At 45.5% G+C, this 72,089-nt stretch overlaps 1 protein-coding gene across 1 annotated transcript; it reads left to right on the top strand.

The window, feature by feature from the left end:
* Positions 1-48,138: 48,138 nt before the first annotated feature.
* LOC136458216 (uncharacterized) lies at positions 48,139-49,757 on the top strand. Its single transcript, XM_066458203.1, has 5 exons — positions 48,139-48,254; positions 48,332-48,423; positions 48,560-48,934; positions 49,586-49,652; positions 49,748-49,757. Exons 1-5 carry the CDS (start codon positions 48,139-48,141, stop codon positions 49,755-49,757), a joined length of 660 nt encoding a protein of 219 aa, XP_066314300.1.
* Positions 49,758-72,089: the final 22,332 nt, after the last annotated feature.

The raw sequence follows: 72,089 nt of genomic DNA, 5'->3' as shown, positions 1-72,089 counted from the left end.
CTATCTTCCTTCGCACTCATCAGAATGAAGGAGGAGGATTGGGTAGACGTGAGCCACAAGACTAAGTAGAGTATACATCCTAAAACCTCACCCTTGTAAAAGCGCCCCCCTTCCTCTATAAAAGGGGATGCGCTTCCTCCATCGAGGGGACAGACTCTGAAGACCGAATACAAGACCACGCTCTCATACACATAGTCAAGTGGCTACGAAGCTCTTGACCTCCTTTCAACCCTTCCATCAGAGACTTGGGACCAGTCCCTCTCTCGATCGTTTGTACCCCTTACTACAGACCGTTCATGGTGCTAATAACACGAGCAGCAGCAAACTGGACATAGGGACATTCGGCCCGAACCAGTATAAATCTTGTGTCCTTTAGCACACCATCCGAGCCTTACGCACATTACTATAAATTTACTTGCCGGTGCTTGTACGAAACACCGACACTATCTACATACCATTGTTGAGAAAAATGTAAAGGAAAATTATTGTCTTCCTGATAAGGGTTTAGACATTGTCATCTTTGTTGCACCTTCTTTGCACTCCCTAAACTCATGCGAGTGTTCTATTCTCAGTTCATCTGGAATCGACATTTACCTAGCTTGACAAGCGACAACAGGTTGTTTGGTATGCTTGTCCAGTAGTAGGGATTATATAGGGTCATGTTCTATTAATTGACTGACAACATGAGGTGATTAACAATGGCAATGGAAAAACTACTTTCTCATGTTTAGATAGTCTAAAGGGTGGGCATACAACCAATCGAAAGCTATGTTGATTTTTGAAAAAAAAAATCTGTGAGCTTCCCATGAGCACAATAGCCACAAACTAAACAGATCAAAATGATACTATGTAACACCTGAATCAACAACCTCAATCTGATGTCATAATGCCATAGGTGACCATATAAAATACTACATGATCTAACTATCAAAGCATTAAACTATATTTGCACACTGAGTGTTAAATAATTATAATACAATGCCATGGGCGGCATTAGTTGCAAGAAAATAATTATAAAAAGTACTTCCAAGTATTAAATACACATAGTGTTTGTTTTCTACGAGTAATACAACTCTGCAGTGAAGGATAAACTGAGGGATCTCGACTGCATTTGCATACAATGAATTAAGATAAAATAGATCAAAAAGCATCGCCCCTAGATGTGGTAAACCAACACAAATAAATCATAAGAGAAACTAAGATTTTGCATACCTTCTTGTGTACAACAGCTGATGGATGTTTGCTTTTTTTTAAATGCTTGACTTTCAGAGTCAGTTGCTCAACTGTAAACAAAATATGGACATATCAGTTCTACATCTTATTATGGCTGTTAATCAAAGAGGCAAAACAAACTCAGTAAATTCAGTGAGCGCATGATAAAAATAATTACTTGACATCACCTTATGGCTCAGGCAAAGGATGAGAGATGGATGGATAGATAATGTTAAACACAATAAAAAATATCTAATGGTATAAAAGATGACTATAGGCATTTCACAACAACTAAGAAAAGAGAGAAGTATGCTAGAAACCGCCATTCCTAAAATTGGCATCATCTAATGGTATAAAACTATTATAAAAGCATAGCCTACCCCCTCCAGGCTTATGTAAACTCAAGAAAAACTACTATAAAGAAGACAGAAGCCATGTTATAATACAAGAGATGCGAAATGATCAAATATTTCATTTTATAAGAATGGTCAAGTATTAACACATGACCTATGAGCTGTGACTTGGATTAAAATCACTAATTAGTAAAATTACTCCTAGTATGGCTCACTATGCAGTAGCAGGGGGCAACCGAGAAAGGGCAGAACTGCAGAAGGGCTAGGCTGCAGCCTGTAGGGCACTGCTCGTCCACTTGGTGGCTAGGTGCCTGGTGCTTGATGCTCTAGCCGACTGGGCTGCTGCGGGCTTGGCGCTTGACGCCCAAGCCAACTGAGGCACTGTGGAGAATGGCGAGGGTGGCCACGGCGTGCGATGCTAAGAACGAGGGTGAGGGTGAGGGCGATGGTGCGGGTGCGACGACGAGGACAGAGAGTGGCAGCGCATGAGGAGCTAGGCTGGCAGGAGAGAATGTCGGAGGAAGGCTAGTCCACTGTCCTGGTCGACTAGCTCCCCTCGGCTTGGCGAGAGCGGCCACGACGCTCGACGGTGACGGCACAGGAGCGAGGGCAAGCGCAGAGAATGACAACGCGCAGGGAGCGAGGCCAGTGGGCGATGGCAGCGTGACCTCTAGCTACCAGAGTGGAGGAGATATGGTGGCATGGGAAGGAAGGTTCTAGAGTGCGTGGAATGGGATTGGGGATTGCTGTGATTGAGGGCTTTCCTTTTCCGCTGGATGACACGGGAGCGAGCGATGGGGCGAGGGGAGCGCTGGGCGGTCTCACGTGCGAGACTGCAAGGGAGCCTACAAAGCTGGGCGGTTATTCGAGAGAGAGAGCAAGCGAGCGGTCAATGTTTTGTTTCGCATGAAGGGAGCGGGGTTGAGCGATGATTTGTTTCGCACGCCTATCAATGATTCTCATATGAATATTTTAGTTGTAGAGATATGGAATTTTCTTCCCAAGCTAGAGCTTTGACTACGAGTTTGCGATGCGGAATTGGAATGAGCGTGCGTGGTGCTTTGCGCCCCTGCCCCTTCACCTAGCCCTGAGGGCCAAAATGGGCTAGAACTAGGAAATGGGCCTTGTTAGTTGTTGGCCAGATGGCCCAGCAGGCGCCTAGCCATCTCCTATTCTTCTTCAACCTCACAGCGATGGTGCTAGCTCGACCTCAACGGACTCAGAAACGCAGTCGCCAGTCACTAAGGGGTAGTAGTTGTGCTCGTCGAAAATGACCTAGGGCGGCCACCCAAGCTCGCCCTATAGGTCGGTACACCTCTAATGACCCATAATTCGTTCAGATGACCTACATGAAATTTGTACAGTACCTACAAAACTGGCGGTTTCGTCTAGTGGTTGGGTGCTAGTGCCATGGTCTGTTCGGCTGGTGGTTTCTACGGCTGATAAGCCGGCTGGTACTATTTTATTATGAGAGAAAAATATTGTACTATGATTATGGCTGATAAGTTCAAGGGAACTGGGTAACGGTTTTTGAGCCTACACTCTGTAGGGCGACGTGATGACCTCGACACTCATAGTACATCTCACAGTATTACAATTTCAGTGGCCGAGGGAAAATGGAGGCATGTGTCATAGAACCGACCAATTTATAAGAGCACAAATACAAAAACAATCGCCGAAACGATCAAATTCTCGCACTTGAGCCCATATAAACCCGGTAGTTGTAACAGAACCGACCAAATCATAAGAACATAAGTACAAAAATAATCACCGAAGCGATTAAATTCCTGTACTTAAGCTCCCATAATCCCGGTAGTCCGGAAATCACGAAGGATTTCAACCAACTCTCGACATACAAACCAAGATCGTAGTGATTCAACACAACACATCATCCGTTACAACATTTCATAAGTAGCATTCGGATTACATCCATCAGAGTTTAAATAGAATATTACAAACCAAGTTTGAGTGTGCGGAAGCAACATAGTTTAATACAAAACATCATAGTTCTCAAATACATTGCCAAGGCTGAGTCATGTCCCACAAAACATTATTAGGTACGAGAACTAATAGAGACCATGCCCAACGGTCTAGTCTTCATCCCCAGCTAGGAGAAGGCAGTACTTGCAGCAACCAAAGTAGAACTGGTCATCTACAACAAGTGGGAGATAAACCCTGAGTACGAGAAGGTACTCAGCTAGACTTACCCATCAAAACCAGAAATAAAAGACACCAAGGATCATGCAAGGCTTTTCAGGTGGGCTAGCTTGACACAGTTGCATAAAAGAGCTTATGATTATAGTAACCAATTTAAACTTAGCATCAAGCTTATCATTATGTACCTGTCCACTAGATTACCACCTGTACTAGAGCACTCACTTATTAGGAGCAAACAATATTAAACATAGCAGGTATAATAAGGCTGTCATCATCATATCATCATTTCCGAACCATTAAGTTATTAAGTGTATCTACTTTGGAGATAAGCCCGTCAAGTTCTCACTAACCGGGAGAGACGGCGACTCGAATCGAATTACAACTTAGCTGAGGGGGTATTCCTAACTCTCACCCTAGCATACTTAGCAAGGGTAGCCGTGGGTTACCTTAGGTACAACTCAGGAACCAAATTCGTGGGTTCGATCAGCGCCAGCGCTCTTAGGGATTACCCTTCTACCAAGACGATCAGGACTTTTAAATCACCTGCCTTTGGACTCATGCCTACAGCTCCCTTCTGAGGCGTACTTTATACTTATCGACTCCCGGCCTGAGTTGAGCTACTCGGCTTCGCGGTTGGTCATCGGACACGGCCAACTAAGAGAGAGGCATGCGTTCAACATGAACAGGAAAGGCTCCAAGAATCAGTCCTTAAGCGACACAGACGGAGTCACTGCAAACCGGCAAGCCTCCGTCCGGTCTTCATTTCAAATTAAGACTGGTTCTTTTTCGTGATAGCAAATATAGCCAACCGTGCCACATGTATCTTCCTATATCTCGCAGGTGACAGGAAATCACCTGACTTCTACCGTGTTTAAGTAGGGCTAAGCACTACATGAGCCTGAGCTACATAGGATTTAGGGTAACAATAACTGGACAAGGATCGGATAACCAATGTAGCAAGTGTTTGCATCCAACACCTAAACTTAATGCAACAATATATGTAATAATAATACTGTAACTGCAGTTCAGAAATTAGGAGGCTTAATATGCTCTGGGGCTTGCCTTTCACAAAGTTACAAGGACGGTGATCCGGGCACTCAACGGCAACCTTGTCTGGCACTTCTCCTGAAGGCTGCTCCTCCTGAATCTTCGGTGTTGGCTGCTGCTGCTCGCTCGGTTCCTTGAATTCCAGCAGTGTTACTCCCTCCGGTACACCTATTGCATGCCGATGCACGAGATAAATATCATGGATGCATAAGGAATGACATGATGCTCATGATGAATGAATTACAGTAAGTGTTTACGAAAGCATCACTGGACACTCATTTACCGAGTAAAATAGCTCTATTGAAATCACTTTAAGCATGTATCTAACTTAACTTAAAGGACAAGATCAACTTACCTAACTTGCATAACCTAAGATAAAGATGCTCATCTTCAGTTAAAGGCCTAACACCTAGGAACATTACCACAAACTTAGAAATAGTAAAGGTATACATAATTTAACATTTAAAGTTTCATATGCATACTAGTAGTCCCTTACTTCAATCACAACCAGAGTTCTACAATTCCAAATGACTTGTATGAGGACATTCTGGAAAGCTTATGAAATTCTCTACAAATCAATGGTAAACAGCAAAGCATGATTCTTACGTTAACCAAATCAATTTCCAGTATACCTAGAATCTGTCCAGAAATGACAGGGTTACTAGCTTAATTATTTAATGATGATGCAAAAGCCTAATTTGATCAAACCAAGTTTACCAACTTGTTTTTCATACCTAAGAAACATCAGAAAGTATAGTGCTAACTTCTAAATAAATTATTTAATATCCTTTTCCAATTTATTTAGTCAATTAGGTGATTTAAGCAATATATAGTAAAACTATTCATAAAAATCTACAAAAATTACAGTAGCTATCTCATTCTTCACATAGACTACCATAAAAATTTCAAAGCCATTGAGCAAGCAGAACTTGCTGTATCCAAAATAACAGGTGGCATGCCTATTTTTAGCATAATTAGGAAACCCTAATGAAAAGTGTCAAGCAATAGATTTCACATTTTTGCTAGCATCATTCTAGCTTAAGAACCTTACTCACCAAATTTTACCTATACTGGATCTATAGAAAAATTATGAAAATTCCCACAAGATCCATCCATTGATAAAATGAAATTCTATAACTCAAAAACTATACATGCACTAGCTCTGAAATTTTAACCAGAGATTCTACTAAGCAATAATAGATTACCCACAAAATTTCATAATTTTTGGACCATAGAAACTCAAGATAAAATTCAAACAAGTTTGCATGTATCCAAAAACACATTTCAAAGTCCTATTTAATTTACCCAGAATTTCTAAAACATGTGCTCATATAATATTTTTATTAAATACTAGACAATACTAGGAACTCAACAAAATTGGAACCATAGCATTTGGATCTATATACTAGGCAATATAGATTTTTGAATATCAATACAAAGCTGTGAAATAATAAAGCAAAACAAAATAAGAAAACAATCTCAGCCACTGTTGGGTCGGCCCGAAGGAACGGTGGCCCGTGAAGCGCACTGGCGCGGCCCAAGACGCGGCGTAGCCCAGCCAGGCTCTCGCCTAAGCCTCGGTGGCTGACAGCCGAGACCCACACATTAGGGAGAGAAACAGGGGAGGCGGCCTCGGCGACGGCGACTCCTCCGGCGAATTGGACAGCACCAGCGTGCTCCCCAAGTTCCCATGCGTCGATTGTCCTACAAATCCAAAGCTCTAGCGGTCCTTAAGTGCTCTGGCCATGGAGCTCGGCGACTCGGCCATGGCGCACGGCGGCGCTCGGCCATGTCCCGTCGCGGCTGGACCGGCATTGGTGGTAGCCGTTACACTCAAGCATCTACACTTGGTGGAGAAGACTAAACGCGAGCTAAGAGAGGAGGGGAATAGTGCTATGCTGGCCATGGTGAGGTCACCGGCATGGCCACGATGGCCATGGCGCGGCGGTGTGTGGAGCCGGCAAGGCTGCTTACCTAGGGTTCGTACGACTTAGAGAAGAGGTAGACGAGATCCGTGGGAGGCTAGCGGAGCACTGAGTGAGATGGTGCTGGGCGAGGCACGGCGGTGAGCACTTGCGACCTCAGCGGAGCAACAGGCGCGGCGGTGGCGTCTCAGCGGCTCAGACGCGCGTGGGTGGAGCAAATGGAGTAGGGTCGAAGCTGGGGTGAGCGCGGGCATGATAAGGAGCATCGAGACCCAACATGGCCTGAGCAGGCAGCGCAATGGTGATGCATGGCGCCACGCGGCGGATGACCTCTATTGCCGGTCGGCCATGATCGACTGAATCATTTCAGAAACGTTGCGATTCAGTTATCCAACGACCGACTGACACAGCAGGTTTGACGATGATTAACTCCTAATCCATGACGATCTAGTTCCTGGTGTAGTTAACAAAATTAAAGATCCAAGTGAGTACAACAACATTGTTAATTGGAGCTTGGAATAATTCGGTTAGGATTGGGAGATACAAGCCTCCAAACAGGGATACTCGAAACTAAAATTCGCCAAAAGACTTAGAAAAATTCTAAGTGTGAATCCAGCCTGGAAATCTGACTTGTGGGCCATGTTTGACCATGTTCCACACATTTTCATGAGTTGGCCATAAAACAACTTTTGTTCCTTGATAAATTAGCTACAACTTTGGTAAAGAGTGCACAGCCATGCAAAGTCTCTAAGCTGGTCTTTTGAATCAGTCAAATAGTGACACACCAAGGGTCAATTCTAGTCAAACCTTCAGTTGAGGGCATTTTGGTCATTTTGATCTAGATGAACAATGTCCCAACAAGTAACCTAAGTATAGTTAAGGTGTAATAGACCATAATCAACCACTTTTACAAAATTGTTATACCACTTCTAAAGATCACATGTGATAAAGCAATTAAAACAAGCAATTAATTCATATGTTTCACTTCCATGTTTCACATGTTTCATGACCTTGTGGTTATTTTATACTTGTCATATTACTACCATGTTGCCATATTTCAAGGGATGAGAAACTCAGGTTGTATTCACATGTTACACCATTACTATTCACAACACTCAAGTATGAAACATACACAATTGGAAAATGTTGCATATGCATGTTTCAGAAATCAAAGGCATGATGAGATAGATGATGCACATGTTTATGAAATGAAATGCAATTAGTGGAAGCCAAACACCTAGGGTATAATAAGGTGGTAATGTATGGGCAAGAAATTTAATTAGCTATTGTATGGAAAAAATGGTGATCAAATTTAATTAGCTATGATATGTAAATCATAAGAACATAAGTACAAAAACAATCATCGAAGCGATCAAATTCCTATACTTAAGCTCCCATAATCCCGGTAGTCCGGAAATCACGAAGGATTTCAACCAACTCTCGACATACAAACCAATATCGTAGTGATTCAACACAACACATCATCCGTTACAACATTTCATAAGTAGCATTCGGATTACATCCATCAGAGTTTAAATAGAATATTACAAACCAAGTTTGAGTGTGCAGAAGCAACATAGTTTAATACAAAACATCATAGTTCTCAAATACATTGCCAAGGCTGAGTCATGTCCCACAAAAGCAATATCAGGTACGAGAACTAGTAGAGATCGTGCCCAATGGTCTAGTCTTCATCCCCAGCTGGGAGAAGGCAGTACTTGCAGCAACCAAAGTAGAACTGGTCATCTGCAACAGGTGGGAGATAAACCCTGAGTATGAGAAGGTACTCAGCTAGACTTACCCGTCAAAACCAGAAATAAAAGACACCAAGGATCATGCAAGGCTTTTTAGGTGGGCTAGCTTAACACAGTTGCATAAAAGAGCTTATGATTATAGTAACCAATTTAAACTTAGCATCAAGCTTATCATTATGTACCTGTCCACTAGATTAGCACCTGTACTAGTGCACTCACTTATTAGGAGCAAACAATATTAACCATAGCAGGTATAATAAGGCTGTCATCATCATATCATCATTTCCGAACCATTAAGTTATTAAGTGTATCTACTTTGGAGATAAGCCCATCAAGTTCTCACTAACCGGGAGAGACGGCGACTCGAATCGAATTACAACTTAGCTGAGGGGGTATTCCTAACTCTCACCCTGGCATACTTAGCAAGGGTAGCCATGGGTTACCTTTGGTACAACTCAGGAACCAAATTCGCGGGTTCGATCAGCGCCAGTGCTCTCAGGGATTACCCTTCTGCCAGGACGATCAGGACTTTTAAATCACCTGCCCTTGGACTCACGCCTATGGCTCCCTTCCGAGGCATACTTTATACTTATTGACTCCCGGCCTGAGTTGAGCTACTCGGCTTTGCGGTCGATCATCGGACACGGCCGACTAAGAGAGAGGCATGCGTTCAACATGAACAAGAAAGGCTCCAAGAATCAGTCCTTAAGCGACACAGATGGAGTCACTACAAACCGGCAAGCCTCCGTCTGGTCTTCATTTCAAATTAAGACTGGTTCTTTTCCATGATAGCAAATATAGCCAACCGTGCCACATGTATCTTCCTATATCTCGCAGGTGATAGGAAATCACCTAACTTCTACTGTGTTTAAGCAGGGCTAAGCACTACACGAGCCTGAGCTACATAGGATTTAGGGTAGCAATATCTGGACAAGGATCGGATAACCAATGCAGCAAGTGTTTGCATCCAACACCTAAACTTAATGCAACAATATATGTAATAATAATACTGTAACTGCAGTTCAGAAATTAGGAGGCTTAATATGCTCCGGGGCTTGCCTTTCACAAAGTTGCAAGGACGGTGATCCGGGCACTCAACGGTGACCTCGTCTGGCACTTCTCCTGAAGGCTGCTCCTCCTGAATCTTCGGTGTCGGCTACTGCTGCTCGCTCGGTTCCTTGAATTCCAGCAGTGTTACTCCCTCCAGTACAACTATTGCATGCCGATGCACGAGATAAATATCATGGATGCATAAGGAATGACATGATGCTCATGATGAATGAATTACAGTAAGTGTTTATGAAAGCATCACTGGACACTCGTTTACCGAGTAAAATAGCTCTATTGAAATCACTTTAAGCATGTATCTAACTTAACTTAAAGAACAAGATCAACTTACCTAACTTGCATAACCTAAGATAAAGATGCTCATCTTCAGTTAAAGGCCTAACACCTAGGAACATTACCACAAACTTAGAAATAGTAAAGGTATACATAATTTAACATTTAAAGTTTCATATGCATACTAGTAGTCCCTTACTTCAATCACAACCAGAGTTCTACAATTCCAAATGACTTGTATGAGGACATTCTGGAAAGCTTATGAAATTCTCTACAAATCAATGGTAAACAGCAAAGCATGATTCTTACGTTAACCAAATCAATTTCCAGTAAACCTAGAATCTGTCCAGAAATGATAGGGTTACTAGCTTAATTATTTAATGATGATGCAAAAGCCTAATTTGATCAAACCAAGTTTACCAACTTGTTTTTCATACCTAAGAAACATCAGAAAGTATAGTGCCAACTTCTAAATAAATTATTTAATATCCTTTTCCAATTTATTTAGTCAATTAGGTGATTTAAGCAATATATAGTAAAACTATTCATAAAAATCTACAAAAATTACAGTAGCTATCTCATGCCTCACATAGACTACCATAAAAATTTCAAAGCCATTGAGCAAGCAAAACTTGCTGTATCCAAAATAACAGGTGGCATGCCTATTTTTAGCATAATTAGGAAACCCTAATGAAAAGTGTCAAGCAATAGATTCACATTTTTCCTAGCATCATTCTAGCTTGAGAACCTTAGTCACCAAATTTTACCTATACTAGATTTATAGAAAAATTTTGAAAATTCCCACAAGATCCATCCATTGATAAAAAGAAATTCTATAACTCAAAAACTATACATGCACTAGCTCTGAAATTTTAACCAGAGATTCTACTAGGAAATAATAGATTACCCACAAAATTTCATAATTTTTGGACCACAGAAACTCAAGATAAAATTCAAACAAGTTTGCATGTATCCAAAAACACATTTCAAAGTCCTATTTAATTTATCCAGAATTTCTAAAACATGTGCTCATATAATATTTTTATTAAATACTAGACAATACTAGGAACTCAACAAAATTAGAACCATAACATTTGGATCTATATACTAGGAAATACATATTTTTGAATATCAACACAAATCTGTGAAATAATAAAGCAAAACAAAAATGAAAACCTAACCGCTACTGGGCCAGCCCAGAGAATCACGGCGGCCCATGAATACGCGCTGGCGTGGCCCAAGACGCGGCGCAGCCCAGCCAAGCTCTCGCCTAAGCCTCGACGGCTGATAGCCGGGACCCACGCGTCAGGGAGAGAAACAAGGGAGGCGGCCTCGGCGACGGTGGAAGGAATACTTTTGTTTACATCTTCACGATCTAATTAGTAAGAACGATATCTGGTGGATCGAGAGCTGGCCCCTATTTCCGTACACCAGATGCAGGACTACAACGTAAGTACAGGGCCAGCCCCTATTTCAGGTACACCATACGGCGTGCCAGCCCCTATTTTAAACATGTCATTTGTGTATTTAAAACAAAAGTATTTGTAAAAATTCTAAATTAAACACTAAGTATTGCCAGTAGTCATATCCCTTATGCCCAAATAAGGACTCTTAGGTGGCTTATTAAAGTACTAACTTGGGGGTTCCTGTTTGTTTCTGTTCTGTCATCCATACGGCATGCTATTGTATGGATGCCATCCGATTGGGTGGTAATGTATGGTTCAAAATACCTCTATGCTCTGGTAAGTGGAGAGTTGTGAGAGCATGACCGTCCAACCGTCAGTCTAGGGGAGAGTAGTTGTGGCTGCTCGCATACTTACATGTTCAATCATGTATCTATGAGAGTACTTAAATGTGGGTATCTCTGACGGGTAGCTGTGATACTAGAGTATATGCATCAGGGGATGTATGTATGAAAGTATTTAGTTTACTGCTTGTTTTCTATGCTTTTTGGGAAATTATTGGGCTAAAATGAAATTTTCTGTAGGTACACTAACAACGTATCGTTGTAGATCGACTAGCTACCGTGTATGAGAGAGCGTATGTATGCCACCGTATATTTCGCTAGCCTTTAAATTTTTCTAGGTTTGTGAGGACATATGGATCATGCATGCATCATGTTCAAGCATACATGGTATTTCTTGCATTATTCCCTCCTTTAAAATTGATGGTCCCGACTAATTAAATTTTATATCCCTTAAATGATTCTCCCCTTACATTGTAACTTTTTTGCTACAGATGACGCGCACGAAACACACTACTCACAAGTCCGCTGGAGGCAGGGCGCCACATCACCGATTAGCTCCTCGTGAGCCCCGTCCTGAGCCTACTGAGGTGGAAAGGCTGAGGACAGAGCTGGCCCGGGTGACTGCTGAGAGGAATGCGGCTCAGCACCGTTTGGAGCAAGTAACACAGGAAAGGGACCAAGAGACCCTTGAGGTTCAGAGGTTGACAGTTGCTCACCGCAACTGTGAACGTATGTTGATTCACGTGATGAACCAATGGAATGAAGCCTGGCACGAAGAGAATGTGTTGAGAGCACGACAGATGGAGCTAGAGCAGCAAGTGGTAGTTGCTGAGGAGTACAATGATAATCTCCATGAGGAGGTTCACCTATTACACAATCAACTTCACCCTCTCCTACCACCTGAGGATGAGGATGAGATGGGTTCTGGTGTCATCATGGCTGAAGGTGATGATGACATGGAGGTCAATGGACCCGAGGACGTCCCACCTGATGAGGAGGAAGATGAGGAGTTAGAGCCTGCTAGTGATGAAGATGGAGGAGGGATCTTCGACACTGACTCCAAGGACGATGCGTAGTTTAGCTTACTACTTAGCTAATGCGCTAGATCTAGTCTTTTGTTGATCCTCATGCATGAACGAGTAGCTTTGTAGCAAGTTAATCATTGGGATGTAATATCGAACCCTATGTTACCCTTGATGTAAGTGTGGAACCACTATGGCTTGGATGTAACCTATCGAACATGTTGTGCTCCACGTATGTGAGCTTTTGCTAAATTTCGTCTTTGCGGTCTATGGATCTCGTTGTTGGTTAAGTTCATCGCATTTATGTGTCAATTGATGCGCTTGATGAGTTGTGTGATTGTGATGAATGATTGTGCCTCTGTTGATTATAGAAATGCATTCTCTCCGATGGAATTAGTTTGGCATAATTATACAATTCATCTACAAAAGTTTCCACATTGTCAGTGCTCATTGGCTATACCTTTTGTAGATGGCTTATAACCTTCGTCGCGGTCGTAGCATGGGAGATGAGGAACAACCACCTCCTCCACCGCCCACACCAGCTGAGCTAATGCAGACGGTCATGGAAAGTCAGTGCATGCTAGCTGAGGCTATGCGCCAGATGGCTAACCGTGAGGATCGGCATGTCCGCCAGGGACCCGAGCCTAACCAGTACAGCAGCTTTAAGGACTTCATGGACACAAAACCTCCTATCTTTCGTGAGGTAGAAGAACCCTTACAAGCGAATGAATGGTTGAGCACGATAGAGCAAAGGTTTGGATTGCTCTGTTTAACTGAAGGAATGAAGGCTTCATATGCAGGACACCAGCTCCAAGGCCCTGCAGATATCTGGTGGACCCATCACAGGACCACCTTCCCTGCTAACGTTGAGATCATTTGGAACCAGTTCTAAGCAACCTTCAGGGGACACTTTATCCCTCCTGGTCTCATGGCCATTAAGCATACTAAGTTTATGAAGCTCACCCAAGGCAACAAGAGTCTCAATGAGTACCTCCAGGCATTCAACAACCTGGCAAGGTATGCTCCCGAGTTTGTCGATACTGATGCTAAGAGAATAGCTAGCTTCAAGAGGGGACTTTCCCCAAAACTGATGAAGTCAATGAGCAACTGCAAGTGTGTCACCTTCAATGAGTTTATCAGTGACACTCTGACTCAGGAGAATAATGACAAGATTTATGTTGCTTCCAAGAACCATAAAAGAAACTTTGAGGCTGGTGCTTCTTAGTCTAAGGCTCCAATGGTATCTAAGACCCCGTACTGTCCACCCAATGCTAATGTCCAGTACCACCCACCTCAGAAGAAGAGCCAAGCTAAAACCAGTTTCCGCAAGGGGTATACAATTTCCTTGCCAAAGAATACCTCTAGGCAGGGCAGCTCCAATGTTCCACCAGCAAACTAGCCATGCTAGAACTGTAACCAGCCTGGTCATTGGGCAAATAGATGTCCCCATCCTCCCAAGAATGCTCAAGGAAATGTCCGTCAGGGGTGTGTTCACTACACTACAGTGGAGGAAATTCCTGCTGGTGAAGTGGTCACCGCTGGTAAGTTCCTTGTTAATGATCACCCTGCAGTTGTGCTCTTTGATTCGGGTGCTTCGCACTCCTTTATGAGTTCTACTTTTGCATCTAAGCATAATATGAATGTGATTACAATTGTCAAGGGTGGTTATTGTATTAGTGCTGCTGGAAATAATATCCTGACTAACCAAGTAGTTAAAGATGTAAAGATTGAGATTGGGGATCGAGAGTTCCGTACGGATCTTGTAGTTCTACCGGGGGTAGGAATTGATATAATCCTAGGAATGAAGTGGATGAGCGGGAATGGAGTGTTGATCGATACCTCAACCCGTGTGGTAATGTTGAGGGATCCCGTGGATAAGAAGGGTTTTCTAGTATAGTTACCTCGTGATATCTCTATCCACAATACAGCCAATGCTACCCTAGCCAAAGCCATTAAGGATCTACTAGTTGTCTGTGAGTTTCCAGATGTCTTTCCTGATGACTTGCCTGGATTACCTCTAGACCATGATGTAGAATTCAAGATAGAACTCATTCCGGGTATGGCTCCTATTTCTCGAAGGCCCTATAGAATGCCGCCCAATGAGTTGGCTGAGCTGAAGAGTCAGTTGAATGAGCTATTGAAGAAAGGGTTGATTCAGCCTAGTTCTTCTCCTTGGGGATGTCCAGCTATATTTGTGAAGAAGGATGAGTCTTTGTGCATGTGCGTGGATTATCACCCCCTAAATGCTGTTACAGCTGGCATCAGAGCAAGATTTGACACTAAACATGTCATTTGTGTTGAATCACTACGATCTTGGTTTGTATGTCGAGAGTTGGTTGAAATCCTTCGTGATTTCCAGACTACCGGGATTATGGGAGCTTAAGTACAGGAATTTGATCGCTTCGGTGATTGTTTTTGTACTTACGTTCTTATGATTTGGTCAGTTCTGTTATAGTAATCATCTGAAACCTCGAAGGATTTCAAACTAACTTGCATACAACCAAGATCATAGTAATTCAACATAACATATCATACGTTATAACATTTCACAGATGGTTTGCAAATAGGTTACAACACCTTAGAGTCATCGTTATTACAAAACAAGTCTTCTAAAGTACGTGGAAGCAAATGGTTTAACTTACATACCCGAGTTCAAATACAAATACTGGTTTGCTGATCACAACCCACAAAAGCATTCGGATAAGGGAAACAGAGATCATGCCCATGATCTAGTCTTCGTCACCCACCGGGTGAAGATAATACTTACAGAATCCCTGATATAGAAGGTCATCTGCAACAAGACAGAATAAACCCTAAGTATGAGAATGTACTCAGCTAGACTTACCCAACGGAAACCAAAACAAAAGACACCAAGGATCATGCTTAGCTTAATTTAGTGGATCTGGCTGACACTTTCTTTTTGCGAAAAAGCATAAGTAATCATGATCAACTCTTAACCTGAACTAGCAGTGACTTTTAGCCATTAACCTGTCATCTATATTAGCACCTGTACTAAGCAATCATTTGATTAAGATGCAAACATTAATAACCATATCAGGTATAAATCGTGGCAACATTATCATCATCATCATTTAATCATATCGTTAGATTAATTGAATCTACGTTGCCGCTGCTTAGTCAAGTTCTTACTATCCGGGAGAGACGGTGATTCGAATCGATTCCTATTAAGCTGGAGGGGTATTCCTAACACAAACCCTGCTTCCCCCATTAGGGTTGCAAATAAGTCACCTTTGGTACGATTCAGAAGTTGCGAGTCCAAACAGATCGACATTCTCAGAGAACCACTCTGCCAAGGTTGTTCAGGACTCTAACCCGCCTTGGACTTATGCCAATGGCTCTCCGTACACCCTTACTACCTCTAGAATGCACGCCACTACTTGCGTCCCCGGCCTGAGTCGAGTTACTAGGCTTCGCGATTGGAATGACTTATCTAGCCAGCTAAGTGTTAGGCTACGTTCAACATGACATAAGGACGTACAACGTATCGGTCCTTAAATGACACAGATGGAGTCACTATGTCCAACCTACACAAGACTCCGCCCGGTCTTAGTTCATTATTAACATGGTTCTTTTCCATGATAGCAAATATAGCCAACCATGATCCACCTCATCCTAAAGCTCGCAGGTGATAGGAAATCACCTTACTTCTACCGCACTAAGCATGGCTAAGCATTTAACCCGTTCTTGAATTTAAATAGGATTCCAGTGCGATATCTGGACAAGGATGGAAATATAATGCAACAATTGGTTCCAACCAATTCCTATACTTAATGCATCATCAACGAATAAAAGGTACTCAAGGTATTTGTAAAAACATGGGAGACTTAATATGCTCTGGGCCTTGCCTTTCAGGAAAGAGGAAGGACGGTGGTTAGGGCACTCGGGCAACTCCTCCTTGGTGGCTGCTTCGTCGATTTCCTACACCTCGGGCTCCTCCTCCTGGTTGGCTCCCTCGAACTCCAGCAGTGTCACTCCGTCTGGCACACCTATTGCATGAATGTGCAAGATAAATCTCATGGATGCACATGAACGAAGTTAGGGATGCTCGGGGAATGCACATGCTCACTGCAGTCCGCATATTCCAACTTAAGCTCTATTCAAATCACTTTAACTTACCAAGTTTATACAACCTAATGTATAATTGCTCATCTTCAGTTAAGGACCTAGCACCTGCACCTAAGCATGTTCTCAAGTTAGGCTAGCCCCTAAACAATCAACAAGAACATTGCAACAAAGCATACACATAAGCATTTGTATTCCAGCAAGATAGGAACTATATAGCGGTACAGTAAACTAACCATAACTGTAGATTTAGAAATCAAAATGACATGCAACAAGACAATTTGGAACGCTTATGAAATTGTCTACAATTCATTTTCAGACCTCAAGGCATGATTCTAACCTTTACCAGGTCAAATTCTTTAATCAACAGAAATCTGTCTTCACAAGAAAGAGAGCAGGCAAAACTGTGATCCAACTTTAAATGACTGTAACTCCTAAACTACTAGGCCAAATATCACCAAATTTTGACAGGAGCTAGATACATAAATCATATACAACTTTTGTATTCACCACATTCCCAGAAAACCAAATTATCATGGGGAACTTTGCAAAGTCCCCAGAACTGTCCAGAAGGACATAATGCAAGCAAAATAATTATTAACTTATATTGCAAATACATAATTGGACAAAACTAACTTTACTCACTCATCACACATGTCACAAGAACACCAGAAAGTAAGGTGTTCATCACCAAATCAATTCTTTTAATACCTTTCTTAATTTATTTATTTAATTAAGAGGAATAATAAATATATATGCCAACTATACCATTTAATCTACAACAATTACAGTAGGTACTACATGCTCCAAGTAGACCACTATAAAAATTTCACACCATTTGAGCAAGTATAAAAGCCTACACAAAAATGATAAGGCATAATGGCTAAAAATGACATAATTAGTAAACCTTAGTGAAAAGTGTCAAGCAACATATTTTATATTTTTCCTAGCATCCTTAAGGTACTAGAATACTCCCCACAAAATTTCATGGTCATTGGATTCCTAGATAATTTACAAAAATTCACACAAGTATTAATCAATGATAAAAGGAAAATCTATTACTCACAAACCATACATGCAATGACTCTCAAATTTTTACCAGAGCTTCTACTAAGCAATAATAGCTTACCAACAAAATTGTATAATTTTTGGAGCACAGGAACTCAAGATACAATTTAAACAAGTTTGCATGCATTTAAAAATACATTTCAAGTTCCTATATAATTCATCCAAAATTTCCACTACAAGTGTTCATGTCATATTTTTCCTAAATACTAGACATCACTATGATCCTAACAAAATTGGAACCACCTAATTTGGGTCTATAAAACTAGAGATACAAATTTCACAAAACAACATTCAAAATCAGAATTATTTGAACTGGCTTCTACTAAGCAGTCACTGACAGCAGGGACCCGCATGTCAGCCGGGCCGGCTTGTCATCGACACCAGAACAGGGGAGACGCTTGCGATGGCGCGGCAGCAGCGTAGCTCGCCGATGGTGAGGACTCCGGCGAGATGGTCGGCACCTACATGATCTACGTGACGAGCCGCGTCGAGTGATGCTACTAGAAGGACCTAGAGTTAACCGGAGATAGTTCGTCGCTGGCCAAGGAGGCACGGCGGAGCTCTAGTGTTGGTGTGCTAGCGACGGCGAGCCCCCATTGCCTCTTCTGAGCTTGGTACGAGCTTCACGAGGTCACCACGGAGCTAACAAAGAAGAAAAAGGAGGACGAGAGGGACCCTAGCTATCCCGACCACGGCGACCTCGAACTCCGGCGAGGTTGCGCTCATGGCGGTGGCAGCGGAAGTGGCAAATGTGCCCTCACCTTGACTTAATAGGCTCAGCTAAGAGGTAGAGGAGGTAGAGGAGGACACGATGTAGCTGTGGGTTAGCTGGAGGCATTGATTTTGCAGCGGCGAGTGAGCTAGGCGATGGCGGCTTGCTCGACAGCAATGGCGGGGTGGTGCTGCGCTGCTGCTTCGACGTTGCGGTGAGCAAAGGAGGCGAAAGAGGATGAATGCGAGCGCTGGGAACCATGGGCGGATGCTGGGGCCTATGTTGGCACGCGACAGCCCAACGTCGCTAGTGCGGTTAGAAGGCCGGCGACGCGCGGCGTACACGCAGCGTTTGAACTCTGTTGCCGGTCAGTACTATAGCTTCATTTCAGTGAAACCGATCGAGCCTGACAGCGTGACTTGGTTAGCTTCCAACACCCAAACGGTGGCTAGTTAGCAAAATTGGCTTGAAGCAAAAATGTAGAGCTATGATAGGGCTACAACAATGTTTCAGAAATCATCAGCTCATTCTCAAAGAATCGCGAGTTACATCAAGCCAAAGTCAGCTCATTCAAACTAAAATTGCAATCCATACTTAGAAATTTTTCTAAGTGCTGAATCAGCCCTCAACACTAACTTGTGGGCCCCTTTTGAGCATGTTGTGCGCATTTTCATGACTTGGCTCCTAAACAACGTTTGTTCCTTATAAAATTTGCTACAACTTTGCTTTAGGTTTCTCAAACATGCAAACAATCTAAGCTACACTTTTTAAATAGTCAAACTCAGGAGCTCTAGGGGTCCATAATGGTCAAACCATGACTTGGAAACCTAATTAGGCAAAATGATCTAACATGAACATTGTTCCTAATGACATTCTAAGTATAACTAAGTTGCTTAAGAGGATTATTAGCCACACCACACATTAGTCACACCAAAATCAAGCATTACATGTACTGAAATAAGGAAAAACCAATGAAATATTACCTTTGTTTCAAAGTCATGTTTCACATGTTTCATGATTTTGTTGCATAGTACTATCTAACCATGTTTTACTAAAGTGAGTTGCACATGTTGCACTTGAGTGTTGCACACTATTCATTTTATAAAACAAGCACACATGAAATATAACAATATGTTGCCATGTTTCAAAAACATGTTTCATGCAATATAAGCTCATGAATGGATGAATGATGCTCATGTTCATGAAATGCAAGTGCAAATGTGGAAGCCAAACACCTGGGGTGTTACAGCCCTCCCCCCTTATAAAAATCTCATCCCGAGATTTGACAAGCGTACCATTGTTGATAGAATTCCTTATAACCGTCCCTCAAATAATCTTCTCTTTCCCATGTTGCATCACATTCACTACCCTGATTACTCCACATGACTTTGTAAAACTTGACCACCCTACTCCGAGTCACTCACTCACGAGTGTCAATTACTCGGACTGGCTTTTCTTCAAAGGTCAAATTAGATTTTAACTCGATATCCCCCAGTGGAACTCTCTCTTTAGGGACACAAAGACATTTCTTAAGCTGGGATACATGAAAGACATTGAACATAACACTCATCTCAGGAGGTAATTGGATCTTGTATGCTACCTTACCACTTTGTCCAATGATTTCAAACAGACCAACATATCTCGGCGCAAGCTTTCGCTTCACACCAAAGTGTTGGACACTCTTCATGGGTGAGACTTTTAGATAAACAGAGTCTCCAACTTCGAACTCAATAGGTTTTCTACGTCGATCAGCATAACTTTTCTGCCGAGCTTGAGCTGCGGCCATATGGGTTTGGATAGTACAAACTTGTTCTTTAGCTTCTTGAACAAAGTCAATTCCATAATATCTCCTTTTCACCGGCTTCTACCCAATTCAATGGGGTTCTACACTTTCAGCCATACAAAGCTTCAAACGGTGCCATCTTGATGCTCTCTTGATAACTATTATTGTACGAGAATTTAGCTAGGGGCAACCACTTTTCCCATGAACCCTTAGCTGAGATGACATATGCTCTCAACATATCTTCTAAGATTTGATTCACTCGTTCAGTTTGTCCATTGGTTTGTGGATGATAGGCAGAACTTCTTACTAACTTAGTGCCTAATAATCCATGTAAGTGCTCCCAAAAGCGAGTAGTGAACTGTGGTCCTCTATCAGAGACAATAGTATGAGGTATCCCATGAAGTCAGACTATCTGATTAAAATACAACTCTGCATAGTCAGTTAGACAGAAATCTATGCGGACAGGAATGAAGTGTGTAGACTTGGTCAGACGGTCTACAATCACCCAAATGGAGTTAAAATTCCTCTGAGTAGTAGGGAGTCCAACAATAAAATCCATACTTATCTTCTCCCATTTCCAACCTGGAATAGAGAGTGGCTGAAGTAATCCAGCTTTCATGTGCATAGCTTTGACTCAACAACAAGTGCCACACCTAGCCACATAAGCGGCTATCTCTTTCTTCATTTTGGTCCACCAAAAGCGAGGCTTCAAATCATGATACATTTTGCTACTACTAGGATGAATAGATAGTTTAGAGGAATGGGCTTCGAATATGATTTGATTTCTAAGTTCTGTATCCTTCGGAACCACCAACCTATCCTTGAACCATAACATGTCATTCTCATCTACCCAAAAATGTTTATGTTGGGGACCTAATACCGGGATACCCTAGAAGGTGGAACCAATAACCACTAAATGTTAAAAACTTATGGACGCATAAGAGCGCCATTTCATCCCTTGTTCGAATGACAGGAGTTTGGTTCCTCCTCGCCCGATGCCTTTTGAGATAGCTCTGCCTCGCCCAAGGGCTCAGGGTTAGTCTCCGTCTCGCCCAACGCCTTTGGGGTGGGCTCGGTCTCACCCGAGGGCTGAGGGATAGACTCCATCTCGCCTGACGCCTTTGAGGTGGCTCTGCCTCGCCCGAGGGCTCAGGGCCAGTCTCGCCCGACGCCTTTACGGCGGGCTCAGTCTCGCCCGAGGGCTGAGGGATAGATTCCGCCTCGCCCGACCCCGGAGGGGTAGGGTCGGTCTCACCCAAGAGATAGGGATTGGTCTCCGTTTCGCTCGATGGCAAGGAACGAGCCTCACCCTGCTCCATATCTAAAGATTGGATTCATCTTACCTAACAACTTCTCCTCGTTCCCTCAAGATGATAGGTATAGGGCAAGACAGGACGTTCGGGTCAACCATGGCTCCAAGGACCATACCCTGCACCTTGGTAGGAAAAGTACTGCTAGGGGATGACGGGACAGGTGCTTTAGACCCTTCCGGGCGCCGCAGAGCCCGAAAGGTTGTACAGGTGCATGCTCCTCGCCCTATAGAGTTGTAGGCGTCGCCTTCAGCCCTGGGACACGGAACCCAATGAAGATATATGACAACCGCTATGCTCTAGAAAAGGATTTGCTATCTCCACGAACGATGAATATTCTGTCACCATGCTATGGACCTGAGGGAGCAGCGCCCGCTTCCCGACCCCTTAGGTCCACCATGTCAGAAGGCCTTGACCACGGCGTTACTCCAGACCCCGACCCCTCGTCCCTCCGACAAAGACTCATAGGAACCAAAAGGCGTGCGGAGCAAGGCTAGGAGAGGCTAATAAGTCAAAACCACTATACTACAGCCCATACCCTACGTAGGGCAGCATTCTGTAATCAACCTAACATTCTACAGAGACATCGACAGTATTGTAGGCGCTTATCTTCGTTCGCACTCATCAGAATGAAGAACCAGGCCAGGTAGACGTGAGCCACAAGACTAAGTAGAGTACGCATCCTAAAGCCCTCACCCTTGTAAAAGCCAACCCCTTCCTCTATAAAAGGGGATGTGCCTCCTCCATCAAGAGGGGGGACTTTGGACCAAACAAGACAACACACACATACACACAGTCAAGCTGCTACGAAGCTCTTGACCTCCTTTCAACCCTTCCATCAGAGACTTGGGACCAGTCCCTCTCTCGATCATTTGTACCCCTTACTACAGACCATTCACGTTGCTAATAACACGAGCACCAACAAACTGGATGTAGGGACATTCGGCCCGAACTAGTATAAATCTTATGTCCTTTAGCGCACCATCCGAGCCTAACGCGCATTACTATAAATTTACTTGCCGGTGCTTGTACAAAACACCGACAGTTGGCGCGCTAGGTAGGGGTGCTTGCGTGTTCCAAATCAAGCCTTGGATGGCCACCTACGCAATCAACTGGGCCCTAGGCACACACGTGTGTTTCGGTGACCTAGATTTCATCATCACACTAGGAGGAGAGCTGGCGCTGACTCACATAGCTGCCCCATCTCTCCCTTCCATCAACCTCAGCCGTCTTAGGCTAGAGGGCCCGCTGGGCAACTCCCTTGGACCCCAGTCATCAAGGGAGGCCACGCACAATGTCACTCTATGTGTGGAAGGTCCCATACAGAGCGCCCCGATAGCATTTCCATTCGGTCTCCGCAATGCTACGGCGACCGCTGGCCACCTTCTAGCACTACGTGTGGTTCAGTCACCCACAGACATCGAGTTCATGGGGGCAATTGAGCATGATATGGAGACCCTCTACGGGCTCCTCAACGAGGAGCCAGGATCGTTCTCCAGCTCGAATTCTAGTAGGGGGAGCCACCACCCTTCCTAGGAATGCTTCATGACGCAGACCCCTGAGGGTCACGTCAAAAGTGTCTCCGGGGAAGAGGTCACCCCTACGAACAACCCTGACGACAAATCCGGGGAAGAGACGATAGCCCCATCTCGCCTAAGGATGGAGCAGCTGAGGGACCATCAGCAAGAGAACGATGAGGCCAGGCAAGGGCTCATCCGGGAGTACACAAACATCAATCGCAAGATTGAACGCCGCAAAGATGGGGGGGCGTGCGCGCGCCACGGCCCGCACCATACACCAAAGGATCCTCACCAATGATGGGACCCTTCCTCACTTTGCCCAAGCCAGCCAGAACATCGCTGCAGCAACCGCCTTGCTGCATGGCCTTCCAGAGGCCGCGATGTCCGAGGATCGCTGCGCTCGCCGAGAAATTCGCACGTTGCTCGAGCGTGCGGTGGCGCAGCAGGCAGAAAGTTCGTTGTCCCAACGACATGAACCCGACACCAGCCAGCGCATGCCCTTAGTGCATCCCACCAAGGACGCGTCCGTTCACCAAACACCGCTAGCCAGCGGGTAGCCCTCCACCGTCCTAGTACATCAACGCCTCGACCGTGGCCGCGATGTACGCAACATCATCGACGCTCAAAAACGCACCCATGGCGACGGTGGAGAAGCAGCACGCCACGGCTACCATCCCCGATGTGGCGGACGCTACGATAGCAACAAGGATCGAAGCCTAAGCCTTGGCTTGCAAGGTCCTTAGGCCTTCGGTCAGCACATCCTCAACGCCGCATTCCCCGGTATCGACCGCCTACCAACATCCCTAAATATTCTAGCGAAACAAATCCCGAGCTTTCACTTGAAGACTACCGGCTTGCATGTTAGGCCGGTGTGCAAGTAATGACGATTTCATTATTCACAATCTCCCACTGTTCTTGGCCAATTCGGCACGAGCATGGCTGGAGCACCTGTCGTCCAATGTCATTCAGAGTTGGGCGGATTTGACGGAGATCTTCATGGGCAACTTCTAGGGCACGTACAAACGCCCTAGAAACCCATGGGACCTCAAGAACTACCACCAGAAGGCCAATGAAACCCTTTGTGGGTACATTCGGTGCTTCTCTCGGTAGTCCAACGAGCTCCCTAATGTCACTGACGCCGACGTAAGAGGAGCCTTTCTGTCTAGGACAACCTACGAATCCCTGGTCCACAAGCTAGGACGTAGGGGCCCGTGGACTACCAAGGAACTCCTGGACATCGCCACCAGTCATGCCTCCGGAGAGGAGGCGGTCGAAGCCATCTTTGATCACTCCGACGGAAAGATGAGGCGGGATGAGAACGCCGGCGAAGGCGCCTCCAACCGTCCTGCCAAAAGGAAAAATAAGAAGCAACGGCACGACAAATCGCTCGTTGCCGCTGTCGACCGCAAAGGTGGCCGGAAGCCCATAGAGGGCACTCCGAACCACTTCGAGAAAATGCTCGAGGGGCCATGCCCAAACCATGCCTTCCCGGCCAAGTATCTATACAAGGATTGCGGCCTCATGCGCAAATACTTGGCCGGGGGCCTTAACAAAGGGGAGCAGGGGAAGGAACCTATTCCCACCATAGATGATGCAGAGGAGAAGGATGACGCCTTCCCAACGCCGATCGGTGCCCTCATGATCTTCGAAGGATCAATGGCCTATGACTCCAAGCGCCGCCAGAAGGTCACGCGCCGCGAGGTCTACACGGCCGGGCCGGTCACACCTGCCTTCCTCCGATGGTCAGAATCTGCCATAACCTTTGACTGGACCGACCATCCAGATGCCGTCCCACACCCGAGAAGGTACCCGCTTGTCGTCGATCCGATCGTTGGTCCAAAGCGGCTCACGAAAGTACTGATGGACGGAGGCAGCGGCCTCAACATCACGTACGCCAAGACGCTCGATGAGATGGGCATTGACCGAATGAACCTCTGTCCCATCTGAGTGCCTTTCCATGGCGTCGTGCCTAGTAGGCAAGCCGTGCCACTGGGGCAGATCGATCTGCCCATCACTTTTAGGGATCGGTCCAATTACCGGACTGAGACCCTCACCTTCGACATAGTGGGGTTCCCAGGGACTTTCCACGCCATTCTCGGGTGACCATGCTACGCGAAGTTCATGGTCATCCCCAATTATGCGTACCTTAAGCTGAAGATGCTGGGCCCCCGCGGGGCCATCACCATCGGCACCTCCTTCCAGCGCGCTTACGAGTGCGAGGTCGAATGCTGTGGACACGCATCCACAGTCATCGCCTCCGAAGAACTCGCCACCCTTAGGGAAGAGGTCGTTGAAGGGGCACCCAATGCGAAGAAATCAACCGGGTCATTCGAATCGGCAGAAGGCTCTAGGGAGGTCCTCTTGGACCCCAGCAGCTCCGAGGGCAAAAAGTTCATATCGAGACTGCGCTCTCCTCCGAATAGGAAAGCGTGCTCGTCGACTTCCTCCGCAACAACAAAGACATCTTTGAGTGGAAACCCTCGGATATGCTGAGCATCCCGAGGGAGGTCGCCGAGCATACTCCCCAGATCCTCCCGGGCTCCAAACCGGTGAAGCAACGCCTACGCCGCTTCGACGAGGAGAAACGCAGGGCCATCGGCAAAGAGATAGCCAAACTGCTGGCCGTAGGATTCATTAAGGAAGTATACCACCCAGAGTGCTTAGCAAATCCCGTTCTTGTGCGAAAAAAGAGCGGGAAATGGAGAATGTGTGTCGATTACACAGGCCTCAACAAAGCGTGTCTAAAGGATCCGTTTCCTTTACCATGAATTGACCAAATAGTCAACTCCACCTCAGGGTGTGAAACCCTCTGCTTCCTTGACGCATACTCCGATTACCACCAAATCATGATGAAAGAGTCCGACCAGCTCGCGACATCTTTTATCACCCCCTTCGGATCATTTTGCTACATTTCAATGCCTTTTGGTCTGAAGAATGCTGGGGCAACGTACCAGTGCTGTATGCTCAATTGCTTCAGAGACCTCATTGGGTGAACCGTTGAGGCCTACGTCGATGACATCATAGTCAAATCCAAGTGAGCTGACCACCTTGTTGCCGACCTTGAACAAACCTTTGCGAAACTCCGGGCAAACGGCATCAAACTCAATCCCAAAAAATGTGTTTTTGAGGTCCCGAGGGGCATGCTGCTCGGCTTTGTTGTCTCCAAGCGTGGTATCAAAGCCAACCCGGAGAAAATATCAACCATCACAAGGATGGGCCCAATCCAAAACATAAAGGGGGTTCAGCGGATCATAGGGTGCCTTGCTGCCCTCAGCCGATTCATTTTGTGCCTCGGCGAACGAGGACTCCCCCTTTATCGACTCCTGAAGAAATCTGACCGCTTCGAGTGGACAGCCGAGGCTCAGGAAGCGCTTAACATGGTTAAATGATTTTTTAACTAAACCATCGGTCCTAGTGCCTCCATGCAACGGAGAATCCCTCCTATTGTATATATCGGCCACCACCCAAGTGGTTAGCTCCGCGTTAGTAGTAGAGCGAGAGGAAGAGGGGCATGCCTTCAAGGTGCAGCGCCCTGTATATTTCATCAGTGAGGTGTTATCCGACTCCAAAACCCGCTACTCCCAAATCCAGATTCTCCTCTACACCATCCTCATCACCAAAAGGAAGCTACGCCACTACTTCGAGTCACACCCCATGACAGCAGTGACATCGTTCCCTCTCGGCGAGGTCGTCCGTAGCCATGACACTACGGGAAGAACCGCAAAGTGGGCACTCAAGCTGATGGATCAGGGCATTTCTTATGCCCCCCGAACAGGGATCAAATCTCAGGTACTGGCAGACTTCATCGCGGAGTGGACCGAGGTCCAGATGCCACCAGCAGCCGTCGATCAAGAGTACTGGACAATGTACTTCGATGGATCGCTGATGAAGAAGGGCGCCGGAGCAGGACTAGTTTTTGTATCTCCCCTCAGGGTCCACATGAGGTACATGGTTTGGCACCATTTCCCCTCATCAAACAATACTGCAGAATACAAAGCGCTCGTCAACGGCTTACGAATCGCCATCGAGCTGGGCATCCGATGCCTCGATGTCAGGGGCGACTCTCAGCTGGTCGTCAACCAGGTCATGAAAGAGTCATGCTACCATGACACCAAGATGGAGGCATACTGTCAAGAAGTCTGATGGCTGGAGGACAAATTCGACGGTCTCGAACTCAATCACATCCCAAGGCGCCTCAACGAAGTAGCCAACATGCTTGCAAAAGCAGCATCCAGCTGAGAGCCAGTCCCGATAGGTGTCTTTGCCAGCGATCAACACAAACCCTTAGTACGCTACACAGGGTCAGAACGAGCTGATGATGGCCCATCTAGTCTGACCCTAGGAACCAATCCACCAATTGCTCTGCCCGACCCCGAGGTCATGGAGCTTGAAGAGGACCTAGCAGTGGAGACCGACCCTCCCAATGACTGGAGAACGCTTTACCTCGACTACCTCCTCCACGACATACTACCAACAGACAAGATGGAAGCCCGACAGCTCGCACGACGCGCCAAGTCCTTCGTTCTTGTAGAGGGCGAACTCTACAAACAGAGTCACATCGGGATTCTGCAACTCTATATCCCTGGCAAACAGGGAAAACTCCTGCTAGGCGACATCCACGGTGGAGTCTGCGGTCATCATGCCGCACCAAGAACCTTGGTTGGGAATGCATTCCGATAAGGTTTCTACTGGCCCACCGCAGTAGCCGATGCCGAGCAAATTGTACTCACCTGCGAAGGGTGCCAGTACTACGCTCGGCAAACACACCTCCTAGCCCAGGCTCTCCAAATGATCCCCATCACGTGGCCTTCGTGGTCTAGGGGCTCGACATGGTTGGCCCACTCAAAAAGGCGCCTGGGGGCTTCACCCACCTGCTTGTCACCATAGACAAGTTTACAAAATGGATTGAAGCTCGACCAATATCCATGATCAAATCCGAGCAAGCGGTGCTGTTCTTCCTCGACATCACCCATCGCTTTGGAGTGCCGAACTCCATCATCACAGACAACGGCACGTAGTTCACCAGTAGGAAATTTGTTCGATTCTATGATGAACAACACATCCGAATCGATTGGGCAGCCATCGCACACCCCTAGACAAATGGGCAGGTCGAGCACGCAAACGGCATGCTCCTTCAAGGCCTCAAACTCAGAATTTTCAATCGGTTGAACAAGTTTGGCGTGCGCTTGCTCGCTGAGCTCCCGGCCGTGCTCTGGAGCCTAAGGACAACTCCTAGCCGGGCCATCGGCTACACACCCTTCTTCCTGGTCTATGGTTCTAAGGCCATTCTTCCAATGGACCTTGACTATGGAGCGCCAAGAATTAGAGCATACGATGAATAGGGAGCTGAGGCATCCCACCAAGATGCCATGGACTAGCTAGAAGAAGCCCGCGACGTTGCCCTCCTCCGTTCAGCTAATTACCAGTAGGCGTTGCGATGGTACCACAGCCGACGGGTGCGGGGTCGAGCCTTCAACGTCGGAGACCTCATCCTCCATCTTGTGCAGAGCAACAAGGACCGCCACAAACTCTCCCCGCCCTAGGAAGGGCCCTATGTCATCACGGAAGTACTTTGCCCAAGCGCCTACCAGTTGAAAACCATCAACGGCGAGGTCTTCACCAACGCTTGGAACATTGAGCAGCTACATCGTTTTTATCCTTAAAATAAGCATACACTCTTCCTTATCAGTTTTTGTCATAACAAAACCCCGATCCTTAGTGACTTTCGACCCCTACAAATCATGAGGGGTCAGACCTCACTCGGGGGCTGGCATGTGGTCATAACATGTGACATATGTAATACAAGTATTACGCTTGCAAAAACCTCCTGTGTTATATTTACAAACATTCTCTAAGTTTTCCATTCGTCTCATAAACGAGTCCTAAGGGCTAAGATTTTGGGAACCAATTCTGAATACAACTGGTAGGACTACGAGACACCCACGCCCCAGCGGCTGCAACCACTTTGCTCACCAGCTCAATCAAAATTAGTTCACCCACGTTCCTAGCTTCTTATGACTTAGACCATGAGAAGGGTCGGAAAGCACTAAAATCATTTCTACAAAAAGGAGAAAGATAAAAAATTGCTTGCCATAAGCAAAAGATGTAAATTTGTTCATTTTTTGCACAAATTCGTCACTTACAAAGTGATTTCATTACAAAAAGGAATAATATACTTGTAAATTTAGAGGACTATTTACTCGGGGGCTTCCCCACAAAGTTATTCAATTACAATCTCTGCTTAGCTTTACTACAAGTACTGCTGCGGTCGCCGCGCCACGCTCTCCATCGACGACGCCCGGGGCATGTACATGGGCCAGTTCGTCTACTGCAGTCGCCGCGCCACGCTCTCCATCGACGACGCCTAGGGCGTGTACACGGGCCAGCTCGTCTACTGCGGTCGTCGCGCCGTGCTCTCCATCAATGACGCTCGGGGCGTGTACATGGGCCAGCTCGTCTACTGCGGTCGCCGCGCCATGCTCTCCATCAGCGATATCCCGCCGCTTTGCAGGATCCTTGAAGGCGCCGTCATTTGCAATGCCTCCGCCAGGGCGTCCAGGGACTATGCCATCATCACCAGCCACAACCCTGACAATGGCGTAAAGGTAGGAAATGCCTCCCGCCGAAGGAGGAGCATAGCGAATGATGGCGCAGTTGACGACGTACGGTGCCCACCGATGCCTCTTCTCCTTCGGCAGCAGCGACTCCTCCGCAAGGGCGGCACGCACCATCTCATCTACGCTGGATAACCTCCGGCTCGACATCACACTCTAGATTCACGAGCAAATTTGTGAGTTTTCTCTCTCTCTCTGGCATTACTCTTCCTCACTCAGGAACTGCCGCGACGCACAGACGCATTCAGCAGAAAGGAAGAAGAAGGAGAGATAGCGGCTCAGAGGCAGAAGAGGAGGTGGGATGAGAACTCCCCTCCCCCTCCCTATTTAAAGAGGAGGCGCTGTAGCTAAGGAAAGGCGAAAGGTTGGACAAAAAACCATCTCTCTTCCCCTCCTTAAATACGAAATTAATGCTGATAGATACCTGAGGGGATGCGCCGAAACTGACGGGACACGCCCCGGTCGACGAGGCGTCACCCCTTGGTCAAACTGGACACTGCCTGGGTATGGCCCACCACTGTCCTGCTCCAGACACGGCAATTAAGGCGCCTACATAGGCAGACAACCCTTCGCCTCCCCATGCAGGACCACGGGATGATTCGACGACAGGACCTCTGTAAAGAGGAAGCCCCAATGGATCTCCTAGGCCGGCCATTCAGCCTAGAAGAGACGACGAATGAACGTCCAAAGAAAGATAAACATCTCTGCCTTCTTACTTTACGCATTAAAATTCATTCTCGAGCTTCTGACCCCGTCAAACGATGGGGACATGAACATCACTCGGGGGCTGCCGAGGATGTCTACCAATCTAGACATCCTCCTCACCCGACCCCCTCCGTATGCTTGAAACTAAGGACGCCAAATACGGGCATAAAACTTTGAGTAAAACTAGATGAACTAGCAGACCCTACGCCTCGGTAGCTACGGTGTTTCTATTCGCTAGAAAAATCATGCTCAACGCCCCTCGCATCACCAGCTTCGATGTCTGCCTTCTCAAGAAGGGTTCGGAGGGGTCCGCCTACAGAATCTCCCCCAAAGGAGAAGCTGTCAGGTTGCCCAAGTTAATTAAACGGCTCGGACCACCACCGAGATATGAAAAACAAAGAATAGTGATTCTTATGCAGGTTACTCCAACCTCATCATAAACATCAGGGCCCGAACCCCACATGGACACATCTGGTAGGAGCTTTTCATCACTCATACCGCCAAGGTAACGTTACCAACCCCGCCTTCATTTCAATTATATTATACATATGTAAAACATCCCAACGCTTCGTGTCGCATCATGAAACGGCCGTCGCCTCATTAAATATAGGCGGCTGCAGGCCGAGGTTCGAAGGCTGGCCCATGAAGGGCTCGAGGCTGCCTCATGTCGAACAGAGCCAGGGAGAAATAACTAAGACAAGCCCCAGCGGCCCTGCCTGACCCTGCTCAGAAGCGGACAGGGATGTCTCAACCTTTTCTCATTCGATTCTAACCCCGAGCCAAACCCACAGAATCTCCATCGAGGAGAGGCCATCGGGCCGCCTGAGCCTATCGAACGGCTCGGGCATCTGCCGGGAGGTAGGTTAAGAAGTTGTGGAGTGCCACTAGAGAGCTCTGCCGACCCCATCAGCAAATGATGGACCCGGATTCCACACGAACGTACTCGTTAGTGAGCTCGTTGAGCGCGATACTCGAGCTATTGAGGCAAGTGTCGTTTACTTAGCCCCTCCAATTGCAAAAATCGAGGACGGGGTAACACGCAAATTACGGCCGACCCCTATTAGACCATGACAAGGCCCAGGGGCTCGAGCCAATCAATACAGGGACACAGGTTCGAAGGCCCTACCTTGTCGAGCCCATAGAGTCCCCAGTTGGGGATTTCTGTTGGAAGACAGGGCGGGGAATATTGCAATGCCATCCAAGGACTTCGTCGACCCTGTCACCAAAACCATGGTTCCGGTCTCTAGTAACCCCTGACCCTAGCAAATGAAGGGGGTCGAACCTTACTCGGGGGCTGGTTAAGGTACGACTACCCCCCTTCTTTCTTTCAAAACAATCTCCTCGCATCAAGACTAGCAGCAAGATTCGGGGGAACAGATTGGTAAGATCACAAAAAATCAAACAAAACGAAATTATGACGCAAAATCACAAAACCACGTCCAGACTCGAAAATACCGACACTTGTCCACACATTACATATAAGTTGTTCTCAAAATTATTCAACTAACTACTCCTGTGAAGGGAGAACCATCTCTTTTAGATTATCCGCCAGGTTTTTCGCAAGGGGAGCAACCATCTTCTCCATTGCCTCTAGCTCATCATCCTCATAGGTGGATGGGAAACCTTCGCTCATCACCTTCAGGTTGATTTCCTTCTTGTAATGGGCATGGGCGACGGTGAAGGCCTGGGTGATCTTGGCATGAAAAGCACTCTCCTCAAGCTGGCCTACCCGAGCCATGATACTTGTGGCACAAGCCACGAGCGGGCTGGTCTCCACCGGCTCCACCACCTTCAGGGCATCAAGGACCACCCCGACCGTAGCTTGTAGAAGATTGTGCTGATCGCTCTCAACCTGAAGGGCCCTTTGTGCATGGGCAAGCTCTTTTTCCAGCTTGATGGAGACGTTTTCAGCGCTCAACCTTCGGCTCATTGTGTCACCGAGATCCGCCCAGAGAGAGCAGACCACCTCGACGTCCTCGTCCACCTTCCACTGAAGGGCTGTGGCCCTACTCTTGGCCTTCCGCCGGAGGTCCCGCTCCATCTCTAGCTCCTTTAGGACATCGCTGGCCTTCTCATTAGCTGTGGCATTCCTCTGCAGCAGCTCGTCTCGCTCCTTTTGGAGCCTAGCGATCTCCTCCCCATCTAGCTTGGACCTCGCCGACAAATCCTCGAACATCCCGTGGGCCTCCTCCGTGTCCTGACGTGCCTGGGCCTCCCGCTCCTAGGCAGCAGCAAGCTGTGCGGCCATGTCTGCTCGTAGCCAAGCCTCCTTGGAGAGGCGATCCCACTCTGCCTTCTGCTCACAGAGGAATCGGGATTTATTCTGGCTACGAACAACAAGAAACTGAAGAGGAAGAAGACTGGTATTAGAAATGCAAAAACACAAAACATGCAAAGAAAGAAGAAAATCAAGCGAATACCGGGGTAGTAGGAACAACTATTTCACGCAGGGCTCCTCTGACCTGGTCTAGGGCCTCCAGCATGGTTGAAATTCCAATGTCAAGACCCTCCTGCTCCATGCTCTCGGAATGATCATCGAGCGAGAAAAGAGCCGACGTCGGGTCCTGAGTGGCCATCCACTGGAGCGATGGCTCCCCCGCGTAGGGGAGCGGCTTCCTCCCGATAAAGGGGCTAGGGGCGGCTCCCTCCTGACCCTATGCAGCACCACCGCCGCGCTCGAGGACCCTCCGACTAGACCCTCCTCCATCTGGGCCGCTTCATGCACCACGGGCAGATCCCCCTAGGCCCCCGGTGGCGCGGATTGCACTACGCCCTCAAGCGCCACCACGGCCGTGCCCGGCTGATCCTAGCTTAGCACGGTCATGACCACCTCCATTGGCGGTATGCGGCCCTCGGCCGGCTGTACCACATCTACCATGGAGGAAGCCGCCTGCTCGGTAACCTCCGCGGGCATGGGCGCCACCACAGACGCCGTTGGGTTGGCCAACGTAGACCCAACATCGACACCACTCATGCCCGAAATAGGGGTGACGCCAGGTGATGCCATCTGTCCCACTTGAATGGCGAGGCTCTTCTTGGGCGCCAGCCCCAGGGGGTGACCTGTCCGCAAGAACCTACACAAAGGTAATAACCATTAGCTTAAAATAGAAATGGAAAAAGGATGAAAACACGGGAATCAGCAGCTCACGTTGACGTCCTCGGCCGGCGGAAGCATTTTGGGGACAGATCCCCAAATCCCTGCCCTGACTCATCTAGGCGGGACCGTTTCGAGCCTGCCCCCTGCTCTGGGGCAAGGGGGCTCACCTCGTGGGGCACGACACCAGAGCCGCTCCCCTCCATCATCTCATGGGGTGCGGCACCAGAGCCACCCCCCTCCACCATCACCATGGGATCGGTAGAGGCAGGCCTGCCTTCCCCCATCCACCGATCCTCGGCCAGCATGCCGTGCGAAGCGGCAGACTCTCCGACCTCCACCAACTCACTTCCCTCCACGTGGAATAGGAAGGGTCCTAGCATAGATGGGTGGGCACTTATCAGCATGTCCTTGTCCTCAAGGATGCCCCAATCCACGTCGACGACTACCTTGTTGTCATCATCATCGTCGTCGTCGTCATCACTGCTCACGTCTTCTCCCCGATCCCATGCCTCCTGCTTCAGTCGTTTCACCTTCTTCATCTGCTCTCTTGCTTTCTTGTCCCGCTTGGCCACGAGTCGATTTGCCACCGCCATGGCCTTGTCCTTGGGCAGTGGAACCAGACTGTCCTTGAAGACTAGCCCCCTTGCCTGGTTCCAACATCACGAAGGCGAGTATCAAAAAATAGAGATTCAGAAAAAAGAAAAGAGCACAAGAGAAGAAGGCTTACGAATTCAAAGAACCTAGGCTCCGGCCACATTGGGGGATGTTTGGGCACCGGATACACAATGTCGAGGACGCTGCCTGTGGAATCCTTCATCGGCTCCGTCGCCTCCTTAATGCGCTGCGCCACTTTCAAGAAAGGGAGTGCCTCGTCAACGAGCACCGTCCCCTCGAATGACATCCCGAGCATCATCCGATGCAGGGGAAGCACGCGCGCCATCAGCGGCGCCACCCTCCTCACATGATAGGCGCCGATAATCCTTGTCCCCTTTACGCCCCATTTCTTCAGGGCTTGGAGGGCAGAAAGAAGGTCGGAGAGGTGTTTCTTGTCTTTGTACTGGACGCCCCAAGCCCACGACTCCGGAGCCTTTTCAATAAGGCGCCTGGTATACCTCGGTAGGGTGGCACTCACATCATCCCTAACATAAAACCACTACGAGTGCCATCCCTTGTTGGAGGTTGCCAGACGCATGGACGGGTAACCCTTCGACCGGGTATGGCGCAGATGAACGCACACATCCCATTGGCACGCTCACATCCTTCCCCCCAACCTTCCTCTTTGACAAACTAATGGTAAAGAAATACCGCCATAGATCGAAGTGGGGATCGATCCCCAGGAAACCCTCGCACAGGGCAACAAACGCCGCCATATGCTGAACCCCATTGGGAGTTAGATGCTGTAGCTCCACCTCATAATAATCTAGCAGCCCCTAAAGGAATCTATGCGCGGGTACCACGAATCCCCGCTCACGGAAGATGGCGAAAGAGATGACATACCCTTCGGGCGGCACCAGCTCACCCTCGTCGCCAGGTAGCAGCCACTCCTGGACGGCGGACAGTGGGCGGAGAAGGCCACGGTAGACGAGGCCCTCCAAACGTCGTGAGGTGATACTAGATCTACCCCACAACTCCATTAAAGCAATTGGGGAGAAGGCAGGCGCGAGCTTGACGGTGGCTGCAACACGAACGCAAGCCAGTCGACGGTGGTGATGTGGGCGCAGGAGGTTGGGGCGATTGACGGCGGATGTTTTAGAACGCAAAGGCAGGGGAGCAAAATACGGAACCTTAGGGGCGAACCCCGTGGTTTTATAGGGACGACGGACGCGAGAAGGGCAACCATCCGCCTCGATCTCTGGGCCTACCATGCGCACCACTACATCACGTCGCGGGACACGTGCCCGCAGTCCCTATCCTCTCACCCCAAAAATCATGATGGACGGTTTGCCTTCCCCAGGCGAATCTGGACTCTCTACCCACCTGGGAAACGCAAGCCATGAAGACCTTTTTATCTTTGGCCCACCTAGGGCCCAGAAGCTCGATGGCCGGCCCAACTGAGGAAGGGTCCACAAACGATCCAAAATCAAGGGTGCAAGCACCAGTTAGGTCAGCCCTAAATTAGTTCCCCGCGAACGGGATGCCACGACCCCCTCGGAAAAACACCAGTTGATGAAAACTAAGTCCTTCAGCCTTACCCGCGAAGGGACCAATACAACCCCCTGGGCGACTCTACTCGAATCACCCGGGGGCTCGAGGGCTACACCCATCGGGTGCGCTCGCACGCACCCTTCGGCAAAGTAACTTCGACAAAATAAAAAAACACCCTCTAGGCGGTTCTACTCAAATCACCTAGAAGCTCGGGGGCTACTGTCGGGGACCTAATACCAGGGTACCCTAGAAGGTGGAACCAATAACCACCGAACATTAAAAACTTCTGGACGCATAAGAGCGTCATTTCATCCCTTGTTCGAATGACAGGAGTTTGGTTCCGCCTCGCTCGACGCCTTTTGAGATAGCTCTGCCTCGCCCGAGGGCTCAGGGTTAGTCTCCGTCTCGCCCAATGCCTTTGGGGCGGGCTCAGTCTCGCCCGAGGGCTGAGGGATAGACTCCGTCTTACCCGACGCCTTTGAGGTGGCTCTGCCTCGCCCGAGGGCTCAGGGCTAGTCTCCATCTCGCCCGACGCCTTTAGGGCAGGCTCGGTCTCGCCCGAGGGCTGAGGGATAGATTCCGCCTCGCCCGACCCCAGAGGGGCAGGGTCGGTCTCGCCCAAGAGATAGGGATTGGTCTCCATTTTGCCCGACGACAAGGAACGAGCCTCACCCTACTCCATATCTAAAGACTGGATTCATCTTACCTGACAACTTCTCCCTGTTCCCTCAAGATGATAGGTAGAGGGCAAGATAGGACATTTGGGTCAACCATGGCTCCAAGGACCATACCCTGCGCCCTGGCAGGAAAAGTACTGCCAGGGGATGACAGGACAGGTGCTTTAGACCCTTCCGGGCGCCGCAGAGCCCGAAAGGTTGTATAGGTGCGTGCTCCTCGCCCTGTAGAGTTGTAGGCGCCGCCTTTAGCCCTAGGACATGGAACCCGACGAAGATATACGACAACCGCTATGCTCTAGAAAAGGATTTGCTATCTCCACGAACGACGGATATTCCGTCACCACGCTATGGACCTGAGGGAGCGGCGCCCGCTTCCTGACCCCTCAGGTTTGCCACGTCAGAAGGCCTTGACCACGGTGTTACTCCGGACCCCGACCCCTCGTCCCTCCGACAAAGACTCACAGGAACCAGAAGGCGTGCGGAGCAAGGCTGGGAGAGGCTAATAAGTCAAAACCACTATACTACAGCCCATACCCTACATAGGGTAGCATTCTGTAATCAACCTGACATTCTACAGAGACATCGACAGTATTGTAGGCGCTTATCTTCCTTCGCACTCATCAGAATGAAGAACCAGGCCAGCTAGACGTGAGCCACAAGACTAAGTAGAGTACGTATCCTAAAGCCCTCACCCTTGTAAAAGCCAGCCCCTTCCTCTATAAAAGGGGATGCGCCTCCTCCATCAAGAGGGGGGACTTTGGACCAAACAAGACAACACACACATACACACAGTCAAGCTGCTACGAAGCTCTTGACCTCCTTTCAACCCTTCCATCAGAGACTTGGGACCAGTCCCTCTCTCGATCATTTGTACCCCTTACTACAGACCATTCACGGTGCTAATAACACGAGCAGCAACAAACTGGACGTAGGGACATTTGGCCCGAACCAGTATAAATCTTTTGTCCTTTAGCGCACCATCTGAGCCTAACGTGTATTACTATAAATTTACATGTAAGTGCTTGTATGAAACACCAACAGTTTCATTTCTTGCTCTTTCATCTTGCGCTTGATGTGGAACACACCTGTATCTGTCTTCTGTAGCTCGATAATTCGACTCTATAGAGTACAACTGATAGTAATGTTGTAAGGACTGCAGGATGAAGGAGTTTTGACAAATGGAAGTCACTTTCAATCAAAGAGTGGCAATGAGATTTCCTGCTTAAGGCATCCACGATGACATTTGCCTTGCCAGGGTGATAGTGCACTTGGAGGTTATAATCCTTGATCAACTCGAGCCATCTTCTCTGACGCATATTCAACTCTGGTTGAGTGAAGATGTACTTAAGACTTTTATGATCAGTGTAGATGTTACACACATTGCTAAGCAAATAATGTCTCCAAGCCTTCAAAGCATGAACAACTACAGCGAGTTCCAAGTCATGTGTTGGATATTTCACCTCATGCTTCTGAAGTTGCCGAGAGGTATAAGCAATGACTCTACCCTCTTGCATAAGAACACCTCCTAAACCTATACCTGATGCATCGCAGAACACATCAAAAGGTTTCTCGATATCTAGTTGCGCCAAAACCAGAGCCAAAGTTAGAAGAGTTCGCAGGGTGTGGAAAGCCGCATCACACTCAGAAGTCTAGACAAACTTCATGTCTTTTTGCAGCAACCGAATCATAGGCTTGGCTATTTTAGAGAAATCTAGGATGAAGCGACGATAATAGCCAGCCAATCCTAGAAAACTCTGAACCTCGTGCACCAAGATGGGAGCCTTCCAGTTCAACACTTCTTGCACCTTGGTGGGATCCACCATAATTCCACCATCGGACAACACGTGTCCAAGAAAAGGTACCTCATGAAGCCAGAATTCACATTTGTTGAACTTTGCATAAAGCTTGTGTTCCCGTAGTCTGGTGAGAACTACTCATAAATGTTCAACGTGATCTTCTTCATTCTCAAAATAGACCAAGATATCATCTATAAATACCACCACAAATTTGTCCAACTCAGGCATAAACACTGAATTCATCAGATACATAAAATGTGCGGGGGCATTGTTCAATCCAAAGGACATAACAAGGTACTCATACAGATCGTATCTTGTGGAGAATGCCGTTTTTGAAACATCCTTAGGCCGAATTTTGATTTGATGATAACCAGATCTCAAATCAATCTTGGAAAAGACTTTTGCTTTAGACAACTGATCAAATAAGATATCTATGCATGGCAGAGGGTACTTATTCTTGATTATAACTGCATTCAAGGGTCTATAATCTACACACATGCATAGTGATTGATCCTTCTTCTTTACAAAGATAGCTGGGCACCCCCACGGAGATGAACTAGGATGGATAAGGCCTTTGTTTAGAAGTTCATTCAACTGGGTCTTAAGTTCAGCTAGTTCATTGGGAGGCATCCTATATGGCCTTCTAGAGATGGGCGCTGTACTGGGTAGCAACTCTATCTTGAACTCCACATCTCGATCCGAGGGCAATCCAGGAAAATCATCGGGAAAAACATCCGGAAAATCACACACAACAGGGATATCTGCCATAGCCTTTACTTGCACTGCATTAGTCGTACAAGAAAGGTTAATGTCCCTAGGTAGCTATACTAGAAAACTGTCCTGATTACCAGGATCTCTGAGCATGACTACTCTAGTCGATGTATCAATAAGCACTCCATGACTGCTCATCCAGTTCATTCCCAATATCACATCGATACCCCGCCCCGGTAAAACTACTAGATCAACCTAATAACTTCGCCCCTCTATCTCAAATTGTACGTCCCCAACTACAAGCTTGGTTGGGATATTACCACTGACAGCCCTAATACAATAACCCTAACCCTCAACAGTGTATGTTTTCTGCATAAACTTGGATGCAAATGCGGGACTAATAAAATAATGCGAAGCACCCGAATCAAATAGTATAACTACGGGGTGTTGATCAACCAGAAACTTACCAGCCATTACGACCTCTCCTACTAAAATATCAGCAATATTAGTGTGGTTCACCTGTCCCTGACGACCACCTTGGTAGTTATTCTTCTTGGGGTAAGGACACTTCCTTGACCAGTGGCCAGGCTTGTTGCAGTTCCAGCACGGCATGTTGCTTGGCGGAACATTGGAACTGCCTTGACTGGTAGTGCCCTTGGGAAGAGCAACTGTAAAGGCCTTACGAAATCTAGTCCTGCCTGGATTCTTCTTGTGCGGTGGGCAAAATTTAGCAGCTGATGCAGGAGGACGGAACGGAGCCCTCTGGGTGACTAGGGCCTTGGATTGTGAGGCACCTGCCTCATAGGCCTTCTTACGACTTTTCGAAGTAGCATATACAGCATTGTTGTTCTCTTGCGATAAAGCATCACTCACAAACTCATTAAAATGAGCACACTTGCAATTTCCCATGGTCTTCATCAATTTGGGGCTAAGTCCCCGCTTGAAACTAGCGATCTTTTTGGCATCAGTGTCAACAAACTCAATAGCATACCTTGCAAGGTTATTGAAAGCCTATAGGTATTCATTCAAGCTCTTGTTCCCCTGGGTCAGCTTCATGAACTCTATATGCTAGATTGCCATGAGACCAGGAGGAATATAATTTCCTCTGAAAGCAGACTTGAACTGATCCCAAGTGATTTGGGCATTAGCGGGCATAGTGGACCGATGATGACTCCACCAAATACCCGCTGGCCCATACAGTTGGTGAGATGCATACTTAGTCTTTAGCACCTCAGTCAAGCGAAGCAGACGGAACTTCTGCTCAAGAGTGTTCAACCACTCATCAGCTTGTAGGGGCTCCTTAGCCTCCTTGAAGATCAGGGGTTTCGTGTTAAGGAAATCCTTGAAGTCACTGTATTGATTTGGTTTCGGTCCTTGGCGTGCACCACGACCATCACGATTTGTAATCGTGCAGAGAGCCTCAGTCATAGTGCGCTGTCCTTCCACAAGAATTGCCATCAATTCCATTGGTGTGCATGGTGGTGGCGGTGGAAGGTCATCATCATCACCAGCCGCACCAGTGGAATGAGTGCGAGGCATCTGCAACAATGCGCAACCAGCAATTATTGGTGATGTCAGTACATTGGAGAAGAACAATGTAATTACGCCAAACTGAATTTACTAGAGAGAATGAAAAATTCATTCAATAAACAGAGGCAATAATTCATTCTCCAATCACCATATCATCAATTAGATTACTAGCGCCATACGCAGTGCTTTCCAACATGACAAGTTTTAAACTTAACCAACAAGATACGCATCCCGAAGGGAGCGAATTAAAGTACATTACATGCCAAGTTCGAATTAAAAAAGGTACATCCAACATCAGTCATCGTACTTAAGTCCATTACATCAATGACTGCAAAAGCTTAAACTAGTGAGACTTGCTAACTAACTACTCATTGAAGTGATCGCTGTCCACATCGAAGACGCCTTGGACTTCTTCTGGATCTTCCTCTTCTTCTTCATTTGCAGGTTCAGCTGCATTGTCATCCATCTACACGTCCTCTTCCTCTTCATTGGCCTCAATCACTTGAGGTCCACCCACATTAGGATACCATGGTATGGGGTGAGGAATAGGAAACAGACAATTGTTTAGTTGATGGTGTTCAACCTGAAGCTCTTCAAGCTATTCTTGGAGTTCTTGCTCCCTTTGGAAAGCATTGTGGTTAGCCATGATCCAGCCCTGACGTCTTTCTTCTGCTAACTCTAAGGCTGCATCTCTATGATGGGTCACACGATCCAACTCCTATGCTGCCTCATCTCTCTCTATGGTGAGGTTCATCAGCTGGTTATGAAGCTCGTCTCTCTCTCTCTCGCATGCTGTTTGACCCCACTATTGCAGGCAATAATTTGCAATACCTCGAATCTCATCTAATTCTTGCTGAGCTCGCCCACATGCATCCCCCCTATGGCGATACTTGCGGGCACGCAACCTAAACTTGTGTTGGGCTGCATTGCCTTGCCAGCTTCTTCTAGCACACTAGAAAGGGTGTCTCACCTGACTCGACAAAGCTTCAAGATGGCCATCATAGCACTCATTCCAGCATTGTCCCTCTGAACACGTTCACCATGGCCTCGAACCAAGGCCTGGCCAACGTCTTGAGTCCACTCAGCCTCAGTAGGCGCCACTCGAGGATGGATGAAGCTGGTCCACCCACTAACTCATCCCCGAAGCTCTATGCTATATCCATAAGCACATCAAGGGCAGCAACTTGAGCGGCTTCCCATGGGCTTTGCCCATCAGTCTCAATGCTCCACCCATGCCACAACGGTCTCGTGGGGTTCTGTGGCACTATAAAGGTCACGACATACCATGGTACATCTCCCAATGGTACCGCCTGCCTCCACATGTAGCGGGGTGCCTCTAGGTACCCAACTAAACTGAGCACCCTCTAGAGCAAGGTGGGAGTACCGAACTGGTCCAAAAAGGTGCTGCTACTAGTAGGAAACACGGGCGTGGCCATCTGTATCAAAAAGGGATGCAACTCACGTGAGAGGATTATTTTGCTGAGAGATTGACTTAATACTTGGGATAAGCAATTATAAGGGAGGGAGTAATGCAATATGAATAACATGAGTGAATATGATGCATGCTCATTCCGTACGTCGTCACAAACCTAAGAAAATTTAAGTTTTAGCGGAATATACGGTGGCATACATACGTTCTCTCAATTAGCGGTAACTAGTCGATCTACACGGTGCGTTGTTAGCGTACCTACAGAAAACTTCATTGCAGCCCAACCCAACAAGATATAATGCTAATAACAAAAGTAGTAACTAAGATACTCTCCATATATACATCCCCAGATATATATACTTTGGTACCCAAACTACCCGATAGATGTACCCACAATTAAGTACCTTCATATATACATGTATGCAACATGTAAATACTCTAGTAACCACAACTAACTCTCCCCTAGACCGATGGTTGGACGGTCATGCTCTCACAACTCACACTTACCTTAGCGTAGAGGCAATTGATCCATACATTACCATTCAAGCGAATGGCACCCATGCAATATCACGCCGCATGGACGACGAAATAGAAACAATCAATTTCCCCCAAGTTAGTAATTATATATAAGCCACCTAGAAGTCCTTAAGTGGGCTACAAGGGATGTGATCACCAGTACACCATAAAATTTTTGATTTTTGAACACTTATATATAACTATAAGTTGGAAAACTGTTTTCACAACAAAAGCTTTTGTTTTAAATACCCGTATGACATGTTTAGTGTGGAATCCAGCTATAATACCAGCTGTCACAGAACCAACCAATTTATAAGAGCACAAGTACAAAAACAATCACCAAAATGATCAAATTCTCGCACTTGAGCCCATATAAACCCAGTAGTCAACTAAAACCTCAAAGGATTTCAAACCAACTTGCATACAACCAAGATCATAGTAATTCAACATAACATATCGTACGTTACAACATTTCACAGATGGTTTGCAAATAGGTTACAACACCTCAGAGTCATCGTTATTACAAAACAAGTCTTGTAAAGTACGCGGAAGCAAATAATTTAACATACACACCCGAGTTCAAATATAAATACTGGTTTGCTGATCACAACCCGCAAAAGCATTCGGATAAGGGAAACAGAGATCATGCCCATGATCTAGTCTTCGTCACCTACCGGGTGGAGACAATACTTACAGAATCCCTGATATAAAAGGTCATCTGCAACAAGAGAGAATAAACCCTGAGTACGAAAATGTACTCAGCTAGACTTACCCATCAAAAACCAAAACAAATGATACCAAGGATCATGCATAGCTTAATTTAGTGGATCTGGCTGACACTTTCTTTTTGCGAAAAAGCATAAGTAATCATGATCAACTCTTAACCTAAACTAGCAGTGACTTTTAGCCATTAACCTATCATCTATATTAGCACCTATACTAAGCAATCATTTGATTAAGATGCAAACATTAATAACCATATCAGGTATAAATCGTGGCAACATTATCATCATCATCATCATCATTTAACCATATCGTTAGATTAATTGAATCTACATTGCCGCTGCTCAGTCCAGTTCTCACTATCCGTGAGACACGGCGATTCGAATTGATTCCTATCTAGCTGGAGGGGTATTCCTAACATAAACCCTGCTTCCCCCATCAGGGTCGCAAAGAAGTCACCTTTGGTACAATTCAGAAGTCGCGAGTCCAAACAGATCGACATTCTCAGAGAACCACTCTGCCAAGGTTGTTCGGGACTCTAACCCACCTTGGACTTATGCCAATGGCTCTCCGCACATACTTACTACCTCCAGAATGCACGCCACTGCTCGTGTCCTCGGCCTGAGTCGAGCTACTAGGCTTCGCGGTCAGAACAACTTATCTAGCTAGCTAAGTGTTAGGCTACGTTAAACATGACATAAGGACGTACAGCGTATCGGTCCTTAAACGACATAGACGGAGTCACTATGTCCAAACTACACAAGACTCCGCCCGGTCTTAGTTCATTATTAACATGGTTCTTTTCCACAATAGCAAATATAGCCAAACATGATCCTCCTCATCCTAAAGCTCGCAGGTGACAGGAAATCACCTGACTTCTACTGCACTAAGCATGGCTAAGCATTTAACCCGTTCTTGAACTTAAATAGGATTCCAGTGCGATATCTGGACAAGGATGGATATATAATGCAATAATTGGTTCTAACCAATTCCTATACTTAATGCATCATCAACGAATAAAAGGTACTCAAGGTATTTGTAAAACATGGGAGACTTAATATGCTCCGAGGCTTGCCTTTTAGGAAAGAGGAAGGACAGTGGTCAGGGCACTCGGGCAACTCCTCCTCGGTGGCTGCTTCGTTGATTTCCTGCACCTCGGGCTCCTCCTTCTGGTTGGCTCCCTCGAACTCCAGTAGTGTCACTCCCTCTGGCACACCTATTGCATGAATGTACAAGATAAATCTCATGGATGCACATGAACGAAGTTAGGGATGCTCGGGGAATGCACATGCTCACTATAGTCCGCATATTCCAACTTAAGCTCTATTCAAATCACTTTAACTTACCAAGTTTATACAACCTAATGTATAATTGCTCATCTTCAGTTAAGGACCTAGCACCTGCACCTAAGCATGTTCTCAAGTTAGGCTAGCCCCTAAACAATCAACAAGAACATTGCAACAAAGCATACACACAAGCATTTGTATTTCAGCAAGATAGGAACTATATAGCGGTATAGTAAACTGGCCATAACTGTAGATTTAGAAATCCAAATGATATGTAACAAGACAATTTGGAAATCTTATGAAATTGTCTATAATTCATTTTTAGACCTCAAGGCATGATTCTAACCTTTACCAGGTCAAATTCTTTAATCAACAAAAATCTATCTTCACAAGACAGAGAGCAGGCAAAACTGTTATCCAACTTTAAATGACTGTAACTCCTTAACTACTAGGCCAAATGTCACCAAATTTTGACAGGAGCTAGATACATAAATTATCTACAACTTTTGTATTCACCACATTCCTAGAAAACCAAATTATAATGGGGAACTTTGCAAAGTCCCCAGAACTACCCAGAAGGACATAATGCAAGCAAAATAATTATTAACTTATGTTGCAAACACATAATTGGACAAAACTAACTTTACTCACTCATCACACATGTCACAAGAACACCAGAAAATAAGGTGTTCATCACCAAATCATTTCTTTTAATACCTTTCTTAATTTATTTAATTAATTAAGAGGAATAATAAATATATATGCCAACTATACCATTTAATCTATAAAAATTACAGTAGGTACTACATGCTCCAAGTAGACCAGTATAAAAATTTCACACCATTTGAGCAAGTATAATAGCCTACACAAAAATGATAAGGCATAATGGCTTAAAATGACATAATTAGGAAACCTTAGTGAAACGTGTAAAGAAAAAGATTTTATATTTTTCCTAGCATCCTTAAGGTACTAGGATAATCCTCACAAAATTTCATAGTCGTTGGATTCCAAGATAATTTACAAAAATTCACACAAGTATTAATCAATGATAAAAGGAAAATCTATAACTCAAAAACCATACATGCAATGACTCTCAAATTTTTACCAGAGCTTCTACTAAGCAAGAATAGCTTACCAACAAAATTTCATAATTTTTGGAGCACAGGAACTCAAGATATAATTTAAACAAGTTTGCATGCATTTAAAAACACATTTCAAGTTCCTATTTAATTCATCCAAAATTTCCACTACAAGTGTTCATGTCATATTTTTCCTAAATACTAGACTTCACTATAATCCTAACAAAATTGGAATCACCTAATTTGGATCTATAAAACTAGAGATACAAATTTCACAAAACAACATTCAAAACTAAAATTATTTGAACCGACTTCTACTAAGCAGTCACTGACAGCAGGGACCCACATGTCAGCCAGGCCCGCTTGTCATCGACACCAGAACAGGGGAGACGCTTGCGACGGCGCGGCAGCGGCGTAGCTCGCCGATGGCGAGGACTCCGGCGAGATGGTCGGCACCTACATGATCTACGTGACGAGCCGCATCAAGTGATGCTACCAAAAGGACCTAGAGTTAACCGAAGATAGCTCGTCACCGACCAAGGCGGCATGGCGGAGCTCCGGTTGCGGTGTGCTAGCGACAGCGAGCCCCCATTGCCTCTTCCGAGCTCGGTACGAGCTTCACGAGGTCACCATGGAGCTAACAAAGAAGAAAAAGGAGGACGAGAGGGACCCAAGCTATCCCGACCACGGCGGCCTCGAACTTCGGCGAGGTTGCGCTCATGGCGGTGGCGGCGAAAGTGGCAAATGTGCCCTCACCTCGACTCAATAGGCTCAGCTAAGAGGTGGAAGAGGTAGAGGAGGACCCTGCAGAGCTGTGGGTTAGCTAGAGGCATTGATTTTGCGGTGGCGAGTGAGCTAGGCGACGGTGGCTTGCTCGACAGTAATGGTGGGGTGGGGTGGTGCTGCGCTGTTGCTTCGACGCTACGGTGAGCGAAGGAGGCGAAAGAGGATGAATGCGAGCGCTGGGAACCATGGGCGGATGCTGGGGCCTGTGTTGGCGCGCGACAACCTGATGTGGCCAGCGCGGTCAGACGACCAGCGACGCGCAGCGTACACGCGGCGTTTGAACTCTGTTGCCGGTTGGTACTGTAGCTTCGTTTCAGTGAAACCGATCGAGCCTGACAACGTGACTTGGTTAGCTTCCAACTCCCAAACGGTGGCTAGTTAGCAAAATCGGCTTGAAGCAAAAATATAGAGCTATGATAGGGCTACAATAATGTTTCAGAAATCATCAGCTAATTCTCAAAGAATCGCGAGTTACATCAAGCCAAAGTCAGCTCATTCAAACTGAAATTGCAATCCATACTTAGAAATTTTTCTAAGTGCTGAATCAGCCCTCAACACTGACTTGTGGGCCCCTTTTGAGCATGTTGTGCACATTTTCATGACTTGGCTTCTAAACAAAGTTTGTTCCTTATAAAATTTGCTACAACTTTGCTTTAGGTTGCTCAAACATGCAAACACTGTAAGCTATACTTTTTAAACAGTCAAACTCAGGAGCTCTAGGGGTCCAAAATGGTCAAACCATTACTTGGAAACCTAATTAGGCAAAATGATCAACATGAACATTGTTCCTAATGACATTCTAAGTATAACTAAGTTCCTTAAGAGGATTATTAGCCACACCACACATTGGTCACACCAAAATCAAGCATTACATGTACTGAAACAAGGAAAAACCAATAAAATATTACCTTTGTTTCAAAGTCATGTTTCACATGTTTCGTGATTTTGTTGCATAGTACTAACTAACCATGTTTCACTAAAGTGAGTTGCACATGTTGCACTTGAGTGTTGCACACTATTCATTTTATAAAACAAGCACACATAAAATATAACAATATGTTGCAATGTTTCGAAAACATGTTTCATGCAATATAAGCTCATGAATGGATGAATGATGCTCATGTTCATGAAATGCAAGTGCAAATATGGAAGCCAAACACCTGGGGTGTTACAGCATGAGCCATGACCCATTATGTAAAAAAACAGTCATATCCACCAGCAGCACCTATAGACATCGGACAAAAGTGCGTTTGTGATAAAAAATTATAGATGCGCATCACACAACAAATGTGTATAGTAACTCGCCGATGGAGGCCGCCTGTCCAGCGGGGTTAACACGCGTCTATAGTAATGGGTTGCTACAGACACGTGTACTTAAGGAACGTCTGAAAGATAGTCACGAACACGTGTTACAGGAAGGCGTATGTAGTTATTTATCACATACTCCCTCCATACTCATAAAACATGTCATTTAGGACATGATTGTGTTTACCAAGAAGTGATTAATTAGGGGGTATTTTTTCCTATTTGCCCCTATTAAATAGGGTTGCGGGTGCATTCCATACGAGAAAGAACCATAACTCAAACGGCTATCGTAGTGCGTCATGAGCCCTGAGGACCGTGTTCGATTCCTGGCGGGCGCATATTTTTTGCTAGTGCCCTGATTTTGCATGGCACTGTTTTGTTTCGGCTGAACGTGGCTGAGCGCGTTTCTACGCGATTTTGGCCTAGCGCTCGCGAAAGATGCATGTCGCTGTGCACTGGCGCTCGTTTGTTTTGTTCGTTTTTTTTCGTTTGAGTTCACTGACGCTATTTTCTTTTCACTGCATGCGTGCTCAACAGGCCTGACGCTTGGAGTGCTTCGTCTATTTAAATGCCTCGTACCCAGCTTCCTGTGTCTACTACCTTGCCTCCTTGCTTGCTTGCTTAAACTACCGTGCTTGCTTGTTCTTAGCCATGTTCATCTACGACATGGCTTAGTTTTTTTCTTCCACTTCTCCGTACGGCGCAATGGGTGATCCGTTCCCTGCCTTTGATATGAATGTTCGTATAGAACAAGATGACAACGACAACCTTCCCTTCAATCTCAACGAGCCAATATTAGAGGATCACAACAACACTATTGTGTCCATTGTTACTCAGTTTGCTCTTTCCATTTATGATATTCATAGCAGCCGCTTGCAAATGTCGTTTTCTTTCTCAGTTTGCTGTTTCCTTTTTCAATAGGAATTGATTTGAACTTGCCACTTGATGAATTTGGTGCTGTTGACTTCCATTATGTACAAAACCTCTTAGGTAAGCCGTGACTATTATTTGACGTGGATTTTATTTGATCTTGTCACTTGATGCAATTAGATTTTTTATTGGTAAGCATGTTTAATTTCTTTTAATAGAACAGGCCGTGGCTAACAAGTGATTATTTTTTTAATAGAACATGCTGCTCCCGTTGAAGCAAACTATCAAAGAAAAGACATGACAGAAGACGTCAGAAAACAAATTTATCAATCATTGTTGGCTAGAAGCAAGAATGGGAAATTAGGCAAGAAAGATACAACAATCGTTGCTGATCAGTTTGGAGTGCACATTCGGACAGTTCAGCGCTTATGGAAGCAAGGTAAAATCCAACTTGCAAATAACATTCCGGTTGTGGTTGCTAGTCGAAAGAAGGGTAGAAGTGGTCGTAAGGTAGTCCCTCTAGATTTGGAACGATTGCGCAACATTCCTCTCAAGCAAAGTATGACCATAGATGATGTGTCTAGTAAACTTGGTATTAGCAAAGCTAGGATACAAAGATATTTGAAAAAAGGTTTGCTTAGGTGCCACTCTAGTAGTATCAAACCATACCTCACATATGCTAACAAGAAGACTAGGTTGAAGTGGTGTGTTGATATGATTGAGCAAGGTTTAGTTGATGATAAAAAATTTAAGGATTTGTTTGACTTTGTGTTCATCGTTGAAAAATGGTTCTACCTCTCTCAAAAATCTGAAAAATATTATTTGATGCCCGAGGAAGATGACCTGCATCGCACTTGTAAGAACAAGAACTACATCCCTAGATTCATGTTCTTGTGTGTATGTGCTCGGCCAAGGTTTAGGAATGGAGAATGTGTTTTTGATGGAAAAATAGGTTGTTTTCCACTTGTCACTTATGAACAAGCTATTAGAAGAAGTCACAATCGTATTCGTGGAGAAGAAGTAATCAAGCCAATTACATCAATCACAAGAGATGTGATCAGAGATTTCATGGTAAATAGAGTGTTCTCTGCAATTCGAGCCAAGTGGCCAAGAGAAGATGTGAACAAGCCAATTTTCATACAACAAGATAATGCACCTTCTCATTTAAAAGTGGATGATCCTATTTTTTGTGAGGCTGCTAAGCAAGATGGGTTTGACATTCGGCTAATTTGTCAACCACCCAATTCTCCGGATTTTAACATTCTAGATTTGGGTTTTTTAGTGCTATTCAAGCTATTCAATACAAGGATGCAAAAACAATTAAAGATCTTGTTCCAGCCGTGCAACAGGTAAATGATCAATTGTTTCATAAAACAAGATAATGCACTTGTTTCATTATTTCTTCAATAACTAATTGATTGATTTCTTCATCACATTTTTATAGGCATTCTTAGAGTACTCTCCATGGAAAGCAAACATGATTTTTATAACACTACAAAGTGTTTTGAAAGAAGCCATGAAGGTCAAAGGATGCAACAAGTTGAAGATTCCTCACATGCAAAAACAAAAACTTGAGAGAGAAGATAGGCTGTCATTGCGAATCTCCTGTGAACCTTGCTAGCTGAAGCCATTAGTAGTCTCCCAGCAAATTAGAAGATGGAAATTAGCTTATGCAAATTAGAAGATGCAAGTTACGGATCCTACAATGTATCTTAGGTTAAATGCATGTACCTTACTGATCTTGCTTTGCTTCGTCTTCTTTGTTGGCCTGGGGACTGATCTTTGTTTGCTTCATCTTCTCATCGTGCTCCTCCAACTTCTTTACAACTTCCTCGGACAGAATGATGGTGTTACCATGCATTTCAAGTTTTTCCACATCAGGAATGAAGAACTCACGATCAAACTTGTCCACGCCATAGAGGAACCTTGCTGGCACATCGTAGTCTTCATGCAAAAGGCCACAACGGGCACACCTGCGAGTGTTGCGGCGAGCTTGGAAGCAGGCTTCTCCGAAGACGCCGCCAGCGTGGAACGTGCCGCAGCAAGGACACTGTACCTCCTCGACGGAGTCCAGTGGCTCCACGTTGTCCAGCGCGACGGAGTCTGGCACCTCAACGACGGAGTCCAGATCAGGCCCGACGGAGTCCAGCAACTCCTGCGGCGTCATCTCGATGTTGTCCAGCGCGATGGAGTCCGGCACCTCAACGATGGAGTCTAGATCAGGCACGACAGAGTCCGGCAACTGCTGCGGTGTCATCTCGACGTTGTCCAGCTGCAATTCGAGCGATCCGCGCAGTGAGCGTGCGGCGACCGTGCAGGCGAGCAATCCATCCGTGGCGGCGAGGAACGGCGGCGACGATGTACTGCGACGATGAAGGGAGTGCCACACTGCCGTGCGGCGAGAATGGCAGTGCGACGCAATAATGGGTTGCGACTGAATGGTCGACGAAGAAAACGAAGCGGCAAACACGATTAATGCTCGGCGGCGTGCGTGATTAGCGAAGGAAGACAGCCGAAAGGATTCCAGGGGCAAACGCGACCACGTATAGGGTCACGCGGCCACAACGACATGTTTCGTGAAAACGCAGTAGAGGCCCATGACGACATGTTTTATGAGTACCGAGGGAGCACGCGTGTTGAGTTACAGGCGTACTTTTCCAGGACGCGTTCAATTATCACAGACACGCCGATGACGCTAAACGCGCGTATATAATATGCTCCCGATGCGCTTGCACATTTCGCACGCGCATCAACTGATGAGATCTAGTAGTCCTCGTAGACGCGGCAGCACCGGGACCGTAAATTCTGCGAGAACGAATGCCGGTCCGGAACGCCCTCGTAGCGAAGTAGCGGTGACGGCATCAGCTGGTGGATGCTTCCGTCACGTCTTTTTTTTTCGTCCAGGCCTTTCCGACACTTGCTGCAGCTCGTGGCGCGGACCAGAGCCTGTTCTTGGCCGCGAAAAGGTCGGCTGCAAAGGCCTGCTGGGCGCAGCGCTTGGTGGCCATTTGCCCATTTGTCTGGTGCTGGTTCCTGCCCCGCTGCGAGAGAGAATTGAAAGGCCAGTGTCGCGTCGGCGGCCGCCGGCTGTTAAAATCATCAAATCAGGGTTGGTGGCAACATGACCGGCCGGATCAAATATTGAGGATTGTTTGGTTGGGTTCCTCCGAACGAGTTGGAGGCGGAGCCACATGCAATCTGGGGCTTCTCTAGAACCTCTCCTCCCAAATTCCACTAAACCATTTGACGGAGTGGGCTCCTCCAAAGCAGGCGAAGCGGAAGAGGAGCCTTATCAAATGGAGTTTAAATGTTCGGACTTCGGAATATAGGAACGGTATGGGATAAGAAAATAAGTAATTTCCTCGATCGGTTGCTCCTAAAATAACTGTGCATAAGTTTTTTTTAAAAAAATCAAACTTTAAGTTTGATTAAATATATGTAAATATATTAGTACTCATGATGTGTAATCAGTAGCATTAGATTAATAGTGAAATATGTTTTTATAACTCTCCTTTTCTCAAATTAAATCAACTTCTAAAGTTGTTCTAAGTCTATGTTTTTATAACTCTCATTTTCTCAAATTAAATCAACTTCTAAAGTTGTTTTAAGTCAAACTAATTTAAGAGTCTGTTTGACATAGCTCCGGTTCACTAGTTGAGCAGTTTTTTTTAGTTTCGCCTCCATGAAAAACTTCACAGGCAATGTTAAAGTTGTTTTGGTAGGGAGTCCGGTGAAACAGCTTCACAAGGTAGATGAAAAGAATAAAAAAACTATAACACCCTTCTTTATTTTTTCTTTCTATTTTTCCTCTACTTTTTTATTCCTTCCTTTCCCTCTGCTTAATCTTTATCCGCTCGGCCAAAGACCTCGCGTCCCGCCCACTCCAGTGCCGACCACCTCGACCCCGCTGTCCGGCGCCCCGGCCCGCGCCCCGGGCAGGCTACCGCCCCAGCGGTGCCTGCGCCGGTTCGCAGGGAAACTCCAGCGCCACCACCTGAAGCACCAGCGAGGAGAGCGGACAAGCCTACCGCCGCTGGCCCTTCCCCTTCCGGCCACGAGCCACCGAGGAAACATCGTCGATCTTGTCCGTGAGCTATACTTTTCATCTCCGACTGACCGAATCGGACCGTGAGAGCGTGTTTCCCGGCCGATCCACGCGAGAATCTGTTTTTCTGGACTCGTTTGGTAGTGCTGTGCCAAAATGGCTCCTGAAACTATCCCACAATAGCTACCAAAGGGGCCTAAATTTGATCAACTTTATATAAAAGAACATCAATATTTATGACATCAAATTAGTATCACTAGATACATCGTGCTATATATTTTTATACTAGCAAAAATATCCGTGTGTTGGTGTGTTGCAACGGAAAATAAACTATCAAACATTAATGGAAAGCAAGAACATGATATTACATATCAATCTATATGTTTTTATACTTTCTATGAAGTTTAAAAGCTATGAATTATTTTATGATGACCATATGGCATGCTCGCCAGTACCGACAAGTGCCGAATGACATGTGTCGTTGGTGTAGATGCAGAGCCGTCCTCGATGACGTCTGGACTCGTCCTCGGTGCGACGGTGTTGTCGATGTAGATGCGGAACTGAAAAATGGCATCCAGGCTTGCCTCATCGATGCTGATGCGGCAGCATCGTTAATGTAGGAGCCATTGCTGATGTTGTCCATGGTTGTCCCGACGTCACCCGGTGCAGTGATGTTGTTGGTGCAGGCGTGGAGCCATTGTCGATGGTGTCGGGGCTCGCTTTCTTAGTGGGGCGATAGGTTGCTGATGGCATCCGTAGTCATCTCGACGTCACCAGGTCCAACACAGTCTTGTCATCTCATGTCGATAAGTGTGGCCGGCTCTAGACGATGCAGCGAACGCCGTTGCCGATGAGCGTGGTCGGGCAGAGTCCATGGCACGCGTCGTCCACCTTGCTTCTCGGCTCTTATCCAAATGAGCATGGTCCCTCGGCAAAGCAACAGGACCTCGTCGTGCGTGGACCAGAGATGAACGTCCGTGGCAGCATCCCTGCTAAAGGTCGGCGGACCTATGGACGCGTGTCGCTCCCGTCCTGACATCTCTACATGCTTGTTAGTCGTCGGTGTGGCCGTGTCGTGGAGGTGGACGGCTAGGATGCAGGCATCGCGACCGGGACGTGCTGGCGAAGCCTGGCCACGATGCGTTCGTCAACGCAGCTGCCATGTCGTGGATGCAGGGACGTCGGGTCTTCTCAATAGGTCATGACGGTGTGGTGTGCCACGGTGAGTATGAGGGTGCCGGGCTTACATGCATGTGGCGCGACGACCATATGTTCCTACTTGGACGACGTGCCTTCGTCTTTTGTGACTGCTTGGATGATGTTCCGTCCTCTGTTTCATTGCGTTGTGATGCTGAGGGGCTGCCGCTGCTAGCTAGCTTCTCGACACAGCCGTCCTGATCACGATCTCCACCACGCACGTGCGCATATTTTGCACGTGTAGATCTCCTACTGGCACCTCTGTGCCGCACCGTAGCGGCGGCTGCCTTCCTAGTCCGCCTCCTTCCGTTCTTGGCATGGGCGGCGCGAGCGCATGCTGCGAGTTGGCTGCTCGACCTCTCTCCTTGATAGATCGACGCGCATACAAAGGCTGCCTCCAACTCCTCTCCTTCTTTAGGTTAGAACTCAGAAGCTTTCCATGCGTGCGACAGGGCTCCCCTGGCGGTGCCGTGTCCCTCCGATGCCCCTGCTTGAGGATATCGTCTTCTCATCCCGGATCTCCCCAGCCTCCGTGTACTGGTTGACATGCACGCGTTAAGGCTAGCCAGAGCCGGTACCGTCCGTCCTTCCATGCAGCCCTGTCCCCTTGCTCGTGAGGGCTCGGGGGTCTCTTTTATAGGCTAGCGCCCCGCGCTGCGCTGGAATCGGGCGCTGCCAAGCCATCGCGAGATATTCGAGCAATCTGTTATCTAGTCGCGATCTTGTCTGGAAATGAGCTCGGCTATATATATTATAGATTTATAGGTAATAGATAATAGATATATAGATATATAGATATTTATAGGATAGGAAACAAACACAAAAGAAACAGAAAAAGAGATAAGAACTTTGAAGTTGCTAACTGATGAAAAGGGAAAAAAAATAAAAGGAAAAGTATCCTATGGACGGACAGGAAAAAAACACAAAGCAAAAAAAAAAAAACCTGGACAAAACAGGAAATGGAAACGGAAACGGAAACGGATTGGATGCCACGACCGATTGAATAAAAAAGTAAAAACGATAGGTTAAAAAAAACTTTTTCTAGGATCTATTTGGATTAGGATTCGTACATATCTAGGTTACATAAAGAAGCCCTACATCTGTTATTATATATATAACATGAGAGATATAGAGAGGCGAACCGAAACAATTTCTATATTCACGGAGTTAGTTAGAGGAGGCCATACAAAAAAAAATGGGTACAAAAAAATAGACTAAAATTTTACCTCTTTATTATTAAGGTATAGAATATACTTAGTTGGTGCTACGGGTGTTGTTGCCATTTCATATAAAGTTGATCAAACTTCCAATACTTTGACTTAGGATTACTCTAGGAATTAATTTAAAATTTGGGAGTGAGGCAGTATTAAATATAGTAGAAGATACAAATATTATCAATAATTTTTATATAAATTTAGTCTTTGGAAATGAGATGTGTAGTGGTTATTTTAGTATGGAAGGAGTACCTCAGGTCACGATGACTATAAAAAAGATGTACTTCCTCTATCTAAAATAGATGATCTTAGAATTTAAATTTTGTTCTAAAATAATTGACATTTTTACTTTCCTTTTTTTGTCGAGAACACGTATTTGCTCGTATTTCATTAAGAAGGAGTTCAGAGTACAAAGCTTCCGAGGGAACACGGTGAGATACCGTAGCCACCTGGAAAGCTGGAAGAACAAGCGACAAAGGGAAAAGAAAAACTGCTCCTGCACACGAGCTTGTGATTTACGAACGAAGCTTTTGCGACTAGACAGACGCGGATCAGCGTACTAGTTTCCTACCGCCGCGAAAAGGACCGACAGCGCCGCGAAACCTGCGGCGATCCACGCATCTGCCTCCTCAATGACGAGCTGGTAAAGACGGTGCGGCAACAGACGAACCCCCTCGAAAACGCGACGATTCCGCTCCTTCTACAGGGAACATGCCACCAGCATGAGGACCGAGTCGAAGGTTTTGCGCATAGAGGACGGCGCACTGGCTCGCTGCTGTCCCCACCATTCAGCAAGGGTTTCCTGACCCTGCGGCACCCAATGCTGGCGACCCACTGAGCTCAGTAGGCGGAACCACAACTCACGGCTGTAGACGCAGTTAAGCAGTAGGTGATCCGTGGTTTCGGCAGCCTGATCACATAGACCACATAGGTCGCTCTGCTGCAGGCCATGCCGCCGAAGGCGATCAGCAGTCCAAAGCCGACCATGAATTGCAAGCCAGAAAAAGAACTTGACTTTGGGAGGGACTGCAGCCTTCCAGATGTGTTTCGCGCCAGGGAGACTAGTCCTACCGATGAAGAAGGATCGGTACGCTGAAAAAGCGGAGTAAGTTCCATTGTCCATCCACCTCCAAGTGAAACGATCTGATTCAAGCGGCTGCAACTGGATTCCTTCAGGGCCCGTTCGTTTGGAGCCCGGAATGGCATGGAATTGTTCCTGGCCGGCAACTGGAATGTTTATTTTGTCCGGTCTTAGGCTTCATCTGCTTTTTAATATAATCGGCAGCTCCTTATTCGTTTTAAAAAAAAATGCCCCGGTGATGTCCCTTGCCCACTGACGTTGATGCAGCGCCTCCTTGACAGATCGACCGCCCCGACGAGCCCCGATTGCCCTGAACGCACTGAGGTTGGGTGCAGAGTTTGCGATAGGACCATCAGGTAACCACGAGTCTGTCCAAAACCTCGCCGAGGATCCATCTCCAAGGCGGACAGTGACTGAAGCCCGGAACATGGCTGCGACCTTCTTCTCCGGTCTTGATGGCAGCGTCGCCCAGGTGGAGTTCGGTTCAGTACGGCGTAGCCATTCCCACCTGAGTCTGAGAGCATAGCCCAGGATCCTGAGGTCGGTGACTCCCAGGCCGCCGTAGTCCGTCGGCGCACACACAATAGGCCAGGCAACCTTACATTTTCCACCCGCCGTGGTCTGTGTGCCACTCCATAAGAACGCACGACGGCGTTTATCAATCTGCTCGATTGCCCAGGAAGAAAGGCAGCAGCAGATAGAAACGTGTACATGGATCGCCGACAGTGTGGTTTTAGTAACAGTTGTCCGTCCCGCATTAGTGAGAAGCCCTGCCTTCCAAGTTGGTATTCGTGCCGCCACCGAGTCGACGAAACGTTGTTCATCAGAAAGCTTGAGCCTGCTGAAGGATAGCGGCGCACCCAGGTAATTGACCGGGAGGGGTGAGACACGGCAAGGGAAGACCTGATATCTTCTGTGTTGGTTTGATTCTGGAACGTTACTAGTCAGAGGTACGGGTAGTTTCATCATCCAGACGTAGGAGTACTGTATTAACTTAACCCCAAGTTGTTCTTTTCAATCGTCTTCAGAAATCTACGCTAAAGCTTCCGGATCCGGCGTGACACGTGTGCCGTCGCGCGTGCGGCAGCCACACGTACCGGCACGGTGACGCACTGCACGAACCGATAGCGCCGTCGACGGCGATCACTCGGTGGCCGACGAGCCGGACCCGAACGCGGTCACATCGCGGCCGGTGACCAAACCAAATGGTATCTGTTACTCCTAAGTCCTATATAGCAGACGAAGAATTAGCTAGCTACCTTTCCGCGCCTCCCAGAATAATTGGCCTTTCGCTTTCAGTTTCAGCAGGTAAATGTAGAGATCATCTAATCTTCATCTGCGCCTTTTTGCCCTGCAATGAGCAGACATGTGTAACGTCTGTGTCCACTCCATTGCGTATGCTTTGTCCCAATCTTCCCCCTCTTTTGTCAAAAGAAAAAAAAAGTTTCGTTCTGTACGACAATTAGTGAATCCATTGATTGAAGTGTCAATTTTGAAGCTAATTAGTTAATGCGTCCTTATTACCTTCTTGCTGGTGGAGTTAGGAACATCTAGCTACTAGTAGTACTGCCTGCTTAGAATCAGTAGGATATCATTTATGCACCATTTTGTTTTGTTTTGGCCAACATCCCAATCAAGATTCGAGAGCGATGCGCAAAGACAATAATGTGTTTCATTTCAACTTTTTTTTTACGTTGATGTTTAACCCATGATGAATTTGATCACCTCAAGCACTGGAATCTAGCAGTTTCCACCAATGCCGTGAAGCAGTACTTCAGCTTGTTCGCTTGTTGGTTTCAGCCATGGCTTATCAGCCATTCAACAATATTTTTCTCTCACAACAAGCCAACACCAACTGAGCTTATCAGCTCAGAAACCAACCAGCGAACATCCTCCTTGTCACTAGTTTTACCACTAAAGCCAAAATGCTCAAATATATCATGTTGCTGCTGACAACCAATTACTTCAATCTCTTCAACGCACACAGGGAATATTTTTAAAGGAGTAGAATGAGCATCGCCTTTCGTCAGGATTAGATCAGCTCGACAGTGTATGTGCTTTGGTCTCTTCTATATGCATGTGTTACGAATGATTGATGCAAGAGTTGAGAGATTGAGATCTTTTGTTGAGTTCATATTGTTGTACATATAGTAGTCTGTACGTAGTACACGTACATTTGGATGTGGTCGTGAGAGCAACTCCAAGAGATTTTTATTATATTCTTCTTTATTGATATGAATAGTGATTTTGGTAAAAAAATCCTTAAACAATTTCTTCAATTAAATCTCTAAATATTGTCATCTTGTATTTTGGATTTTATTGCTAGCCAAAGATGGAAAATGAGATTGGCTCTCTAGTGCGCACAAGATATAGAAAAAACTGCTAGAGATTAGAGGCTGAAAAAATATATAGAAAGAGATTTTTACTCAAAACTCTTCAAATAACGATCTTGAGAGAGTTCAAGAAAGACTAAGAATATTTCTAGGAGTCTCTCTTAAACTCAATCTTTAAACCATCATTTAGAAAGATATTTGAATAAAAATTATTTTCTATATCTTTCTATTCTCTGACTAATTTCTCTGTATCTTGAGCCACTCTAAAAAACTAGCTCTCAGAATAAATGATGATTATATTTAAAGATCTAATTAAAGAAACCGTTGATGAGTATTTTTTTTAACAAAATTTATATTCCTATCAATTAAGATGGATATAAAGAGGTTTAGAGTCGCTCTAATCCATCTGTAAGCCAAAGGATGCTAGACCGGCAGGTCAAGCACTCCGCTTGGCACCCTCGTGGCGTGAGTTTGAACCCCCACAAGGGCCAATTTGCAGCGCCAGAGGTGAAAAAACCCCCTTGCCTGTCCCGCGTTCCCAAAGCACAGGTTTATAGGCACCGGACGGGTTTGTCGACCTGCGTAATAGGTCTCTGCCTTAAGCCGAAAATCCTGACAGCTTTTAGCCACCGCGGGTCGAGTTTTTTCTAATCCATTTGTAATCGAGTCGACAACCTAAGAATATCGCGGGCCAGGAGATATAGACATGGTTGATGGATAGACTTAGAAGATGGATAAGTTGCTGTAACTAATCTAGATCTCCTGGCCGCTGCTTGGTTGTTGGATTATGCACGTAAAAGGCCACGCTGGAGCTATTATGTGCAAGTAGCATGAAGTTGTCCGCTACATAAGATAGGGAGACAACGTTACCTCTAATTTCTGCTCCTCTTATTTCTTCCACATATTTCATATGTTTTTGTTTTATTCTAATGGCTAACTATAGGTGTCGTGTTGTGTAGTGTTGAGTACGTTGTGCAATATTCTGGGCTTATGGATGTACAGTCAGGTGGGCTGATGTGGTGGACAGGCAAAGGTCAAATGAGGAGTCCGTGTACGATCAACCGAGAGTGGAGAAAGGCGAACAAGAAGACTCGCCTCGTCCCATGGGAGATTGCGAAGAGCAACTCTAGTGAAATGCTCGAGGTTAGTTGGAGTGCTCTTGGTTGATTAGATTCTTCCGGCATCCAAGTTGAGGGTGAAACTTGAGAGGCTTGTTAACATGTGAATTGGTCACCAAAAGACTCGCTCAATGAGGACGTAGGTTTCCTAGAAAGCTACCGAATCTCGGGGATAAATCTTATGTCATCTCTTCCTCCGATGGTTTACAATTCTACACTTGTGAATTTCATTTGTGTACTTACCTTGTGTAGTTGTTGTTTTCTTGAGTAGCTTTCTAGTTGTAGTTGTAGCGCTCTTGTTTAGTAAAGTAGCTAGATTATTTCTGAAAGCATCTAGGCACCTAGTTGGATTTCGGTGATTAATGACGACACGAGATTACTATGACTAACATGTGTTTTGCAGAGACAATTTAAGTTAGGTCATGGTAATGGCAATTGATTAGGCAATCATGGTTGTCATGCCCCTATTCGATAGAAATCATTTTGGTTTTCAAAGGATGGACGACAAGGTTAAGGATGTACTAGTTCTAAGTGTCGTTTGGTGTTGAAGAGACACTTAGAGTAGTTTATGACTTTATTTTTCCTTTGGTCGTGCTATTAAGGGGGGTATGGACTAGTAGCTTTACCTAGGTGAGTCTAGTGGGTTAGGTGTAGTGCACACTTGTCAAATCTAGCACTAGGTAGCTCAGGAGTAGCCCTAAGATTAATTGGAGTAAACTTCATTCACATAGGATTTCAAGTTGAAAGTGAATGGAGAGTCAAATGACTGACTGGATGCTGGTCTGGTTGTGACAGGATGCTGGAGGGTGAGTCCGGTCAGTTCATTTGATCAATTGAAGTCGTCTGGTTGCAACCAGACATTGAGTGAAATGTGACTAGACACTGAGTGCCTACATCCGGTCAACTCTAGAGAGGTTCTAGAGAGGGAGTTTCCTGATCGGACGCGTTCGGTCAGTGCTGACCGGACGCTGGTCATGATCCGGTAACTGACCAGACGCTGAACAGCGAAGTGACTGGACTCTGGGTGCCATCGTCCGGTCAACATTAGTAAGGTTCTATAAAGCATTTTTCTTGACCGAACACGTCCGGTCAGTGCTGACCGGACGCAGGTCAGATTCCAGTCAGAACTTAACCGCTCTTCTGACACAGTGGCGGGGATATCTAACTAGAGCGTCCGGTCACCCTGACCGAAGCATCCGGTCGCCCCGCATAGTGATGACTCAGCCTCCAAATATTATGTTTTGAATGAGGGGGTATAAATACTTACTCCACTCATTCAAGGGAGGCCTCTTGCCCATTTGTTCAGCTGAGAAACACCTTTGAGAGTGCAAAGGAGAACAAGAGCCTAGTGAGGTGATTGAGATTTGAGAATCCAAGATTAAGGCCTCAGTAGTGCAAGGAGGGTAGCCAGTGTGCATCCACCCCTTCTCATTAGGCTTGTCATGGTCAAGTGAGAGTTTGTGCTTGTTACTCTTGGTGATCGCCATCACCTAGATGACTCGGTGGTGATTGGGAGTTTGGTGATCATCTGGTGGAGCTTGTAGATGACCCAACTCAAGTTGTGAGCGGTTGTGGGTGATTCACCGCGACGTAGTGTCGAAGAATCAACCCATAGAGGAGCACTTGATCCTTGCGCGGATCAAGGGGGAGCTACACCCTTGCGCGGGTGCTCCAACGAGGACTAGTGGGGAGTGGCGACTCTCCAATACCTCGACAAAACATCAGCCGCAGTTCCTTTTTCCTCTCTTTACTTTGAGCATTTACATTCGAGCAATTTATTTCTTGTCTTTACATTCCTAGAATTGTCATTCTAGAGTAGGATTGGAACTTAGGGTGCTAAACTTTTGTGCGGTAGAATAATAGAATCACATTCTAGGCACAAGGAGTGAAGTAGGCTAAGTGTAGGACTTAATTATTGCAAAGAATTTAGAATTAGCCCAATTCAACCCCCCCCTCTTGGGCATCTTGATGCTTTCAATTGTTATCAGAGCCTCGTGCTCACTGAATTAGGCTTAACCGCCTAGAGAAAGATGTCTCACGGGGATAGGACCTCCTCCTATCTTTGAGGGAGATGATTTTCCTTATTGGAAAATCCGCATGGAGGCTTATTTAGAAGCTTTAGATGTTGGAATTCTTAGAGCCACCTCTCATGGCTTTCCAAAACCTAAGGATCCCACACACCTTCAAGGTGATGAAGTTAATTACAAGAAATAGAATGCAAAGGCTAGAAACACCATCTTTAGAGGCCTTTGAAAAGATGTGTTTAACCAGTGTATGGAACCATAAGGACGCCCTATGCACTATGGTCGGACATTTGTGAGCTCCATGAGAAAACAAAGAGTGAGCAGTGAGGAACGCTATCATCTTGTTATGAAAAAGCTTAATTCATTTGAGATGCTTCTTAAAGAAAGTGCTAATAAAATATACTCACGCTTGAATGTTCTTGTAGAGGAAGTCAATGGGCTAGGACTTACACAAATGCAACCCTTCGATGTTGTAAGAAAAATCTTGAGTGTCCTCCCCATTGACAAATATGGGCATATTGTAACCGTGCTTCATCAAGGTGATCTTTCCACCTGCTACACCAACCAACTCAAATATTGGGAAAGATCAATGCACATGAGATGTATATGCACATCACACCACAAGATGGCTCTTCTTCCACCAAGAATAAAGACTTGGCATTCAAGGCTAGCCAAGAGAAGAAGGGTAAAGCAAGAGTTGAACATGAGAGCTCAAGTGATGATGAAATTGATGATGCAAGTCTTGCTCTCATGGTGAGATGAAACTGCCAAGATGCTTAAGAAGCTCAACAAGAACTGGTGTCAAATTTGATGGCAAGAAGAAGAAATTCTTCACTAGCAATAGAAGAAAGCCAATCTCTGAGATGGATTGCTACAATTGTAGAGAACTTGGTCATCTAGCCCATCAATGCCCTAAGCCCAAGAAAGATAAGTACAAGAATAAGTACAAGGGCAAGAAAGATGACTCAAGTGATGAAGATAATGATGAGAAGAAGAAAAACAAGCCATACAAGAAGAAGGATGGCAAGAAGAAGGGATTTCTGCAAGAAGAAGAAGAATGGCAAGGCATACATTGTTAGTGTCGACACAAAATTTAGTCCCGTGCTGAGGACACGCGAGCAAGCCAGAAGGGTCCGCTCGATGGAGCTGGAGATCTGCCTAGCGTCAACGCAGTGGTGGTCGATCCTACGCACTCCTCCCGAGACGTGCCAGTCAATTTGACCCTTGCAATTGACAAGGAGAGAAAGTTTATCAGTAATTTAGGGCAGAACGTGCCTGGTGTTGTCAGACAATCTCGAATGTATGGCTCTAAGAGCCGATATGAAAGGAGATAGACTAAATAGTCGATTCCAGCATATTCATAAGAATAAATCGGTTAAAGCTCATGGGGTTGTGTAAGAAGAATCAGGTTATCGTTCAGGATGAATATCATTATTTAGACAAATATTGGTCAATGGCAATAAGATATTAACAATAATTAGCTTATACTGAGCCAATGACTGCAAATAACCGAAACCCCTTTATAAAAGAAATAGTTCATCATCATTCAACCATTTAATAGAGATAAATCTAATGAACATATTAGATCTCATCTATCGCTATGACCAGTGGGGTATGAGGCAGAATCATACAGGCCGTAGAAACAACAATAGACTCGATGACCCTAACTTATTACCAATATCAGTGGGGCATGAGGGAGAATCATGTAGACCATAATACAATAATAAGATCATGGGGCTAACACGTCTTTCAACCCATTGCTACTTCAACGGTCTCGTAACGTGAACTGTTCGTGAAAGCACTCGATATCGGCTAAAACAAGCCGATTCAGGCATAGCGCACAGTTAAGGTAATGCCCTCTTAGAAATAGACCTACCAAATAACGATCCCCACTCCACGGTGCTAACAGTGGGGTGTGAGGTAGAATCACACAGTCCATGATAATGGGTCATGAAACGGTTTTCGCTAGCCAATAGATCTACTCAAGATCAGACACGTCTTAACCGCACTGCTATGCACGATCAAGATTGATATAAAACAGCCGATAAAACATAACTCATCATTTAAAGTACAGATTATATCAGTTTAGATTGACAAACGATGGGTTAAAAGGGATATAAGGCCGATCTAGATCAATCCCAATCGGGCAAAGTGATATTGCTGTAATTAAATAAACAATGAAAGCAATAAGCAATATCGATAACTTAATGAATCTATCCGAAGGAACGCCACCCTTAGATAGAGCCGATAACTTGACCTTAATCTAGTTCAAGCAGTGGAGGTCGACCGGATCAATGCAGCCATACTTGAACTAGATAAGAGTCGATAACTAACTTATACTAGAGTCGCAGTGGAGGTCAACCGGATCGATGCAGCCATATGAACAGAGGTATAAGCCATGACGGTACTTACAGACAAGCAGTGGAGGTCGACCGGATCGATGCAGCCGTACTTGCTGAAGAACTCACCGAGATCTACTCTACTCCTACTCCTAAGGGTGGCCAGAGCCAAAAAAACTAAATAACTGGTATTTGATTGATTGTGTCTTTGATACAATAGCCGGGGGTTTATATTATACCCTAGTCTGATAAGAGTCCTAAATGAACATGACTAGATAACAAAAAGAAATACCAAGATACATGGACTCTAATTTCCCTTATGTAGAATCCTTGCTGATGAAGCTTCCTTGTTTGATACGTGTCCTTGTTTCTTTTATCCTAATATGCACCTGGACGTCATGTCTCTCTCAAATTAATTAAATAATATTTCTTGGCCGGCTCATGAATATCTCTTAATTAGGAAACTTTCTCGCTTTTGACATCATCGGCCGATCTCTTCCTTTCCAGGATAAGCTTACATAAAATTTTGGTGTAAACATAGGCCCCCCTAGTTCGAAGTATGAGTTTTCATGCTTCAAACTATTTTGATCCGATGGTCTTCTTTTCCCTAGCCGATGACATTTGTTCGCAATCACTGAAAGTTGCATCGACTCCATCTTCTTTTTGATCTTGATAACTTCAAAATTGATCTTTCTCTGCATCTCCATTCATCTGCTTTAGCCGATTAGGAGCTGGCCCCCCCCCCCCCGAGTTTGATCATAGCAATACAAGTTAATCGGCAGTACGAAAAATATGCTTATTTCAAGCCTCACCTACACATGTGAACTTTGAAGTGTCTACCATACCATCTTAGGTGGTTAGAGGAATGGAATGGATTAGAATCCACTCATCCTCGCTTCCCTACTTAGAAAACTTTGCTCCTCAAATGATTCTCTCAGATCGCTCCTCAAATGATTCTCTCAGATCGCTCAATGTGTATAGTGCCTCGTCAAAGCATTGTTTTGTCTCTTCTTATCCTACTTCTAAAAAGCTTATGTGGAGTTTTAGGTAGGGATAAAACATGTAGCGTACTTACCTTGCATATATTGTAAGGTCAAATCCCTATTCCAATGAGAGAAATGTCATGCTCTCAGATCAAGATGTGCATGTGCGTGGAATATTTGGTGGCTAACCTAATTCTACTATGCTCTTCGAAACACATTTCTCTCTTATGGAATATTTTTGCGAGAACATGGGCTATCTTTTCTTATATTTTTCTCTTATTTATTTATTTATTTTGGACTTCTTTTGTATCCATCTTTTATATATTTTCGCATAACCCATGTCTCTCTTTATAACAAATTTTTGAGAGAAATATTATCAAGAACTTAAAGCATTTATTCTAATAAAACCTAACATATTTTTTTTCTTCTCCCAGTGTAGGAGCAGAACATTTTGAGGTGGATGAAGAACATGTTTTTGCATAGTTCTAGTATAGAAGCTGCACATATATGTGGCGTGTACGTGATCTTGATCTTGGGAACATGATAAATCTCTCAACAAAGATCAACAAAACTTGACAAAACTCAACACAGAGCAAGCAACTTATGTGGAAGGTTTTTAATGAGACTAATATATGGCTCTGGTAGGAAATTCAATATCATTGAGGAGACAAGCTATTGATTTTGAATTTTTGTAAGAAAATTTCCCAAGTACTTTGCAAAAAGAAGCAAGGTTTCTTTTATCATACCATATCTCATTCATCAACTACTTAGATAGCATATTTTCCCTATGATAGATTGTTCACAAGTGACAGGAAAAGCATGGAATAAAGAATATGTGTATCTTCACTTTGAACCAATGAATTCATTTGCTCGAACTTTCTCCAAGTATGTACATATTAGCTAGACTTCGTCGGCCTTATGATCTCTGTGTTCTCAATCAAACATATGATATGGCATGACCGCACGTATTTCCAAGATCTGACTCATCCTTTTTGTGCCCACATACATCGTGTATATATATGCATGGAAATCTGGCTTGCATTCACTACATAAAGGGCTCTATCGGCTTGAGGTCTGGACCTCCCAATTCTGAGTTGATTGCAAGCAATCTTTCATTTACTGCTTCTGACTTTTAATAAGGCGATTGTCAGTTTCAGAAGTCCCACAATCAGATCAAGTTGAGAACACAGAAAGAGCACTGTGAAAAATTCACTTGCCAAAGCCACAAACTGCAACAAAAGGTCAGGGCTGGCCAAGAGGCTTCCCATGTTGGCTGCTGAGCACGCTATAGGTACATCATGGTAGTGCAGATGCCTTTGTTGTCATCGGACATGTCCTCACCAAGAACGAGCTTAGAGACCCTATCTTCCGCCAGCATCCTATCTTGTCGCCAATGGAGCGGCGGCGGTCATGTTGAATGTGGGGCTTCATACTGAGCCGTCTGAAAGGCATGACAGTAAATGCCAAGGATCGGCCAAGGAGATTGGCCACTATGGCTGTCGGCTCGAAACAGTCTGTCGATGTCGACGCTGCTGCATTGCTCTGAGAAGGACGTGGATGCATCGGACATGGCTCAGGTGAGGTCACTCGCCATATCAATGAGACTCCATGTGGACAACAATGATCAGCATTTGTTATGTTATGGCCCAGACTCTTCCACGTCCTTTGCTCATCCATCGGTTATGCCTCCATGAGAGAATATAGTCGATGTAGAGGAGGAGGTCCACAACCTTGTTTGCCAACATCACTTCCTTGTAATCGCCGTCAGCCATGAGTTCTTTGATCTTGTTCCATGGTATCTTGTTACTGTTGCCTACTAACCTTGCGTCGCCACACCTACATAGCAGTCTCTATCGCGGTCGGCCATTGCCAGCAAGTCATGCTCCTGACTGAGATGTTGAGCGTGTCAAGAAAGAATTCTAGTGATGAACTTGTTGGTGCTGAGCATGACAGTGATACACATGGGTCCTCATGATTGTCTATCCACTCTTGGGGAACAAATGGTTCATAGGCTTGGGGGTAGCTGATTCTATTTCATTGGAAGATGGCATCCACGGACATAGGGCGTCAGGCAGCCATCACTAGGCCTCGCTCTAGTGATCCAACCTCCTGAAATGACAATGGTGTCCTCAGGCGACGATGATGAAGTAATCAAGCCAGATGACCTTGTCCTGATATCCTTATCGATAGCTAATCTCCATCGTCTTCCGCATGTCGATAATAATTTTCAGCCGATGGTCCCCTATCGGCTGTCACGCTATCAACCCTTTTCGTATCTCTGATACAACCTCCCATGATGACTTTTCCTTCTTGTCAAAAAATATACTTGGTCGAACAGTCGATGATAATAACCCATGGAGGAAAACTCAATGTGACCTCAACAATCGAACTAGCGATAGTCATCAGCTATGTTGATCCTCATTGGCTCTATGTGATTATTCTTGAAATTCCAATGCTATACCGGAAACTGATATCTCACTAGTCTTACACCTTTGTTGATCGGCTGTAGACTCAGTAGCCGATCTCAAATAATCCATGTCATGTATGCATCCATGAATAGTAAGCCAATGTAAAAATAGCCGATCTCCATATATTAGAATAATCATTTTTAATTTGATCTTCTCTTGCTTGCATCGTCATAACAATAATATACTCCGAGCATCTTATTGGCTATTGACTTGATACCTTTGTTCTTGGCTACCACAATATTTAAACAAACTCTGAGAACCTTTCAATACTCGGAGCCCATTTTCTGTATGTCGATAATAACTTTCGGCCGATGGTTATTGCTCAAAATCACTCGGCCAATGGTGGGGTAATTTGAAGAAATATTTCCTTAACCTATCAGCCATTTATAATAGCATGCAAACCTGACTTGCGAAAAACCTGAGTTCGGACTCCACCTCTTTTTGTAGACGCACCCATGTAAAATTTTCCTTTTATTTATTTTTTCATATATGCATCCCATGTCACAAATATATTTGGAGTCCTGATTCTCAGCCATCATTTTAATATTTGCATATGTGATAGTCCTCGGTAGATTCCTGTTCGCACTCAAATTTAGTCGATTGTGGCTGCATCGGCTCTACATAGCCGATTGTGTGTTTAGAACACCATCTACGTATCTGAGCTCTTCACGTCGCACGTGGTCGCCCACTACTGACATACCTTTGCTGGCGGTAACTCTACTTGAGTCAGCCACGTTGTGTCTATCAAGCAAAATGGCTTCACCACCTGATGCATCAGTTGAAGTGGAAACTGAGCCAGTACTAGCCCCCCTAGCCGATCTCTATATATCGGGACTCTTGATTCTTGGCTGCTTGCTTAGCACGCCATACTTGAAGTTTACCGGATGCCTAAGCCTATTCCAACTCTCTATTCTTTAGGCATTGCACCCTTCTCTTCTGGCTTCTTGTCAAACCTCCTGGACATCATTGGCCTTCCTGCCAAACGTATTGTTTCTCATTACTCTCTTCTTCATAATCAGCCTAGTTTTGATCAACAACCCTCTTTCCAAGCCGATTATGAACACTTCCATTTTTTAAGCGCCGATCCATGTTATCATGATGATATGCATTTTGAGCATGGACAGACCGGCGGTTGGCTTGAGATTGCCTAAACTCCCAATACTGATCACTGCACTCTGGACAGCTATTCCTGGTAGGTAACTTCAAACCTTCATTCCAGCAATGTCTGAAGAAAGGACAATTCCAATGTAATTCAGCTTGCTTTCTTTCATGCCTCTAATTTTCCTATTGATGCTGACATTCTTGCTTTTCTAACCAACGTTGATAATCTTTTTCCTTCTATCGCTGACATTTATTCAACAAAATTCGAGATGTAACTCACAGCTTTGTCGCCCCTTCTTTTGACAATTCTCCCTGCTCATATTGGCTCCTTTGCTTGTCGCGACGTCTTCTAATTTCTCTGTATTCGTCAGTCGATATTTGCTTCTCCTAGGAAAGGATTTTGTTGTTCCAGCTTCTCTTGATTTTGTTGATGTTAGGACCTTAGTCTTTCCATTAAGCAGCCTAGCATCAACCATGTTTTGATCTCCTAGGAATGGATTATCATCAATTTTCATTTTCTGAGGCGTATCAAATTTAAGCCTTCCTTGTTGAATAGCCCTCTATATATGCTGCCAGAAAATTCTGCATTCATTAGTGGAATAAGAAGTAGCATTATGGAACTTGCAGAACTTCTTATTCTTCAACTGATCAGGGGGCAACATACATGACCATCGGGCAACTTGATCTGCCCCTTCTCAAGCAAGAAATCGAAGAGCTTGTCTGATTTTTTTGACATCAAAGTCATAGCTCTCCTTAACTCCTCTTCCTTAAGGATTTGGCACCATTACTGTCTTCTTGCCTCAATTCCATTCAGCTGTGGCAACCTCTTCTTCTTCATCTTTATAGCCATCATCGACTGAGTATGGATTGTAGGCTTCGGCCACTGTGGTACTCTTCTGAAATCGGGTATCTCTACGCATACTCTGGAATTAGCTATTGAGTGCTGCCACTCATTGAGCCAATTGACCCAAGTTATCAAATTCTTGTCCCAATAGCTTTTCCTTCCATATCGGCAACATTCCTTAAACAACTAAAGCAGCTAGTTGATCATCAGTCAAGTTTAATGAGAAACACAAGTTCCTAGTCTCTTGAAACCACTGAAGAAACTCAGTACCCGATTCATTAGTCTTTTGTCTTATAGTTGTCAGATCGGTAATCTTCTTTTCTCTAGTCCCAGTGTAAAAATATGTATGAAATTTCTTCTTCAGGTCAGCCCAATTGGTAATGGAATTGACTGGTAGTGATGAAAACCAAGTGAAGGCTGGCCCTGATAAGGACAAGGAGAAGAAACAAACTCGATGGGCATCCTCAACTGATGCTTCGCCCAACTATATAAGATACCGACTGATATGTTCTATCATGCTTGTACTATCTTGGCTAGTAAACTTAGCAAACTCTGGGAGCCTGTAGTTTGTGGGAAGAGTGACCAAATCATACCATTCTGGATATGGGCGTTTGTATGAAAAGGTCAGCCCTTTTGGCTTTAGACTGAACTGATTCTTCATGATCTCAGTCACCCTCGGCAGTAATTCATCAGCTTGCAGATTTGGATTTCTTTGCACCTGCTGACCCATTTGTGGATTGAAATCTCGTGGGCCTTAGTATCCTGGATTTGGCATCATGTGAAGAGTGTTATAATCCATGCCATAGTGATACCCTTATGGAATCTAGATCTGCTAGGTCCTTTGTTGGCTTGCTGCTTGAAGTCTCTGATTGTAGACATAAGGATCTATATCCCTACGCATCCTTTGAATTGATGGTGCTATTTTTTGAGCCAACGACTGGTATGTGGCCTGATGTGCCAAAATTGATCACCTAGTTCTGACTTTGCCTCGCCGGCTATTGCACATGCTATACTAACGGTCTAGGATTGTACTGTATCTGATTCGTAGTAGTTCCTTGAGCCGTATTCAGATGAATCCTGAACTATCTAGACATCACCATTACTAGCTGGTGCTGCTTCTTGATGGCTGGTACCAACCTGATTAGGTCCCTTTGATCAGCACTGATGCATGGTCGATGGTATACAATAGTTCACATGAATCCAATCACTGACCGAGGAGCAAACTGTACTGACCCTTTTCCATCGATGATGAAGAATGTTGTGAGCAGAGTCTTGCTTTCGATTGTTAGTTTCGACGTTTATTGCCCCCCGGGTCTTAGACGTATTACCTCCGAAGTCTTTAAGCATCATGTCAGTCTCCATCAGATCTTTTGGTCCTTTGCCAAGTTTACAAAAAGTAGTGTAAGGCATAAGATTGATAGAAGCACCTCCGTCCACCAACATCTTGTTCATCGGCTTTCCATCAACAAGATCCTTTCATATATAAAGCTTTTAAGTGCCGATGTTTGACTAGTTTGTCAAATATTGCTTGTTGTACAACCATTAACTTGGCAACTATCTCCTCATACTTCGATTCATCAAAATTCGAATAAACTTCTTGATCTGCTGGAGCTCTAAATTCTGATGGCAACAGAAAAGTCATTTGGATATTAGCCAATGGTTGCTTTCTATCGGCTGTATGCTTGGTACGCCATACTTGAGGTTTACTAGATGCCTGAGCATGTTCCATCTCTTTATTCCTTAGGCATTGCACCCTTCTCTTCTAGCTTCTTGTTAAACCTCTTGGACATCATTGGCCCTCCTGCCAAACATATTTTCTTTCGTTGCCTTTCTCTTCATGATCAGCCTAGTCCTAGGTCAACAACTCTTTTTCTAAGCCTGATCATGAATACTTTTATTTTTTAAGCGTCGATCCATGTTATTATGATGATATGCATCTTGAGCATGGATAGACTGACGGCTGGTTTGAGACTGCCTATACTCCTGATATTGATTGCTACATTTTGGATAGTCATGTCTGGTAGGCAACTTCAAACCTTTATTTCAGCAATGTCTGAAGAAAGGACAATTCCAATGTAATTCAGCTTGTTTCCTTTCATACCTCTCTTCTTTCAGTTGATGCTGGTACGCTTGATCCTTTAACCAATGCTGATAATCCTTTTCTTTCTGCCGCTGCCACTTATTCAATAGAATCCAAGATGTAACCCATGGCTTTGTCGTCTCTGCTTTTGACGTCTCCCCCTACTCGTATCGGCTCTTTTGCTCGGCACGACGTCTTCTAATCTCTCTGTACTCGTTAGCTGATATTTGCATCTTGGGATTGACTGTTCCAACTTCTTTTGATTTGGTTGATGTTAGGACCTTAGTTTTTCCTTTGAATAGCCCAGCATCAACCATGTTTAGATCCCCTGGGAAAGGATTATCGTCAACTTTCATTTTCCAAGGCATATCAAATTTGAGCCTCCCTCTGCTGAATAGTCCCTCTGTATATGCTACCTGGAAAATTCTGCATTCGTTGGTGAATGAGAAGTAGCATTATGGAATTTGCAGAACTTCTTATTCTTTAATTGATCAGGGGGCAACATGACATGATCATCGGACAACTTGATCTGCCCTTTCTCAAGTAAGAAATCAAAGAGCTTGTCTAATTTGGTGACATCAAAGTCATAGCTCTCCTCAACTTCTCTTCCCCAAGGATTTGGCACTATCACTGTCTTCTTGCCCCAATTCCATTCAGCCGCAGCAACCTCTTCTTCTTCATCTTCATAGCCGTCATCAACTGAGTATGGATCATAAGCTTCGGCTACTGTGGTACTCTTCTAGAACCGGGTATCTCTGCACATACTCTAGAATTGGCTATTGAGCATTGCTACTCGTTGAGCCAATTGACCTAAGTTGTCAAATTCTTGTCCCAACAGCTTTTCTTTCCACATTGACAGCATTCCTTGAACAGCTAAAGCAGCTAGTTGATCATTGGCCAAGTTTAAGGAGAAGCACAAGTTCCTGGTTTCTTAGAACCTCTGAAGAAATTTAGTGCCT

This window comes from Miscanthus floridulus, chromosome 1 (assembly GCF_019320115.1).
Source record: "Miscanthus floridulus cultivar M001 chromosome 1, ASM1932011v1, whole genome shotgun sequence".
NCBI classification, from domain to species: domain Eukaryota; kingdom Viridiplantae; phylum Streptophyta; class Magnoliopsida; order Poales; family Poaceae; genus Miscanthus; species Miscanthus floridulus.
Note: the sequence above shows the minus strand (reverse complement) of the source record. Positions and strands in the feature narration are given on the sequence as shown.

Bases quoted from the DNA above. Each gene is read 5' to 3' on its own strand.
- LOC136458216 (XM_066458203.1), top strand. From the start codon at position 48,139: ATGGGTGATCCGTTCCCTGCCTTTGATATGAATGTTCGTATAGAACAA. The intron at 48,255-48,331 runs GTCCATTGTTAC...TTTCTTTCTCAG, and splicing joins GATCACAACAACACTATTGT to TTTGCTGTTTCCTTTTTCAA. The intron at 48,935-49,585 runs GTTTGCTTAGGT...TGGGTTTTTTAG, and splicing joins ACAAAGATATTTGAAAAAAG to TGCTATTCAAGCTATTCAAT.